Raw genomic sequence first — 61,866 nt, 5'->3', positions numbered from 1 at the left:
GCTTGGGTATTGGGAAATGAACAACCTTGAGTGGAATTAAAAAGGCAACTCTAAGTAAGAGTAAACCTTTGATTCGTAAAACTCATAGTTATTTTGTCCGGGTCTTGACTAACCTTCAGGACTTAGGACGCTCGGGTCGGGTCGAGGGTACGATCTGTCAGAGATCTCGTGTTTTCGGGATTTTGAAGTAAGAGCTCTTTGGGAGCGAAGCACGCGACAAAGGTATAATCCTTGTTCTTAATCTTGTTTGATTAAGTTTAATATGCTTGTTAATTGTTTTAATTAAGGGACGGGTCTTGGTGGGTTTCCTTCCACGTAGTGTCGGGTCACTACGAAACCCTACAGTATGAGAATATATACTCCTTCCGTCCCACAATATAGTTTCTGTTTTCCTATTTTAGAGAACCAAAATGTTGTTTTCGTTTCTATTTTTGGATAGTATGTAAAGACCATTATACCCTTATTTTTTTACTTTATTCATTGAACTTCCTAATTTATCCTTAACTTATCCACTTGCATTGTAATTTTTTCACTTTCTCTCTCAAACTTTTGTCTATAATTGTACTTTTCACCCTTTTTCCCTTAAATCATCCACTTGCCTTGTACTTTTGTCTAGCTTTTTTCCACTTTTAATGTACTTCTTCCACTTCTCCTCCCATTTCTTAAATACCATGAAAAAAACACAATAGGAACTATATTATGGGATGGAGAGAGTATAAGATATGGTTTTGTCAGATTGGAAAGAAATGTGATTGACATGTATGAAGCATAGATCTCAAGAGGATTTTATCCATTTGAAATATTGGGGTCCCTTAGGGTAAGACATACTGATTTTGGGCTATTTCCGTCATTTCAGCAATATTTATAGACTTTTAATTATATGTTAGAAAATAACTTGTACAACACGAAACATCATCATCAACTTCCCTCGTTCTATCAATAATCCCATCGCATGTTTAAATGTATGTTGGTAAGCCTTATTTGCGTTATCCTCACTCATTGTAATAGCTTAAAGGTAAATGTCGTTAATGACCTTAATTGGTATTGTGTAAGGGCTTCTTATGCCAATAGTAACTTATGTTACTTTACTGTCCTTTTGTTTGTTATAAACTCAGTTTAATTAATGTAATTTCAGCTGTTTTTTATTTAAAAAAAAAATCTAAAAAACTTACAAAAAATTGGTAAAAACTTTGGTGTGTGAAAATATTTAAAAATATTTTTAAAAGGTTTACTTGAAACCCTTAGAGCATAAATATCAAAGAGAATAGCTTTGTCCTCTCAAACATTCTCTCTCCTTACCTTATTTTGACACCTCATACTCTCTTTCATCCACCTCATTTCTCACTATCTCTTTCCTCTCTTCCATCCTCTTCCATTTATTTTTCCCACGTCAAATAGTATCCTCATATATTTTATACTATAAATATGGCCCCACCTTCAAATTTTATCTTTGCAAAAGATTATTTTTTATTGATTTCTTTAATGATAAGGTCTAATAATAATAATAATAATAATAATAATAATAATAATAAATAATAATAATAATAATAATAATAATTAGGATTCGATAATTAGCATGCATAATAAAAATTACCATACTTTACCAATATTTTGATACAATAACACATGAAATTAGGAATAAAAACACTAATTGATACACTAAAGTACAACAAATACAAGAAATTAAAGACAAATAACTAATTATCCTTACCGATATTAGTATACTCAAATCTTGCCCACAAATGTTCTACCAAATTCATATTTCTTCCATAATTATGATTATTTTCATCCATTACAAAAGAAAATTATAAAAAGAGAGGAAAGAGAGGAAGGAGTGAAAAAGATGAAAAATTAAAGTGCATAAAAAATGGCCAAAATTAGGTTCATTTTATAGAGAAAAAAAAAATACAACCGTTGGTAAAATTAGTTTTTTAAAATATGTTACCGTTGTGATTAATTACCGTTATAATTTTTTTTGAACTAGTAAAATTATGTAACAAAAAAACAAATAAAAGGTTGACACTTCATCTTCTTGGCACAAAGGACGAGGTGCTTAATCCTACACCAGAGGAGGATTGTTCCTCGAGGATCCTCTACATTACCCAACATCAAAGAGGACTATTTCAAATCAGCAAAAACCCCCCACACAAGAGGACATATATCCTCTTTGATATTTATGCTCTTATAAAGCCCACCTGTCTCGTAATTAGACGATCATATAAAGACCCGTCCCATTTATTTATCAGACGGATCTAACCGATATTATAACTATGGCGGGTTATGGCTTTTCAAAGGCCTCATTCTTACCTCTCTCAGTTATTTCATTGAAGCGCACTCAACGTTCTCCATTGAAGCGTAGTTGACGTTCTCCGATGAATCTAGTATCCCCCATTGAAGCAGCTTCTAAGGTAAGTTGTTTGTTGTTGTTATCATCATATCAATTTCACAATCTAGGGTTTATATTTGATATAATCTAATTTAATCATCAGTGCTTTAATATAGATTGTTAATGATGGATATGAAACTTCTCCATTATAAATAGGCGAAGGTTCTTTGACTCTGAATAGATGCTTTAAAAGCTTGTTGGCCTGATTCAAACAGCTGAAGCGAATATGCTTGGGAAGTGAAGGGACTTGTGTTGAATTTGAAATATTCTACACTATTATAGTTGAGATAGAATTTTTTCGGGGCTGCAAATAGGAGGTCTTGAGAACTAGAATAAGTATGAAAAGAGAGAGCTATGGACTATTGTTAGGGATGAGATTGGAATTGAATGTAGGAAATAATGTAGCTTGAGGTGCTTGTTAGTTTTTATGCAAAAGTCTATATTCTCTTATGAATAAAATTAAAATAATTAAAGTAAATGATAACCGGAAGATTCTATGGAGAAAAGAGCTGACGCCCACTAAGACTAATATATCCACAATCACATTCCAAGCGGCAATCAAACGAGGTTGTGAATGTGAGATGCCAGAGAATTGATATGCTGGACTAAGGCTAGGTCTGCTATCATTCCCTCTTGGTTTAGTTCCATTAATCACAGAATGGATAGAGAAGCAAATCAATAGCATCCATAACATCTTAGATGATTATTAGGAGTTTTGCTAAAAAGAACATCTTTGTGTAGTATTTCCTTTTCAACTTCTTTGGAAACTTGTTGATCTGATAAGCTAACGTTAAGATACAATTCCCTAAAAATAGAACAAGAAACTGAAAAAGAAGGGCTCTACAACTCTTCATGTTTCTTCTAGCCTTTTAGGAGATTGTTTATGCTTTTCGTGTAACTACTCCAGTCTGTTGGCTTTATCTCATGTATAGTCCTCTTTTGAGCGAAACTTCTACACCTTCATCAAGCGATTCTTGAGGGTTGTCTAACTCTAGCCAAAAACCAATTCTTAACTTTTTGAATAAAACCTTTTGCCGAAAGCATTTTCTTTAAGATTACACAAATGAGTCCATGTTAACCTTACTAAATCTGTGATTGGGAGGAATCTGTTAGAATCTATTATATAATTTAGCATGATTTGATTTTCAAACATCCAATTGAACAATCTCAATGCATGCGTGGAATGTATTACTCCTTTGTGAGAAAGGTAATTTGTGTTTTTTTAGCTTTTGGTTTAACATACCAAGAAAAATTTAAGGGGAAACCTGTAGTCCTCATCTGTAATCTCTTCTTTTATTCACAGATCACTATGAGAAATTCAGAATTGCATGTTACTTGTAGAGTAGCTGTTAGGCTAGTCACACAACATTCAAGCTATCAACTTCTATTTATATATATTTTTTAAGTGTTACACTTGCCTTAGTCTGCTAATTTTTTTTTAAAGTGTTGCACTTCCAATTTTGATAAACTAATACTCCCTCTGTTTTATAATGTTAGTCCCATTTAGAATTTTTTGACTATTAAAAGTTAGAGGGAATCTTCTAAATTTTTCTTTATATATAAGAACAAACATAGTCATTCGAAGTCTAGTTTTATTCGTCTTGAGGAGTACATTATTAATATCTAATTTTTATAATTTTTGCTAGTGTGAGATTAAAGATATTTGCAGTTAAAGATTTGCATCGATAATGGGACTAACATTATGAAACGGAGAGAGTACAATTTAATACTTTATCTCTCTCGGTACATGGTCCCCACTTATTTTTATTTTATTTATTTATCTCCTTTCACATCCGTACTTTACATTTTCTTATACCTCAAGGACCCCCCCCCCCCCTTATTACTTATTACAATAAAGTCCATTAAACCTTAGGTGAAGCATGCAAGATGTACCAACCTAAGGTGTACTTGATGTTTCCTTCATCTTACACAATTTTTTTAGGAACTTTTAAATTAAGCAGGGAGTAATAGCTTGTTTTCACTAATATTTACATAATTTGGCTGAAATCATCACTCTTAACATTTTGTACATTGTACTTCAGGGGCTAAAGAGTTTGAAGCCTATCCCGAAACTTCTGTATTCTTTGATATGTTCATCTTCAAGTTATGAAGTTTGTCAAGACACTTGTAACAACAGTGCTTCTGAAAATGGTCTCAATCTCAAACCTGAAGATATGATTACTCTCTCCAGTATCTTGTTTAAAGAACTTCATAAAAGGCTACTATCTAGCTCAGATTATCCATCCATGGATCAAGATGTTGGATTGGATGTAACGAAGTGTAATGGGAATGATTCAAGGGAAGAATTGCTTCTGCTTCTAAGATGCTGTGTTCTCTTGGTGAGGTTGCATCCATATGATCAAATGCTTACAGAGCAATTTAAGGCTGCTGTTGCTTTACTGCACAGATTGTCTTATCAAGGGATATTGACTTCAAAAACAAGAGGATCTATCGGGTTTAGTAAACTGAATACTTCTCAGAGTGCTTATGGTAGCTGCACAAAATCTTACGCTCCTGATCTCAAATCCAAATCATCTAAATTATACATGCGTTTTTTACAACAAATGTTGGAGGTAAATATACAAAACTCTATGATATTCACAAAGCTGTATGAGTTGCTAGCTAAGAAGTGGGTTTGTGAAATATGAGCATGTATAATTGATGTTGATTTAGGTGTTTAAGATGGCCAATACTGTTGACTTTCAATATCTTGTGTTGTCATTCATCGCTTGCAATTTCAGGTTGTCTAAAATACTTTCTTTTGTTAAAAGTTTATTTACTGCTCTTACCACCATTAATAATCCTTGTAGTTATCACTCCTTACACTTCTTTCTATTTGTCATGCTCATTACTTTTATGCATATTGATGGATTTCATTAATATTAGTTTAAATTGCACTGATAATGTAAATTAACAATATATATTGTATGGATAGTATACTATAAAGTGGCAATTAATATTGCATTGGTGGTGTTGGAATACAAACTGGAAAATTAGACTAAAATGCCTTAAAAATGTTACAAAATGGATTTATTAGAAGGGACAATTTCTAGGACAGGAATTTGAAAGAGCTTTTTTTAAATACTGTAGTCTGTAGACTGTGCTTGTTTGCTGAATGTATTAGATTACAATTTATGGATTTTGACCATCATAAATTCTACCAATGAGGCTTTCTCTACCAGTCTCAAGCCTAGATAAAGGAAGAGGGTTGCAGTAGGGTTTTGTCAGCCAGCCTAAAAGTCTTCGCCACATCTCATGATCATGAACCTTAAAGAGGGGTTGAGAGCACCTTAGCATGTATGAGTTGATTTGACAAATTTTGAAGTGCTTGTACTAACTCAGTCTTCTGATTTTTAAACTGTTAATCATACCATAATTGTATTATCATAAGAACAATGTCCGTGTTATTCCTTATTTAGTTCCAACTTGGAGAACTTTCCCTTTCTGTAAAAAATTAAATCATGCTTAACATTATGTTTCCGTTCCTAAATTTCAAGCTGTCAACTCACACATTCTATTACTATGAAGTATGAATGAATCTGGCTATTCCAGATTTTTTGTACAACAATTTATTTTCTGGTTTATGTGCATGCTTAATTATGTTTTATGGAATAATATAAGTGTTCAGCTAATTTCATGTACTTTATTTACCATGTAACATTTTCTGGTTGGCCAAAGTTATTCTGTCAGAAACTATATTTTATATAAGATGTATGCCCTTCCAGTTTAAGGCCCTTATTTCCACTTATTTCAGGGTTAATATGTTCAGATAAGTTTAGATAAGAGTTAATAAGTTTAGATAAGATAAGTTTAGGAAAAATAAGTTCAGATAAGTTGTGATAAGGGTTAATCAGGGCTACCCAAGTTTAATTTATAACTAAAATAAGTTCTAATAAGGGCTAATAAGTTCAGATATGATCAGATAAGTTCATATATGATCAGATAAGTTCAGATAAGTAAAAATTAGGTGAATAGAACCCACCCTAAGTATACCTCATCATCAACTTGTTCTCCATGATACTGCCACCCACTTCCCTATCTTAAGGTAATGAGTGTTTGCAGCATCGCAGAATCTAATATGGAGTTCTCTTTTCAGGTTTATTTGGATGAGATTTTTGCAGACAGACCATTCCGAGAGTGTATTGCAATATCAGACTCTATATCTTCCACCTGCCAAAATCTGGCTGTGTGGTCTTCTATAAATATTGAGAGTGTTCTTGAAATTGGTGCTGCTCATTTTCTTTTGTCATTTTCTGTAGAAGGCGTCCTTCAAACTTTTATTGAAAGTCTAATTTGGACAGAAAAACCTTTTCTTTCTTCTCCTGAAGTGAGCTTGGCTGTGGCATCCTCATTAATTAATCACCCTGTCATGATGTCTGCTCCAATACCTCTCCTTTCACATCTAATATCTTTGGTGTCCGAAGTTATCGGCATATGGGTCAGTCCAGAGAAGGTAGTGCCAGAGTTTAGATGTGTGAATATATATCTATCTACGTTTAATGATTCAGTCAATTTGTACTGTGAACACATGTCTAAGTTGATGACTGGAAGTAGCCCAGGGAGGATCGTCCAACGACATTTTGAGTCTCATTTCCACTCAGTGGTCTATGATAAAATTAACTTCATGCTCGTTGATTTGGATAATGCATGGAGAGGACGAAGCACCATGATGTTTAACATGACAATATCTAGCATGGCAATCGATGCCATATCTTACATAGAGACAAATATCTATATTGTTGATAAAACTTACAGAGATGATTTGCTTTCCTTTCTTAGCTCATTGATAGCAAGACTTATTTCAGTTGAAGTCGATGAAGTTCTATTGCAAAATTTCAAGGAAATGGCTATGCAAGATTTTTGCCTGCTTGCTTCAATATTAAAATTGATGAGTTGCTCTTTGTTGCAAGCTACTCGCTGCTGTAATGAGAATTTGAGTTGTTTAATATCATTATTGAAGAGAAAAGATGTACTTCCATGTCACAGCTCTCGAGCTGATCTGATGAGTTCCTTTGCACAGTACAATCTCCATTTACCAGTTCAAGTTCAACAGTTCATAATTAATGCTTTGAAACCATATGTATCAGAAGACGAAGAATATGAGTTGTTTGTTCATTTTTCTAGCCTTTTATCATTAAGCATAGTGAGTGGATTGCACATACTGGTGCGTGGATGCTTATTTTTCATGCTGGTTCTCGTGAATACTTTAGCTCTGAGATCATCATCAATTAAATCAGGAACAGAGTCACCTCTATGTGTATTTTCACAGACCACTGTCATTAGCCCTGTTGAAATTCCTCCTAAAACAGGTTTTTCTGATATATCTCGAAAGGTAAATGCATGTTGTTTCTATTAATTGTATTGCTAGTATGTGTGTGTATGTAATTTGATCTTCTGAATAATGACAGTTTTGTGTACCACAGAAATGCAGCCTCAGAGTTGCATCAAACTTTCGAAGAGAAAGACGGATATTGTTCAGGTATATGATCTATGACTTAGTGCCTATTTGAAAAGCTAAACATTTAACTGTTCTGTAATACTTATATATAATCTCCTGTAATGTTTATGGTTTTACCTTTTGGCTATGAATGTTTGATGGAGTTTTTTTGTTATAAATCATATTTGTTCATAAACCTAATTTAGTCGGCAAAAGCCTATATTAACTAAAGTTGTCAGGTCCAGGAATCTCTATTGGGGTGACATTATTAATATAGGGATTAGGGAGTATCAAGTATGTGGGAAACCTATATCATAATCTAACAAAATTGTCAACTCCATGGATGTCTTTTAACCATAAAATTAAAAGGCTATATGGCCTTGAAAGGTGTTTTCTGCTTGCACCCTCCTCCATAAGCTAGATGTTTCACAGTTTCGGCTGTTTTTCTGTAATTAATCCCCTACACCACTCTATGGTAAAATGATCTCTACAATTAGCAATTCTGAGCCAAAAGACCAAGGTGGTTGTTTTTGTGGAAGCCAGGATAGGAAGCTGTGGGCAATTTGTATCATACATCAGCATTATATGTAACTTGGGACTACCATTTTCTGAACTGTAAACATCTTTTAAGAGTGGTTTATACATTCAGGTATATATTAAGGGTTTGAAGAGATGAACTAGCAAATGAATGCTTAGCTGCCTATATTGAGGCCTTCTCCAGTTTATTATTCACTTTCTTTTTTTCTTCCCCCCCCCTCCCTCCTCTTCTAGAATTTTGGAATTTGGGCATCTTTACCGAGTGTGATGACTCATTCTATCAATTTCAGTTCATCAGCATTTAGAGACAATATGTGTATCTTCGTTTATTCCTAAGTTTATATGCTGTGGCAACTTGAAATTTTGCGATAATTCCTGCTAGTATTCTTCCGCCATGACTTTGATGTGATAATTTTTGAACCCAAGTATTAGTTGTATTATGCTGTATGAATAACGGGGACATTTTCTGTAAACCTTAGGCTCAATGTTTGGTGACTTCTCTTTGAATTAGAAATTTAGAAGCTTGTGCAAAATAATGTTTTTCTTTCTTGCGCTGCTTTCATAAGATTAGAAAGATTTATCGTATTCCTTCTACCCTCTTCTTCCTTGCTTGTTTTAGAGTTAGAGGGATGTTGATATTTTCTGCATTTCTGTTGTGTTTACTATCTCCTGTAAATCAAGAAGCAAGTGTAAAATACAGAAGTAAAAGCAATAGAAAGGCTTGGTAATGTTGAAAGCCACAATTGTAAGTTTATACACCATTTTGTAATAATGGGAGGAGAAGTGAACATGTAGATGGTACATAGGATCTTAAAAGAGCACATCAATGTCCTGTACCTTTGCTCTCTTTTCTATCCCATTATTTGTAATTTAATATTTCATTTCATACTGTTAAAATTGATTTAATACCTTCTCAGATTAGTTATTTATCTGTCTCTTGTCAGGGACTAGAGGTGGCCAGTGGGCCGGGTTGGACCCAGCCCACCCTAACTCGCACGGCTGGTGGGTCACGTGGGTCCGACCCGGTTTCAATCCGGCACAGCCCGGCACAGCTCGGATTTAATCCGGGTTGTGTCGTGGGTCCAAAATTTTCGACACAACCCATTTCAACCCAGCTCAGTTTAACCCGTTTGATTCGACCCAAATCGCACAACCCGTTTTGACTCATTTAATTCGACACACCTAGCCCGTGAACCCACCTAACCCGACCCACCTGGCACAACCCAGCCCGCACGGCCCACCCGCACGAATGACCCACCCAACCCGCACGAGCCAACCCACCTAACCCGCACGCATGACCCACCCAACCCGCACGCATGACCCACCCAACCCGCACGGCCGGCACAACCCGCACGGCCCGCACAACCCGCACGGCCCGCACAGCCCGCACAATTCGCACGACCCGCACGGCCCGCACGGCCTAACATCCATTTTAAAAAAAAAAACGGCTAGTTTTTTGTATCTAACGGCTAGTTTTTTGTATCTAACGGCTAGTTTTTTAAGTGTATGATCATCCATTCTATTTTTCCTATAAATACCAATTCCATTTCACTCAAATTTCCACACAAATTCAAGCTTTCTTTCTCTCTTACTTAAAAATTCTTATTGTTCTCAAATTCTCAAGTGTTATATAGAGTTATATTTTTGTTAAAAAAAATCTCCTTAATATTATTATTAGTATTCTTAAGATTCTAAAAAAAAAAAGTTCTTCTCCATATTATAATTAGTAATCATACAAAAAAAAATGAGCTCAAGAGGAGGAATGGGAAGGAGTCAAAGTGGTGGTCGAAGTGGTAGCCAAAGGAGTGGTGGTGCAAATTTTTCGTATGAAATTAATACGGAAAATTTAAACCAATTTGTCAATGAATATGGAGATTATGGTTTAGGAGATAGGCAAAATATTCAAACGTCTCCACCACAACATTTCTCCCACGAGTCCCACCAATCATCAAGTTCAACTATGCCACCTCCATCGCAACCAACATCTCAACCTTCATCTCAAGGTAATTTCTAATTAAATTTTTATTGTTATGAATATTTAAAAAAACTATTATTAATGATTATAAAGTTAGTTTAGTTTCCAATTTTCTATGATTTACAATTAGTTAATTACCATGAAAAATGCGTTTAAATAAGTATAATTAAAATATTTAAAATTTAAAAGCTTATTTTCATGAATAGCATTTAAAAATTAATTTTAATAATTTGATTTATGAAAGGTGGTGGCGGTGAAAGTAGAGGTCGAGCACATTTTTCTTGGGTGTGGAAACATTTTGAACGAGTTGAGGTCACACCCCCGGGATGGCAACCTGGTCAACCAAAGAGGTTCACGTGTACATGCCTAGTTTGCAAGGCGCTAGGTGCAAATGTCAAGTCATATAATTGGAAAACGGGAGATGGAACCGGAACCTTGAGTCGGCATTTGCAAAATAAACACGACTTGTTCGAAAATGGCCCCCGTCCTTCGGGGGGTGGCGTCCAAACACAATTGGGTGGATACATGAACCAACCCGGCGGAGGTACACCTTTCATTTATAATAAAGATAGAATGATTGATGAAATGAGTACTTTAGTTATTGCTAATGAATACCCTTTTAGTTACGGTGAAAATGCAAACGTTGAGCATTTTAATAAAGTTGCATTACAACCTGCATTTACTCGTGTCCCCCGAAATACCCTAAGACGTTATACACAAACTTCTTATTATAAGTATAGGAGTGGTTTGATTGAATTATTTCGTACTTTTGATGGTCGTGTTAGTTTTACAAGTGATACATGGACTTCTAGTTTTGGCGAACCTTTTCTTTGCATTACTGCTCATTGGGTGGATGATGATTGGTTTATTCAAAAACGTATACTATGTTTTCAAGCTATGGAAGAAAGGCATACCGGTTTTAACATCAAAGTTCGTATTTTGGATTGTTTAAAAGAATTTCACTTGAATAATAAAGTTTTTTCTTTGTCTCTTGATAATGCAACTGCAAACACAAAGTGTATTGACTATTTGAAAAATGACTCCGAGTTGAATTTGTTGTTGGGTGGTAGTCTCTTGCATGTTAGATGTTGTGCTCATATTTTGAATTTGTCTGTTCAAGAGGGTCTCGCTGAGTTGCAACCATTGCTAAACCCAATTAGAACAGTTATAAAATGGATTAGGATTACTCAGTCAGTTAGAAGAAAGTACATAGCTATGTGTAAAGAGAGAGGTCTTAAGAAAAGACAATGGTCTATTGATACCCCTACCCGTTGGAATTCTACTTTCAAGTTGTTGAGTGATGCTATAAAGTATCGTGATATTTTGACCCAACTTTACAATGAGACTCGTGTTGATCCTACTGAGTTAATAACCGAAAGTCATTGGACTAATGCTTCTTTTGTTCGTGATGTTTTAAATGCTTTTGATAGTGCAACTCATATTTTCTCTTATATTTATGAGCCTAACGTTCATTTAGTCATAATTGAGTGTGTTAAAGTTGTTCACACCATCGAAGAGCATATGAAGATTGATGGACTTCGTCCCGTTCTTGATAGCATGAAACGTAAGTGGCATACTTATTTTAGTGAATTTCCAATCATTTATGGAATTGCTGCTATTCTTGACCCCGGTGTCAAAGCTGAAGGTTTGGAAAATCTTTTAGAATTTTATTATACAAGTTTAAGTATCGATTATGATGTTAGTGAATATATTAACAAATGCAAATCTGTTTTGGGAGACCTTTATGATCATTATGCATCTATTTATGGTTTTGATTTGGCAACACCAACTACTACTAGCACTTCCGATTCTAGATTTGGTTTTCTTGATAAAGTTATGAAAAAAAAACACAAAGCATCTACATCATTCTCATCATCATCTTCTTCAACACTTGCTATTAATGATTATTTGTCATATCAACATGAGACCAACAACAACTTTCAAATTATAAAATGGTGGCAAGAACATAAAAAAAGTTTTCCTATATTGGCGAGAATTGCAAAAGATATACTTGCAGTTCCCGCTTCATCTGTTGCTTCCGAGTCTGCTTTTAGTGCAGGTAGAAGAGTGTTAGATGAAAAAAGATCTCGCTTAACTCCGGAAAGCATTCAAATTTGTGTTTGTAAGAAAGATTGGGATCAAGCTGAAAGAAGAACTCAAGGTTTAAAGGAAGACGAAGACGATGAAGATGATCCTGTGATGATATTGGAGTCGTCAACGGATGATGCAGCTTCCGGGGATGATGATGCAACAAACATGGGTGGCTAGAAAAGTCTAAATCAGGTACGCTAAGAACTACGTGGGCTTTGATTCTTTCGGGATACGTAGGCAACTTATTTTTCGAAAATTACAATTTAATTGCAAAATTAAATTTTAGTTTTCTAAAGATAGGTCCAAGCCCCCCCCCCCAAATTTCAAAAGAAGTACAATATAAGAACTACGCTGGCTTTGATTCCTTATTTTATAATATAAGGATACGTAGGCATCTTAATTAAGAGCAAGCCATCAAATTGTTAATTTTGTAAAAATTAAAACACCACACAACCCACCCGACCCTAACCCACGAACCCACCCGACCCTAACCCACAAACCCACCCGACCCTAACCCACCTAACCCACAAACCCACCCGACCCTAACCCACTAACCCACCCGACCCTAACCCACCTAACCCACAAACCCACCCGACCCTAACCCACTAACCCACCCTTCGACCCACCCTAACTCACTAACCCACCTTGACCCGTCTAACCCACGAACCTAGCTCGACCCACCCATGACCCGTCTAACCCACAAACCCAGCTCGACCCACCCACGATCCGTCTAACCCACAAACCCAGCTCGACCCACCCACGACTCGTCTAACCCACGAACCTAACCCTGGTGTGTCCAACTTCTCCGACCCAACCCACGACCCGGCCCACCCTACCCTACGTGTGTCGTGCCGTGTGTCATGAAACCCCAACCCGCGACCCACCTAACCCTAACCCAGCTCGCACGACTCGCACGGTGGACACCTCTATCAGGGACTATAGAGCATCTGAAATTTCAGACTTGTCAGATGAAGAAACTTTGCAATGGGGAAAGTTTTCTTAAGTGTTTGATAACGAATTCTAAAGATATTGCTGAGTTATCTGATTTTATCGAGTGCAAGCCATGGAGAGACTACAATGCTCGTCTCTTCTCAAAATCTAGAATACAGTGCAGGAGATTGCAAGAATCTGCAAGGCATCTGCGGCTGAAGAAGACGCAAGTTCATAATTCCGTGAAACGTGGAGGCAAAAGGAAGTGTAAAGGAAAGTCTGTAAAAGTACGAAGTATTTAAAAGTGAACGTGTATAGGTGTGCGTATCTATGTATAAATTTTGATATAAAGATTTACCTGGCAACCTTCTCTTATGGAAATATACCAGTTGATCCCAAAACATAAAGGTCAAAGTTATGTCCTGTCTCTACCTCAACATCATTAACACCATTAAGAATATTAGGACCGGCTTGCTAATCTAGTTGCTACATAGATCAACAACACTTCATTAAACAATATTTATTATCCTAACTAAATCCTAGACAAATCTAGTGACAAGTTCAAAATCAATCCACGGGGACTATGTTAGATGATCTAGATATTTACGGATTTAAATATTCCGTAAGATCAAGTGACTGAAATACCTAGGTTGAGGCCGCTTCTGACTAGTGAGTAGGTAGATCTTCCTTTAAGTTGAGAGGTAGCTAAGCTTAGAGCTATGTTTCCAGGCTTAGATATGACATAAGTTTAGAGACCTTTTGGACCCTACATTCACAAAATGTGATAAAATTAAGGTTATGGGCACCTTTTCTCTTGATAATAATATAGTCCTTTGAGTCTCTAACTGATATTGTAGTCCTTTAAAGTCCACTAATTACTAATCTTGATCCAATTTTGACTAGTGGATTACTTGTATTCATTAAACTTCCTATTTAGATCAAACTGTAAAATTAAGGTGTCTATTGTAAACAAATTTTTTAATGTTGAAAATTGAGTTTCGTATGTATGATCTGCATGGTTCGAGTTATTGTTTTGGTATTGTTGTCACTCATATGATTTGTACCCTTTCTTATATGATTGTTCCTCAAAAATGTATCCACGAAAATTTTTATAACATGTAGGCTTGTAAGCATGTCACCATTCTAATAGGAAGTAAGTCCAACTTTTATGCTAATAGGCACTTGTGAACGATTTTGTTACATATCGAAGTTAACTACTAGGTGCTTTACAATATACGTAGTTACACTTTTACTCACCTCAAAATGTTTTGTACCGTACAACAACTTTGTCTTTCTATATGCATGACTTTGAACCTCTTTTAACGCATTAAAATGCATCCTGCATCATACATTGGCCACATTTATACCCTTCTACTACTCACTTGATCATTTGTCATGGTTTAACTAAAGCTCCGAGGCCGGATGACATGTCTTCAATTTTTTTTTTTCAAAAATTCTGAAGTTTTGTTGGAAAGGATGTGACTCATAAAGTCTTGAATATTTTTGAATAGGGGGAAGGTGTATGTCATATAAATCATATCTTTCACTACATAAGAAATCAGTTAATCATAACTCCTTTTGTCTTCATTTGAGGAGGTAATAGTTAAACTAATAAGGTAAAAAAGGAATAGTTAAATAATATCTTGCACCCCATAATTCTTTCCTTGATCATTTTACTAACTAGTTTTGTGTCCAATTCGAGTTGTTTATTGAAATTCTAAGATAAACTTTTTATCTATATGCCAAATTTTAAAACATTTAATTGATACAAATATGTAAAAGGTGTGGATATCATATTCCTCAAGTTGACAATTAAATTTAGTTTTTTCTTAGGTGGTGATGAAGCTAGTAGGTGCCTTTTCCCCTACCAATCATCTTTGTTTTGTTTTGCAGAGGGGATTATACATGGCTTTTGGGTTCTTTAGATGCATTTCATGGTTGTATAGCTCAAGTTAGTGAGATTGAATTTTGGGATCTACCCTTCAGTTTGTTGAATTATAGTAATCTATACTATCTATACTATTACTTTATAAAAGGAAGTTGGAATGACATGTGTCCCCTTCCTGTTTTTTCTGATTAAAAAAAATATATTTAACAAAAAAAAAAAAAAAAATTAAATAAATAAATAAAAATTTACAAATACCTTAATTTTCAAATTAACTTTATACATGAAAATTGATCATGCCTTTACAAAAAAAAAAAAAAAAACACTAACTTATTTCAAACTAACTGTAGATTTAACTTTAACAGTTATTTAAAAAAAAATTGTGTGAATAATGTATTCTCAAACTTACAAAGGTGACGCTTCAGTTTATTTTTAAAATGTAAATACAGGGATGCACTACTACAAAAAAGGCAAAGAAACCTGTTCAAATAGGCCTAAGAGACCTTCTTAGAGGCGGTCTCTAGGTCACTGATCTCTTTGCTAAAGATATCTGTTCAATAGAAAAGGTCTCTTTGTAATTAATAAGAGATCTGTTGAGTAAGGGCTTGTTTGACATCGTTTTTTGTTTTCAGTTTTCTGGTTTTTTTAAAACAAAAGACCAAAAATAGGAAACAAGAAAAAGATGTTTCCACTTTTCTGTTGTCAATTTTTAAAATTACAATGAATTTAATAAATTTGACTAATTTTTTTATTTATTGTATGACATATATCATATGATTTGAAAACCAAAAAACCAAAAAACAGAAAACCACAGTGATACCAAACAAACCCTAAGATAACAGGTTTCTTTTCGTGTGCATACATTACAAATTCAAGAAGGGAAAGAGACCCGTTATTTGATATAATAGGTCTTTTTGGTTGGTATGAAAGAGACCTGTCATAGTAAACAACGGGTCTCTTTCTTCTTTTTTAAAACAAATAAAAAAATAAAAATTCTCATGGTATCTTTAATTATTATTTTGAAATTTGAATTTCATTCCACTACTAAAATTGGCGGAAACACAATAAATTACACAAAATTATTAACTTGCAAAAACATATTATTGAAATTTAAAAGAGCAAATTACTACTTTACACTCCGTAACATTTACAAGTAAGAACTTGTGTAAATAGATTTACAAATTTACAATAACTTAATGAATAATTTACAAGCAAGGGGTTACAAAAGTTTACAAGTATAAGTACTCCATGGTGCATCTTTTTTTTGTTTGACGGGAACTCCATAGTGTATCAATGGCGTAAACTTGTAGTTATGAAACGCCTGTCCAATAAAGAAAGTATATTGATAAATCGCGCCCGGTATTTACTAGGTAACGTCCGTATTTTAACACGACATTACAAACATGCCCCCTTTTAATTTTACCCTAACTCTTATCCTAATTTACTTTTATCCCTTATAAATTTACCCTATTTTATTTTACCCCACTAGCCACCAATCAGCCACCGCTATCAGACAACCACCAGCCACCATTATTCATAAAAAAAAAAAACTTTATTAAAAAACGATTTACACAAGCAGTGAATGGACGATTTTGCGGAATTGACGACGCCACCGGAGAGGTCGCCTGTGAGTACTGATGAATTTCTATAGTTTTTTTTTTTATTTCGTAATTGCCAGAGAAACGCCTGAAAATTTAGAATCTACCATGGTAGGAACGCCTGAAATTTTAGAATGTCCCACGGTAGATTCAAAAATTGCAGGCGTTCCTCACATTGTATTTTCAAATGTTCATAGGAACGCCTGAAAATTTAGAATCTACCATGGGACATTCTAAAATTTCAGGCGAACCATGGTAGGAACCTGAAATTTTAGAATGTTCCATGGTAGATTCTAAATTTTCAGGCGTTTCTTCCATGGTACATTCAAACAATTCAGGCGTTTCTTTGGCCCGACTTTCTTAAATTCCCACCACCGGCTCTTCCTTATTATTATTATTATCGTATTTATGTCGTTGATTATTATTATATTATTTTATTTTTATTATTATTATTGTTGTTGTTGTTGTTGTTGTTGTTGTTGTTGTTGTTGTTGTTGTTGTTGTTGTTGTTGTTGTTGTTGTTGTTGTTGTTATTATTATTATTATTATTATTATTATTATTATTATTATTATTATTATTATTATTATTATAGGTTCTTAAGCAGTTTGTTTTGTGGTTTATTTTATATAGGATTCGGAATCAGAAAATGGTGGTGATGGTGTGAATTATAGTGGCCATTTTCAAATCGACACAGTGTTTCCTAGTTATGATGCTACTGTTGAATGGGCAAAAGAAATTGCCCGGCCAATTGGATGTATATTCGTCTCATCATCGTACAAAAAAACCACCGATGGTCGGCTGTATCGATATTTGGCTTGCAATCGTGGTCGGAAGAAAAGGCCAAGAGATTTGGAGAATGTGATTCGCAAGGACACTAAAACCAAGTCCGTCGGGTGTCCTTTCTACATCAAGATTTATTACAAGAAAAGCACCGATGGTTGGAGGATCTGTGCTAAAAATGATGTAACCGGCACCCACAATCATCCATTCATTGTGTATCCTGAAGGTCATCGACAAATCAGCGGTCTTAGTCCAGGTGCGAAGCAGGTTGTGCGTAACTTGACAAGGTCAAAGGTTGCGCCTCGTAATATCATGGCAACCATTATAGAGCAATTTACTGAAGATCATCCAAACATCAGGCATATATACAATTGTACAAGTGACATCAGAATGGAGGATTCTGAAGGAAAAGGAGTGGTTCAACAATTTCTGCATTTGGCTAGAGAGAGTCACTACATTTATTGGGTTATGACTGATGACATCGGTGTTTTACATCATGCATTCATGGTGCATCCGATCACGTGCAACTTGTTACGCACATATCCGTACGTGATTGGTATGGACTCTATGTACAAGACAAACAGATACAACATGCCATTTTTTGAGATAGTTGGGGTTACACTGACCAATTAGAATTTCCTTGTTGGATATGTGTTCATGAGAAGCGAGACACATGCTAGTTATTGATGGGTGCTTCAGAGATTGAGGGATTTGATCGGATACCAACTGGAGCCATAAGTGTTCTTAACTGACCGTGAGCTTGGACTTTGTGTAGCATTGAAAGCCGAGTTTCCTCACACTGCGCATTTACTTTGTAGGTGGCACATTAATAAGGATGTCGAAGCTTATGTGACTGGATTGTTCAAGGAAAGGACGGTGGGTGCAAAGTTCAAAAATGGTAGATGGAAACGAGTCATGGATGCTGCATTTGAGCCGGAATATGAGTTAGCCTTGCAGAGATTGAAAACAAGTTGGGGTCGGTATCCGAAAGTTGTGGATTACGTTGAGAGTACTTGGCTTTCCCAGAAAGAGAAATTTGTGACGTGTTGGACGAACAAAGTTATGCACTATGGTAACGTTTCTACATGTAGGGTTGAGAGTCAGCACTCGGCGGTCAAGAGTTGGATGGAATCATCGACAGGTTTTTTGGATACGGTATGGGCTCGAGTGCATTGCCAGATTGGAAATCAGATCGTTGGAATACGTAACGCTTTGGAGGCTAGTAGATCTAAAGTGGGTTAGAAGTACAGGCACATGCCGTTGCAGCGGCTTAATGAAAAGTTTCTCATCATTGTCTTTCTGTTCTTTACGATGAGACGAAAAGAATAAGAGAGTTAAGTTACGAGGTGCATGTGCGTTGCGGTTGTGCTCTACGGATCACCCATGGGATACCATGTGCTTGCCAGATTTATGATTCAATGCGTGATATGAAAGGGTTGTATTGCAGCCAAATTCATCCATTTTGGCAGAGCCTTGTCATTGGTGATAGTGTTGATATACCGGAGTTCGTCGATGAGTCGGCAGAAGAAGCAGCACTTTTTCGTTCCCTTGTCGATGAGGTTTTGGCTAGTGACCCTGTTATGGTTCGGAATATTTCTCACATCATTGAAGATGAGCTGCATCCGAATCATTCAGATCTTAGAGGAGCCGGAAGTGAATCTCTCAACACGAGGTGGATCACAGGATCGTTCTACTAGGAGTGATCGTAGCCATTTCGAGAATGTTGAGCGTAACACAAGCGGTCGTGGAGGGAGAAGGTCGAGACAACATAATTCAGGGAAAAACCGTTAAACTGAATCCGGTATGTTTTATTTTTTTGTAATAATTTTTTTTATAACATACATATCTATTAATTGTTGATTTATTTTCTACCAATTACGAATGTGAATTTTTAGGAGGAAATGGATTCAACATTGAACAATGTAGGTACGCTCACTTGCTCCCAGGACCTATATTGCCTTACATAACCGGATGGAATGATGTCATTGGTGATAATAATTGCGGCTTTCGTTGTGTTGCCTTCTTCTTCATGGGTGATCAAGAGAAATGGAGATTAGCTCGACAAATCATGGCTAATGAGATCACCGGTTATCCACACTTATACAATAGGATTTATTATGAGCCAGGTGGTTTGGATTTTGAGATACAACGTATTCATTGGAGCGGTGGCCCATGTGGGGAAAGACATTGGATGGTAGCCTTTCAGGATTTGTATGTAATTTCTACCTTGTACAATGCAACTGTGATTTGTTATGGCATTGGATTGACACCGACGAGCTACTATCCTTGCATCACTGTGTTACCGTTGCAGGCCCCCGACAATGCTACTGCACCAGCTCGAGAGTTTGTTATAGGTACTGTGGGTGGGTCGCATTTTATTCTTTTACAGCTTGATCAAGACCATCCGATTCCCCCAATTGCAGATGTTTTGTACCGGGCTCGTGAACCTAGTGTTATTGGATGGGAGCAACGATACCAGCGTAGAATTAGTTTGTGGGAAAGATTAGTTGCGTCATGATAGATGTAATGCGTTGTTCAAAACTTAAATAATGATGTTTGAATTTTTTATTATTATTATTATTATTATTATTATTATTGTTATTATTATTATTATTATTATTATTATTATTATTAGTAAAATGCCATAAAAAAAACACAAGTAACACTTGCAATATTTTAATACGAATAATAAAAGTGTCCCATTACAATAACCAAAACAAAATAATAAAAGTGTCAAACCAATAATTAAAGTGTTCAACTAAGAATAAAGGTGTCTAGCTAAACACAAATCATAACCCTCGCATAGCATCCCAATCACGAAGGGCCTGTGCAGCCATGGCCTTAGTTTCACGGGACATGGGCCCATGTGACTCAGCAAGTGCACGTTGTGTGAACTCAACGAAGCGACCAACCCACTGCAAACATTATAGAATGTTAAAAAATCAATTAAATTTCCAGATAATAAATACAAAACTAAAGGAAAATATACTTACATAATCAGTGTTGGTCCTCTCGAGGAGACCGCTGACCTGAGGTACGTCAGGGGGGTGATACACGAGGGTGAGAGTATCTCACCAACCATGGAATGTAATCGTCCGTGTATGCAGGACTGCCGCGACTGAGTCTAGTGTAGCAAGCCACTGGTAGACAATACGCAGCAAATGGAATAAAGCTCTCCCACATGTGTACGGACGTCTCAGCCGGGAACTCAACACTATACATCTTGACCTTCTCAGGCCTAATAAGGTACCTAGGTATACTCTGTATGAACCCAAGCTGTCTGACAACTCGATCGGGTATGTACGGCTCAATGATGCTGCGGTACCGTATAAATCCCGAGAACAAAGTCGTAGGAACAACACTGGCTGGGTCAGGTCCGTAAGGCAGCCAGTCAACCTACATAATCAAATAATATATTAGTCACATAAGAGTAAGGCGATACGAAACACAATTAATTAATGAATTTCATATTTACCTCAATGTCAGTCAACACGTCAAGTCGAGCACGAAAAGTAAAAAGCCGATCTGAGGTTTTCGGTGGCAAACCAACATCCCATAGCAATGCACGCACACGTCCAGGCTTCCTGGTCAGAGTGCCTTGCTGAGGGCGAAAGCATGGAAAATACTCATAAATCCACGCTTGAAGAAGCGTGAGACAACCAGAGATGGAATCACAATCTGCCCACGAGGCTTGTATTAACTGACGGTACAAAAACGCTAAAGTAGCAGAGCCCTATGAGTAGGAACTAGTGACAAATGTACCATCGACAGGCTGAAGCTCATGGATGAGTGATGGATGAAGTCTGTTACCACTCTTGTCCACAAAGAGTGATGAACCCAGTAAAATCCACATAAATGCCACCACAGAAATCTCAGGGGGCCTCTCAACATTGAATGTCGTCTCGACGACCCTCGAAGAAAGCGCGCCACTAGGCGCATAAGTGGGTTTACGTAACTCCTCAATAGGAAAATCCATCATGAACGAGCAATACTGTCGTAACTGTAGGGGGTCCATAACAGTAGAAACCATAGTACCATCTACAGAGATCCCAAGAATATGATACACGTCATGTAACATGATCGTCATCTCACCGAACGGCAAATGAAAATTGTTAGTATCTGGCTGCCATCTCTCCACGAACGCTGAAATCAAAGGCCAGTCAAGGTGCTGATAGAGCTGTCAATTCGGGTAAACAGGTCGGGTTTGGGTCGGGTAAGTGTGGGTCGGGTCAATTCGGGTCGGGTCATTTCGGGTTAATGTCGTAACCTATACGGGTCGGTTTTGGGTTGGGTCATGCTTGAGTCGGGTAACGACGGGTCATACATCTTATCGGGTTTGGGTCGAGTTTAGATCGGGTTAATAACAGGTCAGGTTACATTTGGGTCGGGTGAATAATAGGTCGGGTTTAATTCGGGTTTTCACGGGTTAAAACGGGTTAGGGTCATTCTCGGGTTCGATTCGGGTTCGGTTCAAGTCAATAATTTGCGGGTTATAATCAGGTCGGGTCATTCTCGGGTTTGAGTCGGGTTCGGTTCAAGTCAATAATTTGCGTATTATAATCAGGTCGGGTCATTTCCAAGTCGGGTCATTCTCGGGTTCAAGTCGGGTTCGGTTCAAGTCAATTATTTGCGGATTACAATCAGGTCGGGTCATTTACAAGCGGGTCATGTTCGGGTTCAAGTCGGGTTTGGTTCAAGTAAAAAAATTGCTAGTTATAATCAGGTCGGATTATAATATGGTTATAATCCAAGTCAGGTCATTTTCGGGTTCGGGTTCGGGTCTCAAATATTGGGTTAATCTGGGTATCGGGTTGATTTCAGGTCGGGTTCGGGTACGTTTTTTGGGTCGGTTTGTTAACAGTTCATGTAATGACATTCACGTTTAATCATTATCAATTACTTCATTTATTGTAAGAGAAATAATTTCAAATAAGTTTAAATTCGAGGTAATAAGTTCTAATAAGTTTAAATAAGATCTACATAATAAGTTCATATTAATTCCAATAAGATAGGTTTAGTTTAGATTTTTAGAAGATAAGTTCAAACCCTATTCTAGTCTATTCACATTGATTCCAATCATTTTAGGGATAACAATTTCAAATAAGTTCATATTCGAGATGACATGTTTAGATAAAATACAATAAGTTCATATAAATTCGGATAAAATAGATTTAGTTCAGATAAGTTAAAATACAATAAGTTTTTTTTTTCTAAACTTATTTTATTTGAAAGTATCTAAACTTATTTATTTTTTATAAGTTCATATCCGAGTTCACGTTTTTTTTTAATGGCATTTTTTTAAAAACATTTAAATAAGATTAAATAGGCAAATGAATAATAAAATTAGAAAAATAAAAGACCAATAAAAGCCTTTTAACAGCTCTAGTTCGGGTCACCACTTTCTCGAGTCCAGACAAGTCAAGTCATGATCGGGTACAGGTAAATGATTTGGGTCAGATTATCATCGGGTCATTGTCATATACTCATGCTCGCATTCAATCATTATCACATTCAATTCAAACATTATCCGAAATTATTATTTCTTTTAACTTTTTTTTATTTGAATTTTTTTTTTATTATTTTTTTTTATTATAAAATATAAGATAAAACAAACAAGCCTAAGATCAAATAGTATTCGTAAATCGTAATTGACTACATTAATGCACATGCACCTACAAAGTAGTAGTATTCGTAAACCATAGTTGCTTAATTGAAATATAGAATGAACTTGCACCTAAAAAGTAGTAGTATTCGTAAATCCTAATTACTAAATTTAAATAAAGAGGCACATGCATCCAAAAAGTAGTGGTATTCATAAATTTTTATAGGTTTTTTTGAGACATATAAATTGTAATACATTTGATAATAGAGAATTTTATTGAAAATATTTGAATATGCTTAAATAGGAAAATAACTCATAGAATTAGGGAAAAAAAAAAGAATATGATGTAATCCTAGATTGCTAGTTAATTTCGGGTCAATAACAAGTCGGGTTGATTTCGGGTCGGGTTAGTGACAGATCGGGTTGAATTTCGGGTCGGGTTAGTAATAGGTTGGGTTAAATTCGGGTCGGGTTAGGAATAGGTTGGGTTGATTTCAGGTCGGGTTAAATTCGGGTTTTGACTGGTTAAAATAGGTTTGGGTCAATTTCGGTTCAGGTCGGGTTCGGTTCAAGTCAATATTTTACGGGTTATATTCGAGTCGGGTCATCTCCAGGTCGGTTCATGTTCAGGTTCGGGTCATCATTTTTCCGGGTTTAGACGGGTCGGTTAATAATCGGATTCGGGTCGGTATTTCGGGTCGGGTCAGCTTTTGACAGCTCTAGGTGCTGATACATAATGCCAGGAAGATGTGATAGCCCGCTCTGATCTATCGGGGCTAATGTCTCTTGTAATAACGACTGTCGCAACTGATCCAATGCAGTGCACATCTTTCTCCTACTCATACATCTCAAAACACCTCGCTCCACACCACCCCAAATCGCAGCTGCGACATGACCACCATAGCTAGGAATGATGCTTCCATCCTCTGGACCGCCGGCCATCGGCGTAGTCACTAACCAGCTGTCCTGTACCGGAGTCCGACTACGACCAGTCTCCTAAGTACTAACAAATCTCCCACCGGCACCCCTATACGTATGAACAATGTCATCAGGCTCCTCCTCGTCATCATTGTCATCGCCTGATAAACCCTGACCTCCTCTGTACGAGTACTCGGGGCCCGGTGACTCAGTCTCCTCATGCTCAGACTCGAAACCCGAACCCGACCTAACCCCCTGAGACCCCGAATGATGATCCTGTGCCTCGGAGGTCGAACTCGCCATGCAACCATCGGGGACTGGTGCCGTCTCGGTGCGAGGCTGAAGACGATAGCGGTCTCTCTCCCTCCTAACTGACGCGTTCAAGCGCCGTGATAAAGCGTGTCATGTTCCCGAACCCTCAATCTTAATTTTTTCAAAAGAAAATAGAAATAAGCTAAACTTTAGTTCAAAATAATAATAATAATAATAATAATAATAATAATAATAATAATAATTTTTTGCTTTTCATGGAAAACAAAAGTAATTATCCAACAAAACTCCTACTGGATCAACTATGTCCTACAAACCCCTGGAAATTGATCGAGTTTTTTTGTAAAAAAAAAATTGATAAAAAAATTACCCATACAGCAGAACATCAAAGCCAAAACAAGCAAAAAAATCCCCCTATAGCTCTCTACTTACATGATTACATTGATCCGAGTAAACATTACAACTAAATACACACCTATACATTAGCACAAAAGTTCCAATTCAATGCAACTGCCAATTCTCTCTAAACCTGATATCAATTAAGTACTTTGGAGCAAGTCTACCTGATGCTAATTATAATCCTAAGTCCTAACTCATAGTTTGTGCAGATCAACCAACCATTCACAGCTAATTTTGCAAAATATGAGTAGCATATGCAAATTTTTGATTCAGTTACATTTTCAGAGTATATCATAGAAATACATTATAAATACTACAATAATAATTCATGAAAAAAACAAAAAAAAAAGCACATCAGTGCTGCAGTTTGTGATTAAAAAACACACACTGATTATTGTAAGCAGAATTGCAGAAAACTTCAAATCTACGCTTCAATGAGTAGTCCTTGTAAGTTGTAACTAAGGACTAGTCACAAAATGCACTGCAGAAGGATCAAAGAAATGGCAGCACAAGTTTTTGGACAGTAAATCCCCTATCTCACTTTCCAACTTACAGTACTAGTCTACTAGAGAAACAATGGCTGAAATTAAGGTTAGTAATATTATAATAAATCAATTTTACTAAGCATCCACACATATTAATATATTATACTAATTATACTCTCTGTCTATAACTATGCCAAAGTCTACATTTCAATATTCTAGATTTTTGTATTGTTTTCCAAACAGCTGTAGTTATGGATTCAATTCTTTGTCACCCAGACTCACTCAATAATAAAGCACCACATATATCCTGGGTGAAAACTATTCAGGACTAAATCACCATATATGTAATTCTTAATTCGCAATTTCAACTAATTCATCAAAAAATTGCTTACAGGGGGGACCGTCAATGTAGCCATTGGTATAACACTCACAATATTGCCCTACTAATCTCAAGTATGCACAGGGGTTTATATGATAAAAGTCACCCTCCATTCCTATTTCATAATTAAGAATTAGTCCGACAACCAAAGAAAAGAATGATTCCAGGATTCACCAACCCATTTACTGCAATGACAACTAAAGAACTCCAGCAATGCACTCAATAGCAACCTCAAAGTGAGAAGATAAAGCCGTTCGTGGTTCGCCTAGAATTTTCGAATGAACCCCAGGAGATCCGAAATTTTCGGGCGTTCATTCGTGGTTCGCCTGGAATTTTCGAATGAACCGCCGGAGATCCGAAATTTCCGGGCGTTCGTAGCCTGGAGATCTGGGAGTTCCTCAAAATCGTCGGAAAAAAAAAAAGTCAACTTACCTGTTCACCGGTGACGACTTCCTTGTCTTTGCTATTTCCCGACATATGCGCCTCCCTTGTAGCGTCGACGCCAAGATTAAAAAAAAAAATATTCTTGGTGGTTGAATTTGGTGGTAACCGGTGGCGGTGGTGGTTGATTTTGGGGGTTGAATTTGGGTGAAAGATAAAGGTGGGTGAAAAGGGTGAAGAGAGAGAAAGGTAAAAATAAAAAAAAAAAGAGTTTTGATGAGTTATTTAAGGGAGGGGTATATCAGTATGTTTAATTTAAAATATGGGCGTTATCCGGTAAATACCGGACGTGAATTAGTAACCCCCTAAAGAAATTCACAAATTAAATATATTAAAGAAAGGTTATTCAAAATTATGTAATACTAAAAGAGAAAAAAAAAACCAACTTTTAATCACAAATTGCATCAGTAGAATAATAAAACTACTCAAATTAATATATGCAGATCAACAAAGTCTTTATTTCAAAACAATTAATATATTAAAGAACAACGAATTTTTCCTGTAATTTAAATTTCTTAATTTGTAAGTTTTTCACAACAAATTTCACTTAAAATCCTAAACGAGTAACAATTCAACAACTATAATACCCCTTATAAATCAAGCTCAAATTTAAAGCCAAAACCAATTAGGATTTAAGGAAAAAAAGAGAGTAATAAGCTAATTAAACATTCAAACTAATAAATTAACAAGGAAAAAAGTATACCCAATTGAGTAATAAGCTAATTAAACAATCAAACTAATAAATTAACAAGGAAAATAATATACCCAAATACCCAATTCAAAATTAAAATCGAATAATAAACTCAGAAAAAAAAAAATTAATAAAACCAACACTCAAGGGAAGAAAAAAAAAACCGAGAAAAAAAATGCTAACTTTTGAAGTTTTGTACTTTAATAACACCTAATTAATCAACATTTAAAACCAATTGGGAAAATTCGAGCATAGATCAAGAAAAATTCAAACATAAGATGCGGAAAATTCAACATAGATAAAAAAAAAAAATTCGAACAAAGTTTTTGAAAAATTGACAATAAAATGATAGAATTAGATTTTTTTTTATGATTTGGTTCAAGTATTACATCTGAATTAAACAAAAAAAAAAAAACCGTCGCCGGAAGTATAGTGGATTTGGTTCAAGTATAGTGGAGATTTTGAAATTAGGTTTTCATATAAAACGAAAATCAGCTGAAAAGGAGCGTCGAAGATGGTGGACGCCGCGATTTTCCGGCCGGCGATGACTTCAAACCAGAGGAGAGCATTTGACGGGTACTCGTTCCAATAACGTTATTGGTTTGGTTACCCGATAACCGTTAAGGGTAAAACCGATACCCGAAACTGTCCGATAAGGTTCGGGTACCCGTAAATTCAGATAACCGAAAATACGGGTATCCGAACAAAATATCCGAACCGAACCAATAAGCTGACTTTATATTTTTGGGTCTTTTAATTTATTTAACACATGCTTTACAATTGGATTTTAGATGTTTTTACTATTTTTTTTACCTGATTGGCTGATATTGAACCTGAATACACAAATAAAAAGAATGATTACAACTATAAAAATTCATCATCGCCGCCTTCTGCTTTGGCAGCCTACCTGTAACACTCTAGAAATTTCTTTCCTTTAAAATACCTATTTTGCCCTTTTTAAAATACGAAAAAGGAAAATCTAAGACATTACCGCCACCGTGAAAACGGCTAAGGAAAATATCAAAGACTCACACACAACGGAAGACTACTTTTAAAACCATTTAAAAACAAGTCAACTTAAAAGTCAACCAAACGAAAGTAAAAGTCAAACTAATTCAAACAAAGGCAACCTACAACTTGAAACCACTGTATGCTCTTAAAACCCAATCAATATTTAAAACCTTTGCGTTGGTCTCATGATCATAACAAAATAAATAATATTCAAAGCAAATAAAACATATCATATTCTTATGAGAACTAAGCATGATTCGCTCTTCACTCATGCCCTTCATGAATATGCTTCATCACCTGAAAAATTTCTCTCTACTTGTCCCCACTACTGGCCATTAGAAATAGGTCGTCGTAGGGCCAAGGTAAAGACAAGGTCAAACAAACATACAAACACACAATCAGCAAAGCTGAGTACATAAGCATAATAAAACACACTAACATGCTTTCATCCTAACATCACATAACTTACCATGTAGCACTTGTTTACAAGCATGCAAAACATCAAACACCTAACTAGACCACTATCAATGTTCATTTAATTTTGATTACACATCGAACGGGTTTCCAACCAAATCCTTGCCTCAAATAAATTGAGGTAAACTACACCGGGAGCTAACCGAGTAGGCAAATGTCACATAAAGTGACTGGACGTCCTGCGCATAATAATAATAAAAAGGAAAATATAGCGTCCTGTACTCCCAGTAGAAGTTATGGTCAAATATAAAGTCGCATAACTCCCCCCATATGTTCATACTCAGGGTATATACGTTCCAAAAGTTTTGGTTTGTAAACTCTTTCACTTTACGTTATTTACATATTATTATTAGACTCGGTGATGACTCTCAAACCATAACACAATCAAACATTATCATTCATTCAAGCAATCAAACATACCAATTTAATTCTTGAATAATTAGTGACCACATAAATTTAATAGTTGAACCCTTTTTAATCTACCTCAGTGTCAAAGACACCTTAAACGCATAATTAATGCGCCGCAAATCCTATCCCTCGGTGGTAGAAACACCTTAAGTGCATATAAGCACCGCAATATAATTTATTCCTGTGTACTAAGACACTTAAATAGCTCCTTCCTCATGCTTATAGCATCAATAAAAATTATATGAACCATAATAAAATTCCCTTTTCATATTCCAAACCAAATTAAACATTTAGTTTAATTAAACATACTCTCCAACATGCCAATAATAAAAGTGTGGTTCATAACCAACATGCCAATATAATTAATACCAATCACCAATTCATCACAAATAATTCATACATCACAAATCATTCACCAATCATCAAATTCCAATCAACACCTATCATGATACTACTTGGAATTAACTAAACAAAGCCTAGCATGCTTCTACATATTCAAATAATTACTAAGTACGCGAACATACCTTGAATATGATTTCAATATCACCACGACTAAATAAAATCACTCACTTGAAAGTCTCCTACAAACCAAAATTATAAAGAAGTATTAATACCTCTTTCACACAAATTTCCAGCAATATATACTCTCTTTAAATCACTCATAAACCCTTTAAAATAATCTGAAATTTAATTTAAAACCCTTACTTTTATTCCCAATTAATGGGTAATTAAAAATCCTTTCAAGAAACTTAATTATAGCTTATATATAAAAATTCCAGCATTATTAAAACTTATAAAATTGCTGTAATTTAGTTTAAAAACATTAATTTCAATAGTTTCATCAATCACAATCAAATTCCATCAATAGACATTAATTTAGAAATCTAGGGTTTTAAATTTAGGGATTTTTAATTTAAAATAACATCTGAAAATTAAAATACAAAATACTTATTATTAAACATCTTAGAATCAACACAAAACCCAAAAACAATAATTATATTTAGGGTATATTTAATTTGAAATAAAAACAAATTTTATTTTTTTTGAACACCACTAGCGCACACAGCCACCATGGCTGGCTGCTGCTGCGCCGCCTGGTGGCTGCTGCTGCCGGCGAGGGCTGGTGGTGGTGGCTTCCGGCCGGTGGTGGTGTGTGGTGGTCGGCCGGTGCGTGTGGTGGTGTGTGGGTGGTGATTAAATAAATAAATTAAAGGGGAAGGGGAAAAATAAAATAAGAGGACAGAGAGAATTTACCTTTGGGTGCACTTCACCTTAGGCATATGATGGGTATTTATACCCTCTCTCATAACCTCCTACTTACTACCCTTAATAATCTCTTTCCTACTCAAACTATGATTTTGACTTTCTTTAAAACTTTGACTTTTAAAAATTTTCTTTTATAAAATAATATGCCCCAATATTTCCAAATCATAAATTAAAATATTTTCAAGATTATTAAATAATTAAAAATACACTTTTAATAAAAATTATTCTTTTTAAAATAATGAAAAACCCTAAATAATTCATTTTGAATTATTTAAATACTTTTTGATTAGGGGATTTTGCTCCCACCAATCGGAATGCGCTACGTGGACCAATCAGGTCCTTCCAAGTGTCCCCTAGTTGGAACTATCAGGGCTTGCCACGTGGCACGCGCTTATTCGTCCACCTTGGACCTGTTATGTCACGACATGTGGCATACTCCATGCCTAATGGAGAAACCGGCCACCCAGGCCCAACTTCCGAGGGAAGCCCAATCGGCCCTAGGTTTACCTAAACCTAGGATGGGCACGTTTCCCAAGGTTATAAATACCTCCCTTAATCCTCATTAAGGGAGATTACAAAAAGATTACGAAAAACATTACGGAACAAACACATTAATTACACACAGTAATAACCGGCTGATCTCGCTAACTAAGCAGATTACCTACATTAAACACTCTCACCTAGAGAGACCTAATCACTTTAATTTCCGCATTAATTACTCCTTAATCAGGTACTAACTTGACCGTTGGAGGCGGAGCTCATAGGAGTCTCCGTTATTTTGCAGGTACAGGCGTCCGGTTCCAGTCTCGGAATTGTAACTCTCCCGCAGGACATCAGAAAACCCCGAAACATCTGGCGCCGTCTGTGGGGAGAGTACTTCAGAGATGGCATCCAAGTCTGTACCGACTCCTGAAGAGAGGCGTCCCCTAGACGACCCTCAAGTCAGTCGGACCATGATACCGAAAGTGAATTTGAAGTTGAAGCTCATACAGCTTCAGACGGGACCCTAAGGGCCCGACGTACCCGTCATACCGAAAGGAGGGAACGGGAGCATCTTCAAACAGGAAGCGAGCCAGCAGGCGCACCGCCTGTTCGGCAACAGCCGACTGATGGGTCTGCTCCCATCACAAGGAACGAACTCATGAACTTCATGAGGGACTTCAAGGGAGAGATTCGAGAGATGATCAACAAGAAGTCGCCTGCTCCAGTCAAGGAGCAGTCGGCCAGGAAACCCTCCACTTCACTGAAGAGGAAGCCAGTTCAAGGGCGAGAGGCGACTCCACATCCTAAATCTAGGAAGCTGGAGCCACCTGCCCTTGATTTCACAAAATTCCGTTATCCTACAGGAAATAGGAAACCTGTTCGTCATATTCAGGCGGACGGGTCGAAGCAAACATTCACAGATGCTCGGCTACTGCTAGAGCAGAAGAAGAGTGACCGATTGTCAGAGTCGGCCTCTACTTCAAACTTTCAAGACAGTTTGCGAAATGCCTCGATGAGGCATACTCATTCGTACCATGAGAGTCAGTCAGGCGGCACCTCCCGTCAGTCCGGCTTTCATAGTGCCCAGGCGGTACCAAACTTACCATTTGTGCCGCAACAACAATATTTTTTGCAGCCACCTCCATTTGGTGGACCTGCAGCTAAAAACGTCCAACCTATGGACTGGCAGCTACGGTTGCTTAGACTTGGTGAACAGCCGTCGGCCTTCTCCAAGGAAATTACTGAAGCCGCTCAGCCGGCCAAAGTGAAAAATGTACTAGTAGGCGCCTATGACGACACTACTAACCCAGAAGACCATCTGATGGCATTCACCAACCTGATGTACCTTCAAGGGTTGGATGATCCCACTTGGTGCAAGTGTTTCCCAGCGACTCTCAAAGGAATCGCACAGCAATGGTTCGGCAACCTGCCGACTGGTTGTGTAAATAGCTTCAGGACGCTTGCTTACTTATTTGCCTCCAACTTCGCCATAAACATCCCTACGAAGAAAACGACCCTTGATTTGGGAACAATTCAGCAGGGCGAGAAGGAGGGGCTTCGTTCTTACATCAGGCGGTTTAACCTGATGAGAATACAGATTCAAGGGTTACCGGATGAGGTAGCTTATACTGACTTTTTCAGAGGTCTCAAAGACGGGTCTACCTTCAAATTTGATTTGGTTCGAAAAAGGGTGGCGACTCTTCAAGAGGCCTTGATTGAAGCAGAAGCCTATATACAGGCGACTGATCTTTGTACGATAAAACAGTCGGACAGGAAAAGGTTCGACAAAAGAGAAGGACGACAGAAGCAGTCGTCTAACAAAGATGAGAAAAGAAAAGAGGTCTGGGCGGCTGATTCCTCTAAACAGCCGGCCCAGAAAAAGAAAAAAGAATTCAAACCATACTCCCCAAAGTATGCGTTTAACCAGGATAACCAGTTTATCCTAAAAGAAATCAAGGGACGGATCTCAATTGAGAAGCCGGTCCCCATGAAGGGTTCTGCAAACAACCGGAACCAAGATAAATTTTGTGCTTATCATGATGACGTTGGTCATCACACCAATGACTGCATCAGTCTTATGCTGTACCTAGACCGCCTGGCTGAGCAAGGTGATCTTGACACTTATGTCAAGAAATCTACGGGGAACACTTCCTCAAAAAAGCAGTCGGCCAAAAAGAATCAGCAGGCCGACAGCTCTGATACAGATGATGCAGTCGTCTACACCATTGCAGGCGGCTTCTAGGAGGCGGCCCCACTATTAGGGGCAACAAAGATAATATAAGGCGGTTAGATGTAAATTCCGTTCACCAAGAACGGCCGTCCAAATATACATTTCCTGAGATTGTCATCACTGAAGAAGATCTAGGAGGGGTAAGGGGGCCGCATGACGACCCTCTCGTTATTGAATGTAAAGTGGCCAACCAGAGAGTTGGCCGAATCCTCATAGATACCGGAAGCTCCTCAGATCTCATCAGTAGCAAATGTCTGTCGAAACTGAAATATCAGACTGATTGCATACATCCGGCCTCCCACCCTTTAGTAGGGTTTGGAGGAGGAGTCGTCCACCCACTGGGACGAGTAGATTTACCCATTCGCCTGGGCGAAAAAGGGGAAGGACGACACATGGTAGTCCGGTTCCTAGTAGTAGTGGAACTCTCGGCCTACAACATGATTCTGGGTCGACCAACCCTGAATAATTCCAAGGCTGTTATAATCCCGTCTCTTATGTTGCTCAAGTTTGAGAGGGATAATGGAACAGTCGGCTCCCTAAGGGGAGATCAGAGGATGGCCCGAGAGTGCTATCTCTCGGATGTCAAGCCCACTGTTATGGCCACTGGGTCAAGTGGTGAAAAAACAGACCTTGACAATGTCAAGGAGAGTGCGCCTGTTCAAGAAGCAGGCGGAAAAAGAGAAAGGCGTCCCAGACAGGGGCCGCAAGAAAAGCAAGAAAATAACAATCATTGGCAGAGGAGCGGCCGGATGAGTTCCGCCCTCAGCCGGCTGGTGAGCATGCGGACCTGATCTTAGACGACTCACGTCCTGACCGAACAGTCAAAGTTGGGACGACTGCTCTGAGAAACCTTGGTGACGACTTTCACAACCTATTGAAAGAATACAAGGACATCTTTGCATTCGAAGTCCATGAAATGCCAGGCATTAGTCCTGATCTGGCGGTACATAAACTCGCCGTGGATCCGAAAAAGAAGCCGGTACGGCAAAAGAAGCGGAACCATGGCGAAGAAAGAAGTCAGGCGGCAGCCGCCGAAGTGAAAAAATTACTTGATGCAGGGTTCATTCGGCAATGTTACTTCCCAGACTGGGTTGCAAATGTGGTGCTTGTTAAAAAGCCGAATGGCACCTGGCGAATGTGTGTAGACTACACAGACTTAAAGAAGGCGTGCCCCAAAGACAGTTACCCTCTGCCTAAAATTGATAACCTGGTCGACTCAACAGCCGGCCATGCCTTGATGAGTTTTATGGACGCCTATTCTGGTTTCCATCAAATTCCTTTATGGAAGAAAGATCAGGAGAAGACGGCCTTCGTCATTGATCAGGGGTTATACTGTTACACGGTCATGCCGTTTGGTCTTAAGAATGCCCCGGCTACCTTCCAACAAATGATAAACACTGTGTTCTTTGATCAGATTGGGAGAAACGTCGAGGCATACATTGATGATATGATTGTCAAGACTAAACTTCAGAAAGATCATCTGTCGGACCTCCGAGAAACATTCGCCACACTCAGGCGGCACCATGTCATGCTCAATCCCAAGAAATGTGTATTTGGAGTTGAGTCTGGGAAATTTCTCGGATTCCTTATCAATCAGAGAGGAATAGAGGCAAACCCTGAGAAGGTGCAGGCGGTCATTGACATGCAGTCGCCTCGTACCATCCGAGAGGTTCAGAAGTTAACAGGTTGTCTGGCGGCCTTGGGAAGATTTCTAAGCCGATCAGGCGACAAATGCCTATACTTTTTCCAGGCAATTAAGAAAAAGGCAAGGTTTGAATGGGGGCCGGATGCTGAGGCCGCCTTCCAGAAATTGAAAGTTCACTTGCATTCCTTGCCGAGACTGGTCAGCCCTTTGCCCAAAGAAGTACTCTACATGTACCTGGCCGTCTCTGATCATGCGTTAAGCGCTGTTCTCCTTGCTGAAAGAGACGGCTGTTAGCTCCCGGTCTACTTTGTCAGTCACGTACTGAAAAATGCCGAGTTGAGGTATCCCCTAGTGGAGAAATTTGGTCTTGCACTCTTCATGGCTGTTAAAAAATTGAAGCCCTACTTTTTGGCACATGCAGTCGTCGTGTATACAGACCAACCTATCAAGCGGCCACTGACCATCATGGAGTCGTCAGGCCGAATGATCAAATGGGCCATAGAAATTCAGAGCCTCGAAGTTACTTTCGAGCCTAGAAAAGCAGTGAAGGGGCAAGCCTTTGCTGACTTTATTGTAGAGATGACTCGTCCTCCTTACTCTCAAGTTCCAGACCAAGTATGGAAGGTATATGTGGACGGAAGCTCTACTTCAAATGGTTGTGGAGCAGGCGTCATATGTCAGTCGCCAGAGGGCGACAGGTACGAGTATGCTCTACGCTTCAGTTTTCAGGCTTCAAACAATGAGGCAGAATATGAAGCTTTACTAGCCGGGATCCGCATGTGCAAGGCGGCAGGGGCAAGAAAAATAGACGCCTGTTTCGATTCACAATTGATAGTGAGTCAGTACAATGGCGAATACGAAGCAACCCATCCGGCCATGATCAAGTATTTACAGGCGGTCCGACAAGCAGTCGGCTCCCTTGAGGATTTCCATCTAATCCAAGTGCCAAGATCAGAAAACAACCAGGCGAATGCACTGTCAAAATTAGCATCATCCGCCTCCTCCGATACTCCTCGAACTGTTTTTTGGGAAGTAATGGAGAAGAGAAGCATCGAGGAAAACCCTATTGGAATCCTAGACAGAAGCTCAACCTGGATGGATTCAATCAGGGCATATCTGACAAACGGTACACTGCCGGATGGTCCTCAACAGGCGGCAGCACTGAAAAAACGAGCCACCTCTTTTGAAATGATAAAGGGAGAACTTCACAAGAGGGGGTACCTTCAACCCTTCTTAAAGTGTGTTACTCCAGAAAAGGGACGAGAGATACTAGATGATCTTCACTCTGGTTACTGTGCTTCTCATATAGGTGGTAGGATGCTTGCTCAAAGGGCAAGGCGGCAGGGCTACTTTTGGCCTACTTTGGAAGCAGATGCAATGGAGATGGTGAAACAATGTGACAAGTGCCAAAGGTTTGGCAAACTAATTCACCGTCCGGCTACTGACCTCACTACCATTCACAGCCCACTACCGTTTGCTAAGTGGGGCATGGACATTCTGGGTCCATATACGCCTGCTACAGGCGGAAGGAGGTACATACTTGTTGCCGTCGACTACTTCACTAAATGGGTAGAGGCGGAGGCTGTAAAGGGAATCAAGACGAAAGATGTAATTTCATTCATTTGGAAAAATGTCATCACTCGGTTCGGGGTTCCCATGTCTATGGTTTTTGATAATGGTCCCCAATTTGAGACGCCTGTTCTCAAAAGCTGGTTGGGTGATCAAGGAATTGCAAACTACTTTGCATCTGTCGGCCGTCCACAAGAAAACGGCCAGGTAGAAGCCTTTAATAAAATCATCTCAGTCGGTCTCAAGAAAAAGATTGAACGAGCAGGCGGCCTATGGGCGGATGAACTACCACATGTTCTCTGGGCCATTAGGACGACTGAAAAAGGGGCGACTGGAGAAACTCCATTCCTCCTAACTTACGGTGCGGAAGCTGTTCTTCCAATAGAACACTACGAGCCGACTCTTCGAGTAATGCTATATGACGAAGAGGCAAACTGGGAAGCCATGCGCTTGGCATTAGACTCACTTCCTGAAAAGAGGGGCAATGCTGTCTTGCGCCATGAGATCTATCGCCTGAGAATGACTAGATCATACAACAAAAAAGTACACAGGCGTCCACTCAAAGTAGGGGACTTTGTACTTAGAAAAATGGAAGCAGTTGGTAGGGCTAATGAGTCTGGCAAACTAACTCCCAACTGGGAAGGACCCTACCGAATCTATGAGGAAGTCAGGGACGGGACCTACCGTCTGGAAACACCAGACGGACAAACGTTGCCTCGAACTTGGAATGTAGATAATCTTAAGAAATATTTCTTTTGAATGATGTAAATAGTCAAGAGCTACTTAATAAAAGTTTGCACTTACTATTCAATTTTGTATTACGAGGGGCATGCCGTCTGTACCTTTACAGTCGGCTACTCTCCATTGAGTTTTTCACTCTATCTTCAGAGGGGCATGCCGTCTGTACCTTTACAGTCGGCTACTCTCCATTGAGTATTTCACTCACAATAGGGGCATGTCGTCTGGGCATATAGTAGGCTACTCTCCATAAGAAGATGGCCGACTGGTTCCAAACACATAGCCACCCCCCTAATACTTAGCTAAAAAGATTAGGGCCTGGCCGACCCTGTGCCTAATAGGCGGCTACCCTCCTTTTACTTAGCACCTACGTTCACCAAGAACTTACCAAGGCCACAGGCCGAATGATCAGACCAGGCGCCAAGCCAACTGATTAAATCTACAAAACTAATACGACCTGTCCCAACATCATAGCAGGCGTCCGACGGCATCCCTCCGGATGAAATTCGTCGCAGAGAGCAGCTCCCTTTTGGGTGGAACATTGTTCTATAAACTAATTACACGGCCCCTATACGACTGTCCCCAAGGGCAACCACGTAGCCGTTTTTGAGACAAGGATAACTCTATCACTAACCAAACCAGTGGTAGCAGTTGACATCTGAGTCAGATGACCGCCTGTATTACTTGGGATAAATGCAGGGGGTACCTATTGAGTTAATAGCCAACAAACATTGGCGAATCAAGGGGTCTAGCCGGCCTACGCCGCCTGGTACCTCTACTTCTCAAACAAAAGTGACGGCGACTGAGTAACTCCAACGTTAACTCATAGTCACTCCCTCAAAATTTGGTATGGAACCTAAAAGGTTTGATTCGTCCGCCTGTTTTTAACAAACAGGGGCACTCAAACCCCTATTCCTACTAAGTAACCTATTGAGTTAATAGCCAACAAACATTGGCAAATCAAGGGGATCAGTCGGCCTCCGCCGCCTGGTACCTCTACTACTCAATCTAGATTGTGACAAAGACTAACTCCTATGTTAACTTAATAGTCACTCAAACTTAGTATGGAGCCTAAAAGGTATGAGTCGTCCGCCTGTTTTTAACAAACAGGGGCTCTCAACCACTACTCTTGCTAGGTTAACAAATTATGAGTTAAAATCCAACAACATTGGCAATAAAGGGAAACAACCGGTACCCGCCGCTTGTTATCTCTACTACTCAATTCCTTGGCGACTAGGTAATACTCTATTTACTTGGTCAGACCACTTTCCTACTTGGTTAAATTTACAAATGACAGGACCGCCTGCCGAAAAAGGATCTAGACAAAATAGTTCGAATACTGATTGGATAAATGGCCGACTGATCGTCTATCCTGGAAACAGACAACCAGTCGTCTAGGGGCATAGGCGGCGTACTAACTCTCCGTACCTGTCTGCAACGTTCGGCCATGTAAAACAGTCGGTCTAGTGAACAATTGGATATTAGATATGGAATACTTAGACAAATTTGAAGCAAAACAAAAATTCATTAAAAATAAGCCGGTCATTGAAGACCAGCAAAATATTCAAAGCCCCGGCCCCCTGGCCGGGTAAATACAAAGCAAACGGCACGCAGGCCGTGGAAAGAATACATAAAGCTTAAGAAGGGGGCAGTTTAGTATTAGCAGCTGCCGCCTGGTCAGCACTCTTCTTGCTGGACTCGGCTTCAGCTGCATCTTTTTTTGATGCCTTACCCCCAAGCGGCACAAGCGCCACTACCGGCTCCTCCTCCTCCTCCAACTCTTCCCCCAACGCCTCTTCTTCAGCAGCCGCCAGGATCTCTTGATTATATGCATCCGAACACTGGCGGTACGTTCTTTCCCAAGAGGCAAAGTCGGCACTGGGGAAGAGGCGGCCCCAGGTCATGCGCTGGATTTGAGCGGAGTCTTCCATCATCTCCCGGACCAGCTCTTTCTTCTCTTGCTCGGCCTTTTCCGAGAGCTCTTGCATAAGACTCTTCTCCTGGGTCACCAGGCGTTCCTTTACGCTGGCCAAGGATTTCTCCATGGCTTCGTAAGAGTACATTTGTGATGGTCGCCTCCAGCTCGTCATTCTTCTTCTGGGCCGCCTCTAACTGAGCCCGAACAGCGGCGGTAGCCTGCGCCTGATAATAAAGAATATCAATGGTCAGTACTTCTTTTTGGCAATTTGAAACATTGCCTTATCACAGTCAGAGGCGGCCATAGCTTTTGCAGCCTTTACCTCTTTGTTCTTCCGATATGCTAAGTATACCTCAGCAAGGACCCCTGCAATCCCGTCAAGGTCAAGGGTGCCGACACCCCTGACCGCCTCCCTTTCAGCTGGAGGAACTGCCCTGATCATAGACTTGGCCATCTCTACCAAGTCAGGCTCCTGGGGGCCGGCTGCATCAAGCATAAACAAACGGTTTAGACTTAGTAACAAAGGGAGCAAGTCTAAAATTTACAAGGACAACTTCATACCTCTAGGCGGCCCAGTTGGAGTTTTAGAAGAAGTGGCCGGCTGTTTCTCAGCCGCCACCTGTTTCCTGGCAGAACCAGGAGAGCTCCCAACAGTCGTCTTCCGGGCCTTGGGGTCCGGCTGTTGGGAAGATGAAGCTCTTGGAGCACCCGTCTAAAAAAGAAGAAAAAAGTCAGTATATGCATAAACACTCCAAAAAGAGGGTGAAAGGTTCGGAGCTCACCAAGGGTGCCCCCTTCTTGGGGGAGTCGGTTGAAGCTTGTTGCATAATAGAGGCCCGCAACATGGCCGCCGCAGTCTTGGAGGCGGTGATTTTGCTCATGGCGTCAGCTGCAAAAACAAACAGCAAAGTTAATAAAAGATAAACAACAAATGTATGAAACAACAGAGTATTCGACAGGCCGACTACCTCTTGAGCACCGACTGCTGAGGCCGCAGGCGGCCAAAAAGTACTCGTCATAGAGCCACTTGAAGCTCGGGACGCAGTGCAGGGGTACTTGCTCTCGTACCTCTGAAGTAGAGTCGACCCTCGACTCTACTTTAAAGAGTCCTTTATCAAGGATCTCTTTCTTAGCCTTGGGGGGAACAGGCGGCATGCTACGGCCGCCTGCAAGAAGGGGCGGATTCCTGTTCCACCTATTGAAGCGCTTGTTCTGCTCAATGTCAGAACTCTCAATGATGAGGAAGGTGCTCCGCCAGTCCTTCCACTTGTTTGCTTTACCTCTTGTCATGAGGTAGCCCCTGTGGCTTGTCAATTGATACCAGCCGGTACCGCCTGTCTTAGGGGTCCGGCTGAGATAGTTCATATGGGCGAAAGCCTCGAAGCTCGGCTCTACCCCGTGCAGTTCGCACCCGGCCACATAGCCGAGTACGTTGACCCAGGAGTTTGGGGCTAACTGCCATAACCCCAACTCATACCCATCCAAAATCTGCTGAACAGCCGGATGTAATGGGAAGCGAAGCCCTGCCTTGATGGCCGCCTCGTAGCAGCCAAAGCAGGAGCTTTCATAACTGGAACCAGCCGGCCAGACGACTGTGTCTTCTGGATCCGGCACAAACACTAGAAAGTCGGGGCCCATGGTGTGGTTTGCAATAAAGCTCTCCTCTTTCTCTTGCATGGCTGTGATTCGGCCCCGAGGTACCGTGCAGTAGTAGGGGGTATTTAGCTCTCGGTAAGAGGCGGATGGTTCCGCCCAATTGTCCCCCTTCTCAACTGCGTGAGAAAGTCTCGCCTCTTGCAGGCGGCTGTTTTTCTCTTCTGTACCCAAAGAAGCCTTGCCAGAAGAGCTTGACTCGGAATCGTCCTCCGACGAGTCTGAAGAGGACGACTCCTCCCCTCTCCCGGAGGGGCCCGCCTCCTCTCTTTGAAAAGGAGCAGATTTGTTAACTGTTAAATGGGAAGGGGTCACTATGACTCCCCCCACAGAATTGCCGGCATCCAGGCCGCCTTGTTTCACTTCCACATCATGCGCCTGGTAAGATGTTTCACTAATCGGCACCCTGTGGGAGGAGCCGTCTGAATTTGAGATCCTAGCTGTCTTTTTCGTTCTGGCCATCCTGCTCTGCATAGACACAGATACAGTCGGACTTTGTATAAAGGGCAAAGATGGGTCCGGAAAAGGGCAGGCGGCACTCCTAGTCCTAGATTCAGCCGTCCCCGGTGACCGGCTGATCACTAACCTAGGTCGTGTCGTGTGCTTCTGTGGTGCCATTTCAGAAAATAAAAAGAAAATTAAGAGTAAGAGAACTGAGTTACCTGAACGAGTGACGGTTGATGAAGTTCTGGAAATCCGGTGCAGTCGGCTTGTCAGAACAGACGGTAGGCAGAAAAGGTCCAAAATGTCAGAGCAAGTTCAGGGGTCCGAATGTTCTCAAATAGTTCTCAAAGTGTGAAAATGACTCAAGGCAACTCTCCCTTATATAGGCGAAGTGAGAAGGCGAAGGGTTACTTTCAGAATTCAAAATTTGGGCGGGAAAATCTCTCGTCCTTTCGCCGACTGACACCTGTAGCAGGCCGTCGCCCGTTACAGTGCGACACCTGTCACAGGTAACACGTGACCAATCACGTGCCACCTGTGAGGGGCAAATGATTAGGGGATTTTGCTCCCACCAATCGGAATGCGCTACGTGGACCAATCAGGTCCTGCCAAGTGTCCCCTAGTTGGAACTATCAGGGCTTGCCACGTGGCACGCGCTTATTCGTCCACCTTGGACCTGTTATGTCACGACATGTGGCATACTCCATGCCTAATGGAGAAACCGGCCACCCAGGCCCAACTTCCGAGGGAAGCCCAATCGGCCCTAGGTTTACCTAAACCTAGGATGGGCACGTTTCCCAAGGTTATAAATACCTCCCTTAATCCTCATTAAGGGAGATTACAAAAAGATTACGAAAAACATTACGGAACAAACACATTAATTACACACAGTAATAACCGGCTGATCTCGCTAACTAAGCAGATTACCTACATTAAACACTCTCACCTAGAGAGACCTAATCACTTTAATTTCCGCATTAATTACTCCTTAATCAGGTACTAACTTGACCGTTGGAGGCGGAGCTCACATGAGTCTCCGTTATTTTGCAGGTACAGGCGTCCGGTTCCAGTCTCGGAATTGTAACTCTCCCGCAGGACATCAGAAAACCCCGAAACACTTTTAAGAAAATACTCATTTAAATTAAAATACGTATAAGAATATGGGGTATTACACTACCAATCCCTCTCCTTGACGTTGCTGCCTCCTTCTCACCTCTCCCGTCTGAACTCCTCCTTGAACCCACCACATCAACCTCTTTAATAATATTTTTCTTCAAATTCCCACCTGTTTTTTCAAGCATTATTATTGTTAGTACTCTGATATTTTTGTAACAAATAACAACCTGATAGGCTGATATTGAACCTGAATACACAAATTACCCACCACATCAACCTGATTACAAATGAATTAATACCTAATACAAACATGCAGTTTCTTAAAAAAAAAAAGTCCACAGTTTTAAAAATAATAAACTAATACATAACCTTAAAAAAAAGTCTATGATTACAAAAAATAACAGCCTTAATTCTTATAACAGTTGTTGCCATTAGTAATCATAATTCAGAAAATACTTCCAAGCCTTTAGTGACTCAACCTTCAATAGTTCAATCACCACCAACCTTCATGCTTATAACAACTTCTGCCTCTAATCATCATCAACAAAGAGGGATTGTTCCTCACCAAGAGGTAACATTTCTTCAAAAAAAAAAAAAAAAAGGAAAAAAAAAGAAGTTAAGGATTAATGAACAGGAAGATAATGAGAGTAAAAAAAGAGAAAATATTTAAATGTTACCTGATTCAATTTTTTCCATATCTTCAAGTCTCTCCTCAAGTATAAGAGGACCTTGAGATGTAAGTAACCAATCTTGTGCACAAATCAAGGCTTCAACCATCTTAATTGAAAGTGAGCTGTGAAATGAATCAAGCACTTGACCACCGGTGCTAAAAGCTGATACGGAAGCGACTGTTGATACGGGAATGGCAAGTACATCTCTAGCCATGAGAACTATTGTTGGGTACCTTTCACCATATTTTTTCCACCACCCCAAACAATCAAACCTTTTTCCGACAGGATTAACTTCTCTATCATCTTCTAAATACTTGGTCAACTCATTTTTCCCTTGTACTCCAACACATGAACTCACATCCTTTTCAAACTTTAATTCCGCAACATCTACATCAGAATCCATATCTTCTACTTCCTCCGGAAAATCAGAAGTTTTAGGGGGAATGGACTCATTTGGAGGGTTTTCAGAAACATAACGTTCATACATGTCATTAGAGTTTGCATCACTTTATCACAGAAGTCCTTAGCTTTTTCAGAATCATATTGTTAATTAATTGCCCATTTAGTATATCCCATTTTCCGCCTAAGAACAAGAATGACAGCAATATACAACAAGAGAATCACATTATCAGCATTTTCCCAATACTTGTCATGCTTTTTCTTCATTCCACTAGCCATTAAACTCACCCACACATCATTACTCAACACTTTTTTCTTGATTAACACGCTAATCCCAACAAGTTCCTGTAAATACACATTAGAGGTGATATACAACGAGCCGGAAACTCGTAGAGTAGCATCATAGAAAAATTTAAGTAAAGGAAGAAAAGAGGCAACACGATCCCAATCACTAGGTTCAGGCACCCTATCTGACTTATGTAACTCATACCTAAATTTACCACCATATGAACATTCAAGCAAATCAAAAGCCTTACGATATTCCAAAGCACCTTCCAACATTAAATAAGTGGAATTCCACCTAGTATCCACATCTAAACAAAGAAAACATTTTGACTCCAACTTTTCTTGTTTAACACAACTCATAAACTTTTGCAATCTAGCACCCAATGATCCTACATACCTAACAGCACAACAAATTCTTTTTATTGACACATCACTTTCTTTCAATCCTTCTTTAACGGTTAAACTTAATATGTGAGCACAACATCTCATGTATAAAAACCGACCACCCAAAACTAATGTCTTCCAACTTTCAAACCTCCTTTTCAAATATTGAATGCCAACACAATTTGAACTTGCATTATCTACAGTGACAATCATTACTCTAGAAATACCCCATTCAAGTAGACACTTTTGGACAGATTTACCAATTGTTTCACCAGAATGACCATCAATTATACAAAAGTTAATTATTTTTTTGTGAAATTTCCAATTTTGGTCAATAAAGTGAGCGGTTAAACACATGTAATTAATATTTTGGCAAGAAGTCCAAGTATCAGTGGAGAGACTTATACGTGAAGTGCACTTGCTAAAAAAACTTTTCAAACTTTTTTTCTCATCCAAATCACTAGACGAAAAACCCCAATCCCCACCGGTTCAAACCCCCCATTCCCCACCGGTTTTGAACCGTTCTTGATTTGGGGGGTGGCAAACCGTCAAAGATAAGCCACCGGTTTAAAACCGGTGGCAAAAATTACTTTCCCCACCGGTTTTAGGGTGAACCGGTGGCAAAAGTTGCTGATTTGGGTTTAATCTAAGCACTTTTGCCACCGATTTTAACATGAACCGCTGGAAAAACATCACCATTCCCCACCGGTTTCCACAGTGAACCGGTGGCAAAAGTGCTTGCGCGCCATTTTGTAAATTAATTTTGGCCACCGGTTCATTGAAAAAACCGGTGGCAAAACCTGTTTTTTTTTAAAATTTTTTTTTATAATTAAAAATAATTAAAAACCTGCACATCCTGTATTAAATCTGCCATTAAAATATATTATAATAACAGTAATAATACCCCAAATTATTACCCGTATTATTATTATTATTATTAAATATACTAATAATATAATAATTATTACATTGGAATAATAACAACAATACATAAATATTAATTAATAACCGTAAATGCGATACAATAATGACATGTCATATAGCTTTTACAACTCATTAATTAAAAGGTGTTATATTTACAAACTATACTAATAATTAATGTACAAGTTAACAAGTTCAAATTAAATTATATGTAATGAAAGACGCTAACATATCTCGAACTTCATTCAGCTCTTTGCTCGTCAATGGACCTCCTTTCTGTACCTTGCAAAACTTGGTTAAACAAAAATTATGTTAGCTAGAATTAATTACTTAGGTTATGTATGTAAAAATACATTTACAATTTAAGTTAGGCAAAAATTTAATACATAGGCCTATATGACTACTACTTCACCTATTTTCTACATTTATAATCAAATTAGATCATTCTTCCTCATAACATGTCAATATTACCTAGTTAGAGGCAGCTAAAGCTTGAAATCACATTAAAAGAACAAGTCAAGTATTTTAAGAAGCATTTTCAACCAAAAGGGCCCGAATAAGGCCTATATCACTACTTGTATGCCTATTTTCTATATTTTTGATAAAATTAGCTCATTCTTCCTCTTAACATGTCATTATTACCTAGTTAGAGGCACCTAAGGCTTGAAATCACATTAAAAGAGCATTTGAATGGTTTTGGAATGCAATTTCATTCAAAATGGCCGAAATAAGGCCTATATCACTACATGTATGCCTATTTTCTATGTTTTTGATCAAAATAGCTCGTTATTCCTCTTAACATGTCATTTTTACCTAGTTAGAGGCAGCTAAGGCTTGAAATCACATTAAAAGAGCATTTGAATGGTTTTAGGACGCAATTTCATTCAAAATGGCCGAAATAAGGCCTATATCACTACATGTATGCCTATTTTCTATGTTTTTGATCAAAATAGCTCGTTATTCCTCTTAACATGTCATTTTTACCTAGTTAGAGGCAGCTAAGGCTTGAAATCACATTAAAAGAGCATTTGAATGGTTTTGGGACGCAATTTCATTCAAAATGGCCGAAATAAGGCCTATATCACTACATGTATGCCTATTTTCTATGTTTTTGATCAAAGTAGCTCGTTATTCCTCTTAACATGTCATTTTTACCTAGTTAGAGGCACCTAAGGCTTGAAATCACATTAAAAGAGCATTTGAATGGTTTTGGGACGCAATTTCATTCAAAATGGCCGAAATAAGGCCTATATCACTACATGTATTCCTATTTTCTATGTTTTTGATCAAAGTAGCTCGTTATTCCTCTTAACATGTTATTTTTACCTAGTTAGAGGCACCTAAGGCTTGAAATCACATTAAAAGAGCATTTGAATGGTTTTGGGACGCAATTTCATTCAAAATGGCCGAAATAAGGCCTATATCACTACATGTATGCCTATTTTCTATGTTTTTGATCAAAGTAGCTCGTTCTTCCTCTTAACATGTCATTTTTACCTAGTTAGAGGCAGCTAAGGCTTAAAATCACATTAAAAGAGCATTTGAATGGTTTTGAGACGCAATTTCATTCAAAATGGCCGAAATAAGGCCTATATCACTACATGTATGCCTATTTTCTATAGGCCGAAATAGGCATACAAGTAGTGATATAGGCCTTATTTCGGCCATTTTGAATGAAATTGCGTCCCAAAACCATTCAAATGCTCTTTTAATGTGATTTCAAGCCTTAGGTGCCTCTAACTAGGTAATAATGACATGTTAAGAGGAAAAATGAGCTACTTTGATCAAAAATATAGAAAATAGGCATACAAGTAGTGATATAGGCCTTATTTCGGCCATTTTGAATGAAATTGCGTCTTAAAACACTTCACTTGCTCTTTTAATGTGATTTCAAGCCTTAGATGCCTCTAACTAGGTAATAATGACATGTTAAGAGGAAGAATTAGCTATTTTGATCAAAAATATAGAAAATGGGCATACATGTAGTGATATAGGCCTTATTGGTTCCTAGTGACTTTTAAAATATAAGGAGTTTGATATTAATAATTCTACCTTTGGTAATTTCAAATCTGTCCTGCCTTTTAGTTAACTGATAACAATCGATCCTTTGGTGAGTATATTCCTAAATTGGTTCCTAGTGACTTTTAAACTTCCTTTTTTGTTTTTTACGCCTCACCCCCATTGAGCTCATCCCACCACCTTCCATGGCCATCACCAAAGCCCCTCCACTGTGATCAGTCTCAAATAACCACCTCATTGATGCAGAAATGCCACACAGCCACCTCAAGTCTGCAACAAACCAACTAACCAGGTCCTCATTTTCACTCACTCTTTCACTCTTATCATCAATCACCTGTTTCGATCTCTCTCCTTAATTACACGTCACTCTCAATTGCCTATAAAATAATGCTACTGTTTATCTTACTGTTGAAAAGAGTGAGTTGATATATTATGATGTTCTGGCAGATTCTGGGACAATTCACTTCAAAATATGAAAACAAAGAAGAAAAAAAGATGTTCATATCATATTATGATGTAACCCAAATTCGGAAAAGGGGAAACCATGTAAAATAGGGTAACAGATAAGACACAAAAGATTCAGAAGCTGACTCTGAAGCAGATTCTCTTAAACAAGCTATAAAATGCCAAAATAACCCAGAATAACCATTTTCCAACCCAGAATAACCCAACATCAACATCTCTTAAACAAGCTACAAAATGCCAAAAAAAAAATCTATCTTTACAACATATAGCATACCTCTTTGGCAAACTCAGTAAGGAGGATGTCGACAACTGAGCATATTACACCAGTACCCTCCATGTCATAATGGTATGATTCTGTCAGTGGATCAAACCTGCAGACAGTAAATTTTATAACATGAGCCCAATTTCAGTCAACTGATATAGGGAAGTCTACATCTGCAAGTCTAATCTACAGCCTACTTACTATTTACACTACACCAAGGATTTCAATCCTATATGGCCTCCAGGTTTATTTGAATTTCTACTGATTTTGCCAGAGTTTTTTACAGTTTGATACAATAATGTCCTAGAAACTAATCATCTTGTCAGCTGTACAGATGAAGAGAACTAGGGTGAACTAATAAATGAGGCAACCAAGATACATGTTTGCATTTCCTGCCTTACTCAGTAGAATGTAATTTGATTTCACTAGTGGTTCTATTGATTTGACTACGCTCTACAAGGTCTGCAGAAACAAAGCGAGCTAGATAAAGCGTGATTGAGACCTGCCTTACTCAGTAGAATGTAATTTGGACCTCAAGTACATACGTAACAACAGCCTAACCACACTTACAGATTTTGTAATTAGTGATATTTATTCAAGGTTTTATGAGCCTAACCACACTTACAGCCTTATATACATCACAATAACTCCAACATTCCAAGTGCTCCAATATATGCACCTTTTGCGTTTTGGTTCTGATTTTCTGAATTAATTCTTATATTTAATTTTTTCAGACATGTAAACTGGCAACTTCCATCCAACAAAGGAACAAGCAGTTGATTGGTTTTTGTCATTGTTGTTGTATGGATGCATTACGCAAAGGTTGAACATAAAGAAAAGAAATTAATTAAAGCAAACCACATAGAACATACAACCCTAAATCAACGACTAACCCTAGATTGCGAAATTCATCAATAATACCTCAAAGCAGTTGGAAAGTCAGAATGCGCTTCAATGGAGGTAAGAATGCTCGACAGAATGCGCTTCAATGGAGGAGAGTTATGGAGAGAAAGAGAAGAGTTGCGCGGCAATGGAGGTGAGAAACCCTGAATGCGCTTCAATGGAGGACGACAGGAAGGACGAGAACAATGGTGAGGGTTGTATGTAGGCGAGAACGAGAGAGGAAGAATAATTTCGCAATTTGCAGTAATGGAGGCGAGAAGAACAGCATGGGAAAGCAGGGGATATGGAGAATGCGAATGAATGGAATAGTGCCCTGAACGAAGGAAAAAGAAGGTAGTAATTAAGCGGTTTTTTTTAAATGCCACCGGTTCGAACCGCTGGTAAAAGTACCTTTCCCCACCGTTTTGGTTTGAACCGGTGGCAAATCTCTTTTCCTCCTTTTTTTTTCTAAAAAAAATTAGGATAAGGCACCGGTTTTTCAGGAACCGGTGGCAAAAGTTGTTATCAAAATTCAACCCCGTTATTTTTCACACCGGTTTTTAAGAACCGGTGGCAAAAGTGGGGTGGCTTTTTCGATTTTTCTACTAGTGAATAAATCCTAAAACAATCTCTAGCCACTGTCCATCGAGAAGGAATAATGAAAAAGGGGTTGTGTTACCTTCATAAAGTTGCTAAAACCTTCATGCTCCACCATTCTAAAAGACATTTTATCCATAATCACCATCTTTGCCAGAGCTTTCCTACTATCTTCTTGATTGAATTTCCACAACTCAAGTCTACCTTTTTTTTTTATCCACAAGATTCTCACCAAGACTTTGTTGACTAAGGGACAATAGTTGCTGATTTTGATCAATGTTTGGGGGGTATTCCTTACACCGCTTTATGTGGTTTTTCATGCCGGAGGTACCTTGAAGTGATGCACAACCAATTAATGTATGACAATAGATACATTCAACCTTGTTTTCTCCATCCTTCTTTATAAAATGCTCCCAATGAGGAGAGCGCCTTTTTCTAGTTTTTTTTTTAAGTTTCACTTAAGGGGGTAGCAGCATCAGCAGCTTCAGAAGGTTGGTTCGATTGATTTTGCTACTCAAAGGGGTCATTATTTTCCGTCATTAGACAAGGGTCATACTCCCAAGGCTCGGGAAGAGGACTTGGAATTAGAGGAGCTTGACTTGTAGCCGATGAGTCTTCCATATCCCTACTACTTTCAGATTCCATACACTCATACAAATGAAGAAAACAAATAAGTTCAATCATGCATACACAAATAACAAGAATGAAGAGAAAATCTAGTTAGTAACCAAACATAATTTTTTGTTTAAAGAAATAGTTCAAATCAAATATCAAATAAATAGAAATATTTACTTTAGTTTTTTTATCAACTTTCTGCAAAACCAAACAAGTCTCATGCTTCAAATTCTAGTCTTTCTCCACTCTTACCTCCATCCGCTGTTCTCTTTCTTTCGAATATACTCCTGATCCATAACTATTTCAACCTAAGAAGGCTTCATCTCCTCAAACTTACTAACTACAACTAAATATATTAACTCATACTTTGTATGAACTACTCATATTTATAAGAAAACATTCATAAGTAAGCTAACCCGAACTATACTAGAAAAAGAGCCTCCAAGCTAAAATGGCTATAGCTGAACACATTCCTTGAACTGCAACAACTAATAAAATCTTGAAATGTATCCTTTCCTTAAAAAAATCTCCAAACATCTACTCTCTTCATATTTTAATTCATAGCATATATCTATTCACACTATAATTTCACAATAGCAAAACTTAACCCGAAAAACAAATATGCATTAACAAAATTTCAAACCTCCCATTTCCTAACCCTAACTAATCATACCCATAAACAATTAGCTGTATCTCATTCAACCTAAACATCACATACTAAGTTCCATAAACATTAAAACACATAACAAAAAAAAAGTAACCATGAAAATCAATATAACAGGGCTAAAGTTAGATAAACGCATACATGAGAGATAGAGTTAGAAGAGTGATGAATGGTCCAGCAACATTATACAACACATTAGCAGCCAAATTTAACTCAATATCAAATTAAATTCTTCTCGCTTAAGAATATGGAATTGACATTCACTGATTTTATAATAATAAAAAAATTACCTCAGGAGTTGCTTCGACGGAGGAGTGAAAGCTCAGAAGCCTCTTCAATGGAGAAGTCGAAGTACGCTTCAATGGAGGAGATGAAGGGGTTAAGCGACACAGCGTAAACGTGAGAAGGCCCCTAAGTTCGAATAACCCTAAATTGGTTATACTAACTTTTCTGAATCAACGATCTAGGAAAACAAGAGTTTAGGGTTAATTGAATTCATTGGAAATAATTAGATCTGGGAAAGGGATAATTACCTGAGGTAACCGGCTAACCATTGGCAAAGAACAGCTTGGAGAATGGAGATCAGAGAACCAGAGATTAGAGAGGAGGAGGAGAGAGTGGGGGATGGAGGCTGAGTGAGTGAGTGAGAAATGAGAAAAGAACGAAGATTAGGGTTTTTTGTTTCATTAATTTTCTGTTTCAATTTTTTTTTTTTTTAAAAAAAAAAACTGATATTTGAGATTTTCGGGTAATGGCTTAAAAAAAAATCGGGTAATTTGGGTACCCGAAATAGCGTTAATGGGTACCCGCTACTCGAATCGTTAATTTCTTATCGGTTCGGTTACCCGACCCGATTTCTTTAAACGGTTCAGGTACCCAATTTTTTGGTTCGGATTTCGGTTTTTCGAATAATTTTGCTCAGCCCTACTTCAAACCGCCTATATGAAACTCTTTTCTCGAAGCAGCCTCAAGTTCTTGCGACGGCGATGAAGCGAGGGAGACGGCGATGAAGCGGAGTGCTACGGTTCCTTAAAGTGGTGGGCTTCTTGACTTCGCTTGTGCAGTAGTGGTTGGGGCTGATTTTCTTGTGACCTTGTTATGCAGAGCTCATTGATATGGAGGAAAAAAGTGGGAAAGAGAGAGAAAGGGAACCATTGAAGGAAGTAGAAGAGGGTCAGTTTAATTAAATGTGAGAAATAGGAGTGAGAAAGAAAGAAGGGATAGAGCCAGAAAGGGGCAAAAGTCGGTTCCGCTAGAACCGAGTTGTGGTCCCTTAACACAAATAAGAGACCCGTTAAGTTAACCAACATGTCTCTTATTTCTTTTCCTCTTTTTCAATTGTGGGTCCTTACATACATAAGAGACTTGTTAAGTTAAGAAACAGGTCTCTTATCTTTTTCTCCTCTACCTTTTGCAAAAAATGGCGGGCCCTTTCATACATTAGAGACCCGTCATCTTTAAGATTAGATCTCTTATATGAAATAGACCCGTTGTATTAACTAACAGGTCTTTTGATCTCTTCGCCTATTTTTGTGTAGTGATGCTAAACCCAAAATTAGTGTTTTTTCTTATAATTATTATTAGAGCTAAGATTAGTGTTTTTTTATAAAGGAAAGTTAATTGTTCATATACCCAACTTATTGAAAATAGTAATTTCCTTTCTATTTTCATTCCACTATATGTATTCATATTTTAAGTTTCATACTTTCATTTATGTTATTATATATGATCAATTTGTTTTTTCAATTTGATAAATTTGTTATTTTTAATTTTCATAAAGGTGATTGTGGGTCAACAATGAAAGTGAAGATTAAAACGGGTTGTAAATAATGTTAAAGGGAGTCCATTTCTTCAATTTGGTGTATAATGCAATTTTAATAACTTAAAAAATCTTAATTTGTAGCCCTCTTATGTATATTATACTGGGGAATACAAAATATTTTTTTTGCATGGTTGATATTGCATATATATGGCAAAAGAATGGTATAGTTAGAGGATAAAAACTTATCTGCCCTTATAGGTCAATATTGCAAATGGCAGGAGAAAATGAAAGTTAAAGAAACCTTACATATATGCAATGCATATTATAAATTACTAATAATTAGAGAAAGTTAAAGAATATAGGAAAAATTGATTCTAATAATCCCACCTTTAGTCAGTTCATTGTTAATAATCCCACCTTTGTAGGGAATTTTCATCTATTGGTTCCTTATGACTGGTAACCTGTGCACTGGGTAAACTTTTTTTTTTTTTTTTTTTTAAGTGACACGTGGAACTAAAAAATTGGTAAAAAAAATTAATAATAAAAAAAAAAACTAAAAATTTTTTTTGGTGAAAAATAAAAAAAAAAACCTAATTTTTTTTTATCCCCAACGACCACCAACCCCCCTAACCTCCAGCAGCCCCCTCCTCGGCTCCTCCCCATCCCCACCACTGGAACTCCCATTTCCACCCCCTCCCAGCAAAAACCGACCCAGCTCCCCCTAAAACCCCCCCGATTTTCAATAAAAAAAATTATAATAAAAAAAACCTTCAAGAGCGATTATAGCCCTTATAGGGGGTTTTCGATGTAGTTTCGAGGGTGTATGGAGGTTTTCGGTGGAGTTTCAAGGGTTTATGGCGTTTTTGGAGGAGTATTGGGGGTTTATGGCGGTTTTCGGTGGAGTTTTGGGGGTATTTGGCTGTGGTGGTTGTGGTGGTTTCAAGTGTGGGTTTTGTTGGGTTTCGTAGCGTCCAACGCTACGCGGAAGAGAAACCTGCCCAAGACCCGCTCACTAATTAAAGCAACTAAATATTTAATCACATAATTAACAACATAAAAGAGAGAAAGATAAAAGACATTATTACCCTTGTCGCGTGCTTCGCTCGATTCACGAGCTCTTACTTCAAAGCCCGAGCCTCACAAGTGCGACGGCCTCCTACGGCTCGCACCGTCGACCCGACCCGGACGGTCTTAGTCCCGAAGGTTAGTCGGGACTTGACCAATAAAAACTAGAGTATTACGAACTTAAGGTTTTCTCACTTTAATAAGGAGATGCCTTTTTAGTTCCACTCACGTGTTCTTCCCGAAACCCAAAACTTTGGTATTTATAGGGAATGGAGACTTGATCTCCATTCTCCCATCAATGTGAGAGATTTGCAAATTCCTCTATTTTATTTAATCAAAACAAAATTAAATTCCAATTCTATCAACAAGCTACAAGTGGCACAAGGAGGGAGAGAGAGTAGATGAGGACCACCAAAGAGGGGGACCAACTCACCTTGCTCTCCAAGCCAAGCACCATCCAATTTGGTCCCCTCCTTGATCGGCTGACCATACCACATGGCTGGCTGGCAGCTCGCCTTGGCTACCAAGGCTGCCAGCTGGCGCCTAGCACCAAGGCTGGGCTGTCCAGCCAGCACGCCTATGCATGCGTGCTGCTAGCAAGCCACACATGCTGGGCTGATGCCTATGCGCTGCTATGCGAGGTGTTGGGCTGTTGCTATGCGATGCCTAGCACGCATAGCGTGCTGCTGCTTGGTGCCCCTCTGCTGGCACGCAAGCACAACATGCAGCGATGCCTGGCCCAGCTTGGCTAGCAAGCACGCACAACCTAGCACTTGTATGCGTAGCACGCTGCTAGCATGTGCGATGCTTCGTGCTAGCAAGGCCCAACCTTGCGATGCTGCGTGCTAGCGATGGGCTGGGTGCTTGGCCTAGCATGCTAGCAAGCACGCAACGCACCATGCTTACGATGCTTGCGGGCTGTGCTTGCCCATGCCTAGCACAATGCGATGGCTAGCGCTGCTATGCTAGCACGCCTAGCAACACATGCACAACCACACCACACACCACGCATGCACGCATCTTGCGATGCTTGTTCCATGCGATGTGCGTGGGCTAGGGGATGCTAGGCACCCATGATGCGCATGGGTTGGTGACCTCGCCTAGCCTAGCACTTGCATGGCTAGTCCAATGCTAGGATACGGCTAGGCTCAAACTTGTCGCTTCCTTGATTTCACGTCTCGTCGAATTCTAAATTCGACTCGACTTGCGACGCTCGGTCTTGACGCTTAAAGCTCGATGTTCGACGTGTTTGTTCGTAATACTCTAATGACTCATCTAATCCTTCGGATTGATTCGTCCCTTCAGATCGGTTATTCGATTGGGGTGCGACCCTGACAAGCGCACTTTAGGGCGCGCTTTAGAGCATATTTTAGGATGATTTTGGATGTATTTGGGGCCGCTTTGGCCGATTATTACCTTGTTATGCTTACGTTCCCCATATTACGTGCTTCACGTGTTTTCGGTTTATTTTTGATGTGTTTTCAGGTAATATCAACCGAGTTTAATCGGATCCCGAGCCCTTGATGCGTAACCAAGCTAGCCTTGACCGGAGTCCGAGGAGTTAAGGAAGTTCAAGTGCCGTGCATTGATTACATAGCACAGGCAGCACGGCCGTGTTACCATAGGCACACCCGTGCTGGCCTATAAGCAAGCAACCCCAGGCAAGGCAGCACGGCCGTGCAAGCCAATAGCACGGCCGTGTCAGTATCCACGCACCCGCACGCCGTGCAGGCCATTAGCACGGCCGTGCCAGATGTTGCCCGTGCCCGTGTCAGCTTCAGTATGAGCCCCGTGCTAGAGCATATTCAGCACGGCCGTGTCATTTTTAGCACGGCCGTGCCAGGAAGCTGCACGGCCGTGCCATATATAGCACGGCCGTGCCAATTTGAAGAAGAAATCTGGTTTACTTACTGACAAGCTAGCACGGCCGTGCCAAATACAGCACGACCGTGCTGATCCAGGGTTAACTGCGCGCTTGACTTCTCCGCATTAGAAGACGTATATAAGGCCCAACTTTAAGAGGATTCCTCAGACAGTTTTAGAGATAGTTTTGAGAGCCTTTGTAGAGAGTTATTGGAGAACGTTCTTAGTATTAGAGATTCATTAGTTTTCTTAGAGATATTTCTAGAGATTTTAGTTTTCTTGGATTGATTTGAAGCAAGATTTGCGAAGATTCTTTGTATTATTCATTGACGACGGATATCAAAGTTCTGAACTTTTCCATTGATTCGCATCAATACAATTGGTATTATTCATTCTTGTTTATTAATCAAGCTTTATTATTCCTTAATCAGAATTCATGTTTATATCTATTATGCTTTTGGAATTCATTATTGCTTTGATTATGAATATGTGTGAGTAGTCTCCTAGCTAGGGTTTCGGGATGAAACCCGGCCTAGGTAATCTATGTAATTGAGGATTGATTTTGATAAACGGATTGTGATTAAATTGATTATATGCGATTGCATGTTAATTCATTATAATAGGAGTAGCTAACCTAGAATCTTAAATTTGATTGCATGATATTCTTGATTTGAACAAGAGATTGTGAATTGAGTATTTCATTATTGAATGTGGCTTGATTATGTATCGAGTAATGTTAAGTGCATGAGAAATCCAAGCTTAGTATTGCCCGTTGTCTTCCTATCACATGATATTGATCAGACATATAGTCTTTGCATATCCCGTTTGTCTCTGTGATTCCTTGTTGCTTAGTTACCAATGGTTAGGCGGATTCCCGTTCTCCCTAGTGTCTTAGTTTATTGATTTATTCTATCTTATTAGTAGTATTTTAGAACACCATTTTTCCATTGATTTTGAACTAGCTTAGGTTTAAGATTGATTTGCAATTACTCTCGTTCCTCGTGGACCGAACCTTTATTTGCCATTGTACTTGGTTATAGGGTGTTCGTATAAGTATTGTTTGATTGAGAGTTAGATTGTAGCGACTGATTTAACCCTTGTCAAAATGGCGCCGTTGCCGGGGAACGGTGTTTGTTAATTGCTTTTTGATTTCTTGAGTCTAGTTCATCATAAAAAAAACGCACAAAAAGATTTTTCCCTTTTGGCTACACTTGTAGCCCTGCTATTTAATTGGTTTGGTTAGTGTGTATGCGCAGGTCTAAACACAGAGAATTAATACCCTTCGATCCAGAAATCGAAAGAACTTTGAAGAACAATCGTAAATCTCGATTGACGTCATCAAACTCTCAAGGAAAGGAACACAACACACAACAGGTTCCAATGGCAGACATACCGCGCCAACCCAATCGGCCAGCACCACGACCCCTTAAGGAGTTGGGAAATCCTGGGGCGTATAGAGCTTCAAGTGGGATTGCTCCACCCACTACTGAGGCCAATGATTTCGAGATCCGGCCGGCTATGATCACCCTCATCGAGAGAAGGCAGTTTAGTGGTGCCAAGCATGAGAGCCCTTTGGCTCATTTGAACGAATTTGAGAAGTACTGCAATACCATCAAGGTTAATGGGGTGAATCAAGAGTTCGTGAGATTGAAGCTTTTCCCCTTTTCACTTATTGGGAGAGCTCTCGAATGGTTAGAGAAGGAGGTGAAGCCGAACTCTCTACACACTTGGGATGATGTCACGACAACATTCTTGGGAAGATTTTATTCCCAAAAGAAGACGGCCGATGCTAGAGCTTTGATCTAGGGATTTCGGCAAAGGAGTGGGGAGTCAATCTACGAAGCATGGGAAAGGTACAAGGAGTATCAAAGAGAGTGCCCACACCACGGAATCCCAACATATCAAGTTTTACAGATTTTCTATGGAGGATTGAGTCCTCAAGGGAAGACCAGTTTGGATGCGGGAGCAGGTGGCCCCATTATGAACAAAACCGAAGAAGAAGTCATTGATATCATAGAAGATGTGGTACGACACCACATGGATTGGCAAGATGGAGAGCGAGAGGCCATGAGCAAGAGTGGAGGAGCGGTCTATTCGGTAGACCATCTTAATGCAATCGGGAATTTGACATCGCAAATTGTAAATCTTGGTAAGGAAATGTCAATTATCAAAGAGAAGCTCAACGCTCCACCGCATCAAAATCTTCCATCCTATTCTAAGGGAGCGGGTATGCACTCTAACTCTAATAATATGCCTGCTGGATGTATATTCTGTGAAAACTGTGGGTCTTATGACCATGATACCTCTGCCTGTAACGTAGATTCCCAATTTCAATCCAACTATAATGATGGTAATGAGTGTGATAATGAACAAGTCAATGCCTTGTCTTATGATAATAGACCTAGGAATGACAATAACAGATATTTACCACCTAATCAAAGAGGGAACAATTATAATCAACAGGGTAATAATTCTGACTACCAACAGCAAAACCAGTGGGGAAACAGGAACCAAAGGGACCAAAATCCCCAAGGGTCTTATAATCAACATGGTAATTTTGGTAATCAGAATAATTACCAACAAAATGCAGGTAATCAAGGGAAATACAATCAGAACATGAATGCCAATAACAGGGGAAATTGGAATAACAATGGTAACAGGAACAACATCCAAAATCAAAATCCCCAACAGTCTAATGCGCGTGGCTCCCGAGCCTCTAATGACAACTACAATGCTCAAGGACCATCGCAAAGGACTAGTTTGGAGGAGATGATGGAAGCACAGACCAAAATGTTCAACACTTTCATGGCCACCAGTGACAAAAAGTTTAATGAAGTGATGACACATAATAAAATGCTTGAAACCCAGATTTCTCAGTTGGCTAGTGCTATAAAGGATGGGGTTGGAGTGTCAAAACTCCCACCTCAAGGTATTGACCCTAAAAACTCTGTAAATGCTATCACCACTAGGAGTGGAAAGACATTGAGGGGGAGCGATGAAGTAGTACCCCCTAGGAGTCAATCTGTGACTACACCTACCACTGATACTGTTATAGAGAGTGAGGAGGAGAGGACCGGAGAGAATGATAAAAACTGTAGAGGTCTTAAATGAAAAGGAAGTAACACAAGTCAAAGAACCCAATCTATTGCAAAAACTTCCTTACCCCCATAAGTTTGTGAGACATAAGTTGGATGTTCAATTCGGTAAGTTTTTAGATACTTTGAAGCAAATTCACCTTTCCATACCATTCACCGACGCTATAAAACAAATGCCTAACTATGCTAGGTTTTTGAAAGATATTTTGAGTGGCAGGAGGAATTGTGATGGGGTGGAAACTGTTAACCTCACCGCGAATTGTAGTGCAATCATTATGAACAAGATGCCTCGCAAATTGGGAGACCCAGGTAATTTCTCAATCCCTTGTGCTATTAATAAAATGAAAATTGATAATGCATTATGTGATCTTGGGGCTAGTGTTAGTCTTATGCCATATTCTGTATATCAAAGATTAGGGGCAGGAGAACTTCTTCCTACCAACATTACCCTACAGTTAGCTGATCGTTCGATCAAATTTCCTAAGCGTAAGGTAGAAGATGTTCCCCTACGAGTTGGGAAATTTGTGATACCTGTGGATTTTGTAGTTTTGGAAATGGATGAAGATAATCATATACCTATTATTCTTGGGCGACCTTTCCTATCTACCTCTGGTGCTCTCATTGATGTGAAGAGTGCCAAGATTTCTTTAAAGGTAGGAGAGGAGGTCCTTGAATTTGATCTGAACAAAAGCATGCAATATCCTTTGTCTACTTCCGAAAACTGCATGATGATTGACACTATTGATTCGATTGTCTCTAGTATGCATACACTATTGCTTTCTACTAACCATGATCTTGAGCCAAGTGATACCGATGAGAGCAGGTACATAGAGGAGCAAATGCTAGAGGAAGATGATGGTGATAACGGTTTCAAGGAAATTACACCCATGTATGCACTTGCTAAGGCCAACACAAAAGAGGTAAACGAGGCCCCTAAGGTAGAATTGAAACCTCTACCATTACATTTAAGGTACGAATTTCTTTGCCCTGATTCAACTTATCCTGTCATTGTGAATTCTTCTTTAGATGCGGATCAAACTCGGAAGTTGTGTGATGTATTGAGAGAGCATCAAAGTGCCATAGGCTATACCCTTGATAACCTCAAGGGTATTAGCCCCGCTATATGTATGCATCACATAACTCTCGAGGATGGTGCGAAGCCTTCTATTGAGAGGCAGAGGAAACTCAATCCTCAAATGGGGGAGGTGGTGAAGAAAGAGATCACCAAACTTCTTGATGCAGGTATCATCTTCCCCATTTCAAGCTCTAGATGGGTTTCCCCTGTGCATGTTGTCCCTAAGAAGGGGGGAATGACTGTAGTTGAGAATGAGAATGGTGAGCTCATCTCAACTAGAACGGTGACCGGCTGGCGGATGTGCATAGACTATAGACGTCTAAACGCATCTACCAAAAAGGACCATTTTCCCCTCCCTTTTATTGATCAAATGCTCGAAAGACTAACTAGGCACAAGTATTATTGCTTTCTTGACGGTTATTCGGGGTTTTTCCAAATACCTATAAACCCGGATGACCAAGAGAAGACGACTTTTACTTGTCCATATGGTACTTTTGCCTACAGGAGAATGCCTTTTGGACTTTGCAATGCACCGGGCACCTTTCAACGGTGTATGATGAGCATTTTTGGGGACATGTTGGAGGCCGAGATGGAGGTTTTCATGGACGATTTTTCTGTTGGGGGAGCCTCCTTTGATGATTGCCTAGTGAACTTGGGGAAGTGCCTACAACGGTGTGAGAGAGTGAATTGAGTCCTGAACTGGGAGAAGTGTCACTTCATGGTTGAAGAAGGTATTGTCCTCGGTCACAAGATCTCAAATGCAGGCATAGAGGTGGACAAAGAAAAGGTTGAAGTTATAGCAAAGCTACCACCACCGGTCAATGCAAAAGGGGTAAGACAATTCCTAGGGCATGCGGGGTTCTACCGGCGATTCATAAAAGATTTCTCTCTTATAGCCAAGCCTTTGACTGCCTTATTGCAAAAGGAAGTCGACTTCAAGTTCGACAAAGAGTGCCTACAAGCTTTTAACACACTTAAGAAAGCTTTGATTTCGGCACCGATTGTGCAAGGACCACGGTGGGATCTACCTTTTGAGTTGATGTGCGATGCTAGTGATACGGCTATTGGAGGTGTTCTTGGGCAACGAGTTGAGAAGAGGGTTCACGTGATCTATTACATGTCCAAGACCTTAAATGAAGCACAAAGGAACTACACCACTACAGAGAAAGAGTTCCTAGCCATTGTTCATGCATTTGAGAAATTTTGGGACTACCTCATTGGTTCCAAAACGATTGTTTATACCGACCATGCTGCCATTAAGGACCTAATTTCGAAGAAGGAATCCAAACCACGCCTCCTTCGATGGGTCCTCTCTTTACAACAATTTCATGTGGAGATCCGGGACAAGAAGGGAGCCGAGAATGTGGTTGCGGATCACCTTTCGCGCATGGAGAGGGAGCAACAAGAAGATGATGGGCTGTCCATTTGTGATGAGTTGAAGGATGATGTTTTATACCTCCTCAAGGAGAAGATTCTACCATGGTTTGCGGATTTGGTAAACTACTTGGCTTGTGAGGAGTTTCCCCCCCATTACTCTAAGAACCAACGGAAGAAGATTAGGAGAGATGCAAGGCATTACATATGGGATGATCCGATTTTGTTCAAGAGAGGTGTAGATGGTCTCCTAAGAAGGTGCGTTCCGGAGGAAGAAGTTCATAGTGTGCTGAAAATGTGCCACTCCGACCCTTGCGGAGGTCACATGGGGGCTAATAAGACATCCCAAAAGGTTTTGCAATGTGGGCTATGGTGGCCCCATATCTTTAGGGACGCGTGGGCATTTGTGAAGACTTGCGATGCTTGCCAACGGAGTGGAAACATTTCCAAGAAGAATGAAATGCCTCAAAACCCATACTTGAACTTGAGATCTTTGATGTGTGGGGCATTGACTTCATGGGACCCTTCCCTTCCTCCCGTGGGAACCAATACATACTTGTGGCTGTGGATTACGTGTCTAAGTGGGTGGAAGCAATTGCCTCCCCTACAAATGATCACAAGGTGGTGGTCAAACTCTTCAAGAAGATTATATTTCCAAGGTTCGGGGTTCCTAGGGCGGTTATAAGTGACAACGGGTCACACTTTGTGCATGGGGCCTTTCAAAGGATGCTTCGAAAGAATGGAGTACATCAAAGGTTCGGGACAACCTATCACCCTCAATCTAGTGGGCAAGCGGAAGTCTCCAATCGACAGATAAAGTCCATCCTTGAGAAGACAGTGGCGAAGAATAGGAAAGATTGGCCCGATAAGCTTGATGATGCACTTTGGGCATATCGGACTGCTTTCAAGACCCCAATAGGCACCACCCCATACCGCTTGATCTACGGGAAAGCATGTCACCTCCCGGTCGAACTAGAGCACCGCGCTCAATGGGCTATCAAGAAGATAAATTTTGATCTAGCAAGCGCGGGAGAGCAACGGATGTTGGACCTTCATGAATTGGAGGAGCTTCGGATGGACGCATATGACAGTGCGAACCTATACAAGTCCCGATCTAAGGAGTTCCATGACCGGAAGATAGAGCGGAAGGTGTTCAATGTTGGTGACAAAGTCCTCTTATATAACTCTAGGATGAAGCTCTTCCCCGGTAAGTTGATGTCAAGATGGAGGGGTCCATTCACTGTCAAAGATGTTTTCCCTTCCGGTGCGGTTGAGCTTTATGATTCTAGTGGGTTGCAATCCTTCGTGGTTAATGGGAAAAGGTTGAAGACATACTATGAGGGAGCCCATGTTGGTGTGATAGATGTGTTCGAATGCGGTCACAAGAGTTGAATGTGACCACGTCAAGCTATCGACGTTAAACTTAGCGCTTCCGGGAGGCAGCCCGATTTTCTTGCTTTTACTAGAGTAGTTTCTTTTGTTTTGTAGTTGGTTTAGCTCCTAATTTGTGTGAGTTTTGTGTGCTCTTGTGTGTTTTTGTGCAGGTAGAAGATTGGTTAGAAGTCGGAATGAAGAGAGTGATGCGTGCCTTGAACGAAAAGAAAACCTGCAGACTGCAGCAGACAGCACGGCCGTGCCAGAATCCAGCACGGCCATGCCACAATCTGCACGGCCGTGCCAAACCTCAAAAGCCCACTGACATTCTAGC

The 61,866-nt window shown here is 39.4% G+C and overlaps 2 protein-coding genes and 1 long non-coding RNA gene across 3 annotated transcripts; 2 read left to right on the top strand and 1 right to left on the bottom strand.

Annotated features, from left to right (window-relative positions):
• The first annotated feature begins 2,256 nt into the window (after positions 1-2,256).
• LOC110709514 lies at positions 2,257-13,757 on the top strand. The gene is made up of 5 exons (XM_021887736.1): positions 2,257-2,408; positions 4,429-4,959; positions 6,483-7,718; positions 7,810-7,865; positions 13,360-13,757. Exons 1-5 carry the CDS (start codon positions 2,373-2,375, stop codon positions 13,427-13,429), a joined length of 1,929 nt encoding a protein of 642 aa, XP_021743428.1. The 5' UTR covers positions 2,257-2,372; the 3' UTR covers positions 13,430-13,757.
• Positions 13,758-17,122: 3,365 nt separating this feature from the next.
• Positions 17,123-18,862, top strand: LOC110709498. The gene is made up of 3 exons (XM_021887719.1): positions 17,123-17,158; positions 17,471-18,176; positions 18,396-18,862. The coding sequence occupies exons 1-3, from the start codon at positions 17,123-17,125 to the stop codon at positions 18,860-18,862; spliced, it is 1,209 nt and encodes a 402-aa protein (XP_021743411.1).
• Positions 18,863-20,267: 1,405 nt separating this feature from the next.
• Positions 20,268-21,002, bottom strand: LOC110709437. The gene is made up of 2 exons (XR_002508936.1): positions 20,614-21,002; positions 20,268-20,535 (listed from the first exon to the last, which is right to left on the bottom strand). It is a non-coding gene; the product is annotated as an uncharacterized LOC110709437 (long non-coding RNA).
• Positions 21,003-61,866: the final 40,864 nt, after the last annotated feature.

The sequence above is a fragment of the Chenopodium quinoa genome, unplaced genomic scaffold (genome assembly GCF_001683475.1).
Source record: "Chenopodium quinoa cultivar QQ74 unplaced genomic scaffold, ASM168347v1, whole genome shotgun sequence".
Lineage (NCBI taxonomy): Eukaryota > Viridiplantae > Streptophyta > Magnoliopsida > Caryophyllales > Amaranthaceae > Chenopodium > Chenopodium quinoa.
The sequence above is the reverse complement of the archived record's forward strand: the minus strand, read 5'-3'. Positions and strand labels throughout refer to the sequence as shown.

Coding starts and splice junctions, on each gene's coding strand:
- LOC110709514 (XM_021887736.1), top strand. CDS start 2,373: ATGAATCTAGTATCCCCCATTGAAGCAGCTTCTAAG. Junction 7,719..7,809: donor TTTCTGATATATCTCGAAAG/GTAAATGCATGT, acceptor TGTGTACCACAG/AAATGCAGCCTCAGAGTTGC. Junction 7,866..13,359: donor GAAAGACGGATATTGTTCAG/GTATATGATCTA, acceptor CACCTCTATCAG/GGACTATAGAGCATCTGAAA.
- LOC110709498 (XM_021887719.1), top strand. CDS start 17,123: ATGGTAGATTCTAAATTTTCAGGCGTTTCTTCCATG. Junction 17,159..17,470: donor TTTCAGGCGTTTCTTCCATG/GTACATTCAAAC, acceptor TATTTTATATAG/GATTCGGAATCAGAAAATGG. Junction 18,177..18,395: donor CACATATCCGTACGTGATTG/GTATGGACTCTA, acceptor GACTTTGTGTAG/CATTGAAAGCCGAGTTTCCT.